Genomic DNA, 72,089 nt, shown 5'->3' on the forward strand with positions numbered 1-72,089 from the left:
ATACTCAAATCTATTCCATTTATAAAAGTGTATTTTTCAATGGAAAAATGAAAGCCAAATTCATTAAGTTATTTTGACAGTTCCCCACCTAAAAGTGTATATATATTTTTGTGCTTATTTTTTTATTCCCTGGAGATGAGAAGCAGGGGCCAGGTATAGAGATGAGAGTGTTATCAATGAGGCAAGCCAACAAGATCTGACAAAAGTGTATATAAAGTGTTGAGCACAAGTCTATAAGAAGTGTTAAAAGAAATGGCAAATACGGAGTATATTCATTTTCTCTCTGTCTTGTAGACTTTTCCATCTGGATTTGAGCTAGAATTTAGACTCATCATGTGCAAATTCTTACTCTTACTTACATTGTTTCTCTCCCTCCATCCTGTGATACGACTTGCCCTTTATTTTGTGTTTCTTTCTTGCTTTCCTAAGTTAACAGCCTTATCATCTGCTTAGCATCTCAGCTAACTGTCTCCAACAGTTCTTGGCCCACATCTTGGAGTATCATTCGTAACCATGTCACTACTCTAGCGGTCAAGTATATTCATCTCTTCCACTACATTGGCTCTGTCTGATTTTCTGTTTAGGTGCTCATAAATTCTTCATGTACTATGACATAGTTTCTGGTTGCCAGCATCTCTTTCATCTGCTACTGCCATGAGGGTTATATTCTAAGACCGTAACTCTGTCCAATCAAGCCACTGAGTTAACGAACTGTTTCTTGGATTCTATCGCATAAAGCTTTAGTACAGTCTCTGATAGTAGTAAAAGACTATTCAAATCCCTGTGAATCTGATAATTTTTGGCTCTCGCTTTTATTATTCACATTGCTTTGAATTTTGCAACATGGCATCCATCTTTATGTGTCATTATTTGTGAATTTGTCTTACTATTCTAATTGTTCTTTGCTAATATCAGATGCATTCTTGTCTTCCAAATGGGATTTGTCCCATTTAAAACTGTAAAAAAAAAAGATGTGCGATTTCCTTTCTCAGTGGGGGAAACCTCTTCTATATTTGCCACCTTTTCTCTTGAATTAAAGGAGAAAAACCCACCAAATCTGATGTATACCCCACATTAATTCTTTCTTCCAAATAGAAAAATATTTTCTCTGTCCATAATATGTCTGCACCATGACACTAGTTTTTTCTAGCAACACCTTTATAAGTGAACTATCATATTTTAAAAAAATACCACACCATTTTTTAATTTCAAAATTTTGAGCTCAGAACTCCCTCAAATATTTTGCTCTTTAAAGAATTCTTAACAATGTTCTAAACATGATACCATCTCTCCCTTGTAGTCTACTTAAATTGTATGCGTACATTCAAATCTAAGACTGTTGAAGAAGTGCCATGTTCTTTCTACAACTGTGAACCTTTCATGAATTTTTGAAAATTTTATTTAAAGAAACACCATTGCCATTAAAGGGCCACAACTCTGCTTCTAAACAATAAACTTTTTTTTTTAATCTTGAGATAAAGAATGAATTCTATAACTGATGCTTGGTATGAAAATAGATTTGAGGGCTTCCTCATATGATTTGAGGTTCTCCCCACTTTCACCTCCAAGCTTCTAAGTCCCACTGACTGGAAATCTCTAAATTAGAACAATTAAATCTGAGAAAGACTCCCAAATAAATGGCCTTCTTTTTTCTAAATGCAGAAAATTAGCTCAAAAGAAAAGAGACTATGGAGTTGAGAAACTCAAGGGGTAGGGGAGTGGACTGTCAGTGATTTAATTCTGGACAAGAGAGGTGCTTTTGGCGTCCACATCCCCCTGAAGGCTTTACACTGCAAACATTTGAAACTCTTTCCTGGCAGGCTTTCTCCGCCACCCCTTCCCACTCCTTGTTGAACATCAAATCCCTAAATATTCTCAGGTGCTTATGGTGAGGTCTTCTCAATAGATTTTCTAGTTCCTACTACTGTTATTCAACTTCCTTTACTTTATTTCAACCTATTTTCTTTTGGAGTGATTATTGTTAGTGCTTACAAGTACTCTCTTTTTTTTTAAATTTTTTATTGTTATGTTATCATTTGAGTTGTATCTTTACCAAATTCCCCTGATGTATCTTGCTAAATCCAGTGGTCATTTCTCCTTGACCAAAACTCCTGCCATCCTGAGTTCTGACCTTCCTGGCTTCAGCACATCTTTATTTATTGCCATAGTAACAGTGTTTCTTATATTCCATCTATGTTATTCATGTATTTGAAATATTACCTGACATGAAACAATCACTTATCTTCTGTTTGTATACTGCAAACTTGACTAACAGATCAGGTTTTACCTCCTTCTTTGAACTGTTTCAAAACCTAACATCTTCCTTCTTTACACAAAGATAAATTTAATATTCTGTGCTATAATTTTCTGATTATGCAAACTGTTATGGGCTGAACTGTGTCCCTCCTCTGACCCAAAATTTATATATTGAAGCCCTAACTCACAGTACCTTAAGATGTGACTGTATTTGGGAACATGACCTCTAAAAAGGTAATTCAGGTTAAATGAGGTCATAAGAGTAGGCACGAATCCAATTGGACTGGTGTCCTTACAAGAAGAGATTTGGACACACAAAGAGATATCAGAGGCATGTGTGCAAGGTAAGTATGAGGAGGAAAAGGAAGCATGGGGGTGCTATCTGCTAGCCAAGGAAAGGCCCCAGGAGAGACCAACACTGTTGGCACCTTGATTTTCCAGAACTGTGAGAAAATAAATTTGTGTTGTGTAAGTCACCCAGTTTGTGGCATTTTATAATGGCCATCCCAGCAAATTAATACATGCATAAGTGACTTATAAAAACACAGTAATTTATATGTATCAAACTAATTGTGTGTAAGTAATTTATGATAAATCAGAAAATAAGACAGGTAAAATGTTAAAACTGGGCATTATTATGTTGTGTGTGAGCCATGGGTCTTCTTTTACTAGCATTTGTATTGAGACCATATAATTCAAATAAATTCTCATTTTATTTTATTTTTAATGCAGGGATTAATAGAAAATATCAACTATTGATTTCTCTGGAGGGATTGCAAGTGCCCCTTGATTATTTATGTTTATTTAAAAAGAAGACTTGTTGAAAGGAAAAGGTTACTGAAGAGGAAAATTAATGAACTTTCTTCAAGACATTTTAATGCACATGAAGGAACATTAAAGTCAGGCTAACATACCTGGTCTTGAATCTCAACTATGTCTCTGCTTTGCACGACATTGGAGAGCTAGCTGACCTCTCTGCCTGGACTATAATAAACTGGAATATCTATTTCTTCATTCATAAAGAAATTTCTTAAAACTTCCCAGGCTGCTGATAGGGTTATATGTATGTATTATCATCTAATAGCGTTTTTAGCATATGCAAGCCATCAATAAATAGAACTATTACCATTTTACTTAGAAAACTGAATAAAATGAATTGTGATGAGTCAGTGGTTGGTACGTTGAGAAAGAGTCCAAGGCAGACTAAAGATGAGGGAACTTTGTCTCCAAATACATAGTCAAAGTGAGGTAACAAAGAAAAATTTAAAGATATGTAAGAGTTTTTCAAAACTATGTCAGAGTGCCTGGCTGGCTCAGTCGGTGGATATGTGATTTTTGATCTCAGGGTTGTGAGTTCAAGCCCCATGTCAGGTGTGGAGATTACTAAAAAATAAATAAATAGACAAAATCTTTTTAAGAAAAACTATACTCACTAATACATAAAAAACGAACTCTGGGTTTCCCATGCTTATAATTCACTATGTCACCTACCTTTTTCAACATATTAGTCTATTCAGCTATCTCTTACTAGGTGTTGGTAACACTTTAATTTTTATAATATTACCTTACACTTTTCTCAAATTTCAGTGAGGAAGAATACTTTAGAAGCTTAAAATCCATAACCCTGCAACAGACAGAGTCGACATTCGACTAGGCTGTACATATTCAAGGATGAGTATATTTTATAGGAAGTGGGAAAGTCATTAAAGTTAATTAGAAATGAAATGAGGTTAATTAGAATATTTAGGAGAAATTATACCAGCTACTCATTTAAAAAAGAGAAACAGCTGGACTAAGAGGGAGAGAGAAAAGAAAGAGCAAGAGACTGAGAGAGAGAGAGGAGAAGATATAAATAGAATTATGGAAACTGTTCATTTTCATTCTGCTGACCTCAGGACAAAGCCGAGTTAAGAACACAAGGGAAGTTAATTCTCAAGTGTGAGCAAGGACTAAAGCTGTGCAAACACTCCTCCCAGTTTCTCTGGCCATAGGACTTTTACCTTAAGATGATTATAGTAAATAAATGTAAATATTTATGGTATTTTGTTATGACAGCCTTAAATTAATGCACATATAAGTGACTTACCTATAAAAACACATGTGATAATAATTCAATTTATATACATCTAGCTAACTGGATATAAGGATAAACAGTTGTCAGGGAGAAGGCCACCAAGTGGTCTAATGAGCTGCCCTTTGGAGGAAGTCCCGTGGAGTGGCTGGGACGGGCCAGGGCCATGCATAAAGGTGAGTTCACGGGAGATAAAAATTGGCTCATGTATGGAAAGATTATCATATGCTTGAGAGAGCTTCTGGTTAAACCTCAAGCCTAATGTCTGAGTGACTTACACTGGTCGGTGTAATTAACCAATCATGTTATTACATGTACCCTAGTCTTTTTCCCATCACAAGGCATCGCAGCTGGGGAGTAATGGCAGAATCTCATTCTCCTGGGGATCTGCTTAAGGACATTTGGAGCACTCCCAGCAAACGTAGCCCCGTTGTCTTTACTCCTGCTCACCTACAGCCAGAGAGGCAATGGGACATTAAGATTTTTCATAACGATTTGCGTTATGTATGCTTGGGAAATAACTTCATTTAAAAGAAAAATAATTGTAGAGAGTATTGCAGTTTTATGAAACAGATCAGTGTAATCACCTCATATGTTGACATGTCATGCCCATGGTACCACATAATGACTGTCCTGCAAACAGAAATAATGAAATGTTGACATTAATGAATCTATAGAAATAGATATGCCAAACTAGGAAGCTAAGTTTCTTGTGTTGACTTGCAAATTGATAGGAAATTCTGGGCTTTCTCAAATGTGTTTAATATAAAATCAAAGTATGATACCTCTGGCTAATGTTGAATAGAATGAGATATTAGGGGACACTAGGAGTGGGTTAAGGATCCTCACACAGATTACTCAGAACTGGATGAAAGATTCTCTTCATATTGGATAACCTTTCAAACCTTAGATACCCAGCTTTCTTGGAGATACGTTAGTAAATAATTTCACTAAGCCCCAAAAGTCTGAGCACCTCTGTCCAACACTGATCCCTCTACAGCAGCACATAAAATCCAAATTAAAATGAATTGAAATGTGTTTGGGGATTTGGAGAATCTTTGAAGTAACTTTTGACAGAATGAAAATTAGCCTCATATATAGTAAGAAAACTCCCTTTACCTCATTTTGGTAAAAGGCTGAGAAAAGCAGATGAACATGAAGAGGTAGATTGTGATTATCTGCCCACAATCAAGCAACTGTTTTCCCTTGGTGCAATGTGCAAAGATTTCCAATTATACATTTATTTTACCCACACATGGTCGTTGTCCTTGCTTTGCCTCTGAATATGCAAAATGATATAGAGAGCAGCATCTCCTAAAAGCCATACTTTTCAGACGTGGGTTCAAGCTGTTTTGATTCATGCTCTTGACTTGCCACGGTCTGGAGCTCCCTGACTAAGAGAACTTCAGCAATGTTAGTTACTTCCCTTGGGGGTTCCCACCGTCTCTTCAAATTCCTTAGAAGAACAGCTACCTTGTGGGCAGTTAATGTGATTAACATCATAAACACTTCTGAAGGAGGGCTACTACTCATAAAGCTTAAAGCTAGTCTATATTCGTGAAAGGTAAGCATTGTGAGATAGAAATATTTAAATGAACTCATGTAAGTCTCGATAAAAACTTATTAACTGATTTTTTTTCTTTTGTGAGATGACTAGAAAGTACGGTGAGACTAAAAATACATTTTCCAAAATAGCATAGATTTGCAAACAAACAAACGAAAAAACCAACCAAACAAACAAACAAAAAAACCCTCATATTCCTGGCTGAATGTCCAACCCTAGAAGATTTTCACATTTATATAAGCTGTCACATGTGCCCCAGTTTTGACAATCATGCTTCATATGCAGAGAGAAAAATATTTTTTTCTGGTATTCAATCTTAAGGGCTTAATACATTATTTCCTTTCTATCTTTTTCTTTTCTTTTCTTTTCTTTTTTTTTTGACAAACGTCAGGCATGTTTCTCTAAAGAAAGATATTGAAGGGAATGAACAAATTAATGATAGAACAAATAAGAGAATTGCTTGCTTTCGTCCTTCAACTATGTTAACCCCGAATCTTTACAACCACTTGCCACCTATCCCTGTGTCTCCCTCCTGCCTCTTCCTTCTTCCTTCCATATCCAAAGGTTTCAGATAATTAATCACACAGAACTGTTGTTGTTTTTTTTTTTCTCACATGAATCTGCCCTGAGAGGCCTTTCAAACAATTAGCCTCTTTGCAAGTGTTCAAAGATGAGGTACACATTACCAAAATGATAAAACTCTCCAGATTCCTTGCTTCCTGTCATGGATTTATGTTAGCCTAGTCTTTCAAGGCTTTATTTCCAACTGCTTATGAGAACACAGACAGAAGATGGCACTGTTTACTCATTAGTAAAAGGTCAGCAAACTCCACCTTAAAGAAAAAAACTATGCTTTCCCTGCTAGAACATACAATACTATTAGAAAATGGAAGTAAGACTGCATATATAATGAGCACAGTTTTTTAATATTACAATAGAAAATATAAATTTAAAATTAGACAAGGTAAACAAAACAGTTAGAAAACAGTCTTACTGACCACACTGAATTTTTAAGAGCAACCCATTTCAGATAGAAGGCAATTGTAGTTACATATGGTAGAGGAAGGGACTTGGGTTCGGGTTCCAACTCAACCATAACACCTTGGCACAAGTTGTTCAATGTCTCTCTAAGTCTAAATGTTACTACAAAATGGGGGTAATAACACCTACTCTGTAGGATAGTTTTGTGGATTGAATAACCACATAGTAAAAGTTCATTAGCAATTACTAGACTATAAGCTTTTGGTTATCATTTTTTTAAAAAGATTTTATTCATTTATTTGAGAGAGAGAGAGAGCACGAGCAGAGGGAGGGGGAGGGGGAGGCGGGTAGGAAGGGGAAGAGAGGAGGTTGCAGAAGGACAAGCAGACTCACCACTGAGTGGGGATGCCAATGATGTGATATCCCAGGATCCTGAGATCATGACCTGAGTTGAAGTCAGACCCCTGACCAAGAGTCACCCTTGGTTGACTTGGTTGAGATAACCAGGTGCCCCTTGGTTATCATCTTAATAAAACATCTATGATCACCAAATAGCATAATGCCTAACCTAGAAAAGCAGTGTAGAAGTTGATTATATTACTAACAAGGGGCCAAAAAATTTAGCTGATTTGTGTGTTGATTTACTGATGATTCCCCTTAAATAAGAAGCTGGGCAAGCGTAAAAAGGAATTAGTTACTAATCTTGAACTTTAGAGTGCTTGGCTATTTCACTTTTTCTTTTTCCTTAGGAGAGAAATTTGATTATTCCCAATTAAATGATCGAAGGGGTTTCATTATTGATAAGAGAGAATTTTATTCTAGTTTTCAGAAGCACTAAGAGAATAAACTATTTTATCTAGATAGGTAGAAATAAAAGTATGTTCTTTTATGTTTTATTCTGTTATTGTAATTGTAGATATTGTTTCGTAGCCCACCTTGCCTGGGATGAACCCAAATGGGAAAATAGCACATGGTTAAACATTTTGTCCCAGTTGCTTCACCAAAATTTAAAGTAAAGATACATTATTTGTGCTCAATCTATACCAATTATATATGAACATCTTAAATTAACATATATAAATAAAGGCTTACTTTATCTTGTAATATTTAACTTCGTAACAATATTAACTTTAAATATCAACAGTTGAAATGATTGTTCAGACATTGTTAAATGTTTAACTATTCATTCTCATGACCCTTGCGTGGTAGAGCTATCAACCAAAAGTCAAATTCTTCTTCTTGGGCACACAGCCAGCCTACGTTTCCTGTTCTCTACAGTTAGATGTGGCCATATGCCCGAGTTCTGCCCAATGGAATGGGCATGGAAGGAACATATGTCATTTTGGTGCCAATGCTTCTTGGAAGAAGGTATGGTTCCAACCATAAAAGATTGATTTTTCCCTCTATTGCCCAGATGCAGATGACAAGGAGGCCCTCAGGGATAGCAGAGCCACAAAATGTAAAGAATCTGGGTTCCTGTGTCTCCATGTGAAGGGATGCATCCATGGCTCAATAGCTATTAGGCAAGTGGGAAATAAACCTCTATTTGTTCCAGCAGTTAATATTGCCCAAACTAATACTATCGTTAAAAGAGGGGGCTAGTAATCACATGGTAGTATACGATTTACTATGATTCTTTAGAACTTTCTCCATTGAAATAGGGATACCAAGTAGTAAGTTCGTTTTGATGGGAGAGCAGACTGCTCATTCAACTCATTAGCAATGCTCTATACTGGATGCTCATTTCTCAGTAATCTATTTTTTTTTAATTTAAAGATGCCAATGTCTCACCAATTGTTAGTGTTAGAGTACATTTGCACAGATATCTGCCTCCTCATGCTTTTGTTTAATTTTCTCCGTGAGACAATATAATGGAGAAAAATATTTAAAGCTAAAATTGATAGCAGTCACTTATATGTTCCAATAGATGGGGAGTGAATTTTATTTTATTTTATTACTCTTTCCTTCCTCTCCCAAGTCTAGAGTGCAGCAGAAAGTTAGAAATTCCTAAGTTAAAACTATTTCTTTCCTGTAGAAGAAGAGAACCTAAGAGATGGCCCACTGTAGAATCACTCAGTAATCCGTCTTCAGGGGTACAGAAGGGAGTGGAGGCCTAAAAGCAAGCAGAAAGTGAAAAGCTCAAGTTTTCCAAATAATGATGTAAGAGGAAATGAGTTGGATGGATAGGGGGATATGAGATACAGTTTTAAGAAGCAGGGCACAAATAGCCAGACTATGGAAAGAGCCAAGATGTCCATTGACAGATGAATGGATAAAGAAGATGTGGAATATATATATATACCATGGAATATGATGCAGCCATCAAAAAAAAAAAAAAAAAAACCACGAAATCTTGCCATTTGCAACGACGTGGTTGGAACTAGAGAGTATTATGCTAAGTGAAATAAGTCAATCAGAGAAAGACAAGTATCATATGATCTCACTGATATGAGGAATTCTTAATCTCAGGAAACAAACTGAGGGTTGCTGGAGTGGTGGGGGTGGGAGGGATGGGGTGGCTGGGTGATAGACATTGAGGAGGGTATGTGCTATGATGAGCGCTGTGAATTGTGTAAGACTGTTGAATCACAGACCTGTACTTCTGAAACAAATAATACATTATATTAAAAAAAAAAAAAGAAGAAGATAGTAGGAAGGGAAAATGAAAGGGGGAAATCGGAGGGGGAGATGAACCATGAGAGACTATGGACTCTGAGAAACAAACTGAGGGTTCTAGAGGGGAGGGGGGTGGGAGGATGGGTTAGCCTGGTGATGGGTATTAAAGAGGGCACGTTCTGCATGGAGCACTGGGTGTTATATGCAAACAATAAATCATGGAACACACTACATCAAAAACTAATGATGTGATGTATGGTGATTAACATAACATAATAAAATTAAAAAAAAAAAGAAGAGGGGTTGGCAGTTTTTAATAAAGGTCGATGTATCCCAATGCTTTTGGTAGTTACAGTGAGGCCATGTGCTGATTCTTTTCCATCCTTTGCTCCTCTCTTCCTGCTCTGTGCCACAGAAGAATGGTTCCCCTAGAGCCTCTCTTTCTACGTTTCCAGTTGGACGTGATTAGTGGGAAGCACTTGCAGAAGAGTGGGTAATAGAAGGAGACGGAGAGCAGGGTGCTTCTCCTCCTCCCTCCCTCCTCTGCACAGGATTCTGCAAAGCCCAGATATCCCTGAGACCTGAGAGCCTCTGAATTTGATACCACCCCCCCCTTTCCTTGCCTCTTCCAGCCTAGGATGGCAATGGCTTCCCTGTTTTGCTGATCCCTGTCTATTGCTGTCTCCATTTTTGGTTCTCAAACCTCTACATAGTCTCTTCTCTGAGAAGACTCATCTCCCATCAGGACCCTGAATAATGGAAATTTGTTGTTGGTGTTGGAGTCATCTTTCATCCCTCGGTACAGGGATTCCTGGCCATTCCCCGCACATCAAAAGAAGTAGAAACGTGAATCTGCCCACCGTCAAGTTATGAACCAGGTGAAGCTGTCTGATCTGGAGTAGGAAAAAAAAAAAAAAAAGATATTAAGAAAAGAACCACGGCTTCTTTTTTACCCTCATATTGCCTCCTTTCCTCTTTCTGCCGACTCTAGGAATATTCCACACGTGCAAACTGGGCTTTAGGAAAAGCCTAAACACAGCCATAGCACATAAGGGTATGTGCTATGATGAGCGCTGTGACGGAAAAGATACTGAGTTCATTGTTGGTATGGTCCCCATGCTATGCTGAGTTACTGACATGAAACTTCATGACATTCTGTATCCAGAGAGCAGGAAGAGATCATTTGTGTACTTTCAGTGTTGCTTACATGTACTATGCAAACATTGTGAATATAAAACTATAGGCCTTTACTTCAGGGGCTTCTCTATTGAAACAATTTAGACAAATAAACAAAAGCCAAGCTATTTTTATCCAAGCCCTCCAGAGCTTTTGGGTGGGAGGTGGAGAGGTGTGTGAGGGGGTGTAAGTCTATCTATGACTTTTAGGTTTTAGTGGTATTTGTGAATGAGGGAATATATGAATTCTTTAGCAGAAAGGAGAGAAGAAATTGGTCACAGGAGAGAAGCCAAAATAAGATCAATAATTCATCAGAAAAGGACTTTTGCAACTAGAAATAACTGTATGTACTTAAGCTGCCTGAGAATGTTGAGAAATCTTGGAAGAATACTAGATTTTGCACAAAAAGTGGGTTTGGGTAATGGAGACAATTTTAAAGACAAATTTCAAGTAGATAATACCTAATTAACACAAGTCTAGATGAAAAGCTACACATAGATTTATGGGTTTGAGTTTTTCTTCTAAGATTTATGTATTCCTTTGCTTTATGTTTTTAAACTTTTTATTTTATTTTATTTTTTAAAGATTTTATTTGAGAGAGAGAGAGAGAGAGCATGAGTGGGGTGAGGGGAAGAGGGAGAAGCAGGCTCCCCGCTGAGCAGGGAGCCTGACATGGGGCTCGATTCCGGGACCCCGGGAATATGACCTGAGCCTAAGGCAGATGCTTAACCGACTCAGCCACCCAGGTGCCCCTAAACTTTTTATTTTAGGCTGGTTTTAGATTTACAGAAAAGTTTTGAGGATGGTACACAGTTCCCATATACCCTATGCCTAGTCTTCCCTATTGGTCACACCTTACCTTAGGCATGGTACGTTTGCTATAACAAACCGTCATTGTTACATTATTATTAACTAAAGTCCATGCTTTATTCAGACCTTAGTTTTTACTTGGTGCACTTTTCTCTCCCAGGGGTCTGTCAAGGACATCGCCTCACATTTAGTTGTCCAGTCTCTTCAGGCCCCTGTGAGCTGTGACAGTTGCTCGGACTTTCCTTGTTTCCGGCCTTGGCAGTTATAAGGAGTGCTCCTCAGTATTTTGTAGACTACTCCTCAGCTGGAATTTGTCTACTGTTTTTAAACCAGGTTTGTGGATTCTGGGGAAGGAGAACGTAGAGTGAAATGTCTTTCTCATCACATCATATTAAGGGTAAATACTATCAACATGACATGTTATTAATGAAGTCAATGCCTTAATTTTTAATGTATGTATTCTGGGTTCACCACTAGATTGCAAACCCTCTGAGGATGGAGACTGTGTTGCTCTTTACTATGTGCAAACTCCTTGCTGTCACTGCTAGAAATGGTAGCTTTTTTATGAATTTATGAATTTCCCAACATTTTATCATGAGATACATAGAGACCATACAGAACCAGGCGGCCTATTTTCCTCCTGCATAGTTTTGACAAAGTTATAAAAAGCCAACTAAAAAGTAGAAAATTTTATATCATAACAAAAATGAATGCATGCTACATGAAACCGGAAAAGCCTATTTTCAATGATGTCAAATGCCTTTTCATCTTAGTGTTGTTGTGGCTGTATTGCTCTTTGAACTTTTTTGTTTAAACTCCTTTCAAAAAAGGTGGAAAAAACATATGACCCTAGATGTCTGACAAACCAGTTCCTCAGTCCCCTGCTTTTCATACCCAGAACCCAGAATCTTTTCCATGGATTCCTCTGTGGAGAGTTTACCCTAACCTTCACAAATTTGGGGGTGGGGATAAGCACTTGCCCTTGGATTGCTGGGAAGTTCATCAGTGAAGAAGAATGATTTGTGTTTTGAATGTCCTTTGCTTACTTCAGTAGCTGTTGACGTGGGAAGTGTCCTAGTTAGCATCAACTTGTCTCCATACGAACCTTCTCTCTTGCAGGAACAGATACATTTCTTGTACCTTGACTGCTCTTATCTGTCTGAGGTTCTTTTTTTTTTCCTAAAGCCCAGTTTGCACGTGTGGAATATTCCTAGAGTCGGCAGAAAGAGAAAAGGAGGCAATATGAGGGTAAAAAAGAAGCCGTGGTTCTTTTCTTAATATCTTTTTTTTTTTTTTTTTCCTACTCCAGATCAGACAGCTTCACCTGGTTCATAACTTGACGGTGGGCAGATTCACGTTTCTACTTCTTTTGATGTGCGGGGAATGGCCAGGAATCCCTGTACCGAGGGATGAAAGATGACTCCGAACTTTGCCATGAGAGAGGAGAAGGCAAGGGGGTCAATGCTCAGAGACGAAGACCCTTTTCTCGTCTTTGCTCCTGCTTTTATTGGTCCTTCAGGATAATCACAAATCCTTATCACTGTTTCTCAAGCACGTCATGTGTGACAAGGGGTCTTACTGACACTAAGAGGATTTACGGGAAAGATAAGATATGCTAATCTGTGTGTTCTACTAAACATGGCCTAAGGGACAATGTACACATCTCTTAGATCACAGGGTGGCTGTTTGGGCTGAGAAGGCTTCCGGAAGGCAACTCCCCACGGCATTCCAGTGGCAGAGTGGTCACGCAGGCCTGGGCATTCCAAAGGCCCACGCCCTTCTCCGAAACTTTCCTTTGCCCCCAGCGGCCTCCGTGTTACATTTTAGCAAGCCAGGTATCGTGGCTGATTTCGTGCTCTACATTAACCCCAACATTGATGATTCTCTGCCCAATCAATTTTCAGAAACTATCTCCTTGCTGCATCATTTTTCAGATTATACCAAGTTCTTCTAAGTTATACAGCTGGATAAGATTCCAGCTAACGAAATAATGTCAATGTACATATTATATTTGCTTTTTCTCAAAATACAAATAGCTCAGGTTTTCATTCAGCAAATGCTCATTAAAAATTATTAAACAAGGGGCACCTGGGTGGCTCAGTCAGTTAAGCATCTGACTCTTGGTTTCAGCTCAAGTCGTGATCTCAGGGTCCTGAGATCAAGCCCTGCTTTGGGCTCTGCACTCAGTGGGGCGTCTGCTTATGTCTCTCCCTCTGCTCCTCCCCCCTGCTCTTTCTCTCTCTCAAATAAATAAATAAAATCTTTTAAAAATTATTAAATTAAGACATTTATACTCGTTTTAGCAGTATCTTTTTATGTATAGAGATTTTCATATTTCAGGTCTAAAAATTATAATTTTGCCTCTTTTTTATTTATTATATTCAGTCTACACCTATTAACATTGTTTACTAAACACTCTCAGATCCCGTGGTCTGTTGTTTTCTCCTTGAAAAGAGTATCCATCTCAGAAGTCTGTGATTATGTGTCTGAACTCTATTTGATCAAGTGAAATTATTTTAATTAATTAATTAATAGATTCATTTATTTTTTTAGAGAGGGAGAGAGAGAGCATGGGGAGGAGGAGAGGGAGAGGGAGAGACAGAGAGACAGAATCCCAAGCAGACACCCCAAGCAGAGCCTGATGCGGGGCTTGATCCCACAACCATGAGATCATGATCTGAGCAGAAATCAAGAATCGGTCACCCAACCAAATAAGCCACCTAGGTGCCCCAAGTGAAATGATTTTAAATAATATATTTATTATAGGTGAAAGCGAATTGCAGATTGTTAAACTATAGGCTGATGTCAGGGGGAGAGATGGAAAGACATTGATGGATAGAAGCAAATCTTACATATAGCTTGAACGTGTAGTCTTCTTGCCCTTGGTCTGTTTGCCAGACATCATTTGGGGCCATATCAGCTTTATTCACTATGAAGAGTTATATTCACTAATAAAACTATTATTTATTTAGCACTCACAATGAGATAAGCATTGAATTAGACAGTGAGTATATAAGACTAACCAAAAATAGGTCAGGTTTCTGTGTTCAGGAAGATTACAGTCTAGTAAGAGAGAAGGTATTTTCAAATGGTTACAAATGAAAGATAAAAATGCAACTCTGACAAGTGCTATGAAACTGAGGTGTAATACACATTTTTAAATTTAAGTTTAATTGAGATACAGTAAACACAAATTTTACCTTTTTGAAGCGTACAATTTGGTGGTTTTAGTGTATTCGTAAAAATGTACCACTATCAAAAAAAAAAAAGTACCACTATCTCTACTATCTAATTTTAGACCATTTTTATCACCCCATAAATAAACCCTAATTATGTCTCTTTCCAGTCTCTCCTGATTGCCCCCTCGGGATCCCCTAATCTACGTTGTTGTAATGGATTTGCTTATGCTGGGCATTTCATATAAATGGAATCATAAAATATGGAGCCATTCCATCCAGCTTCTTTCATTAAGCATAAGGTTTTTGAGGTTAATCCATGTTGTAGCGTATATATATTAATACTTCATTCTTTTATGAATCTAGATAATGTTTTATAAATCTAAATACTATTTTGTGAATCTAAGTAATATTTGTTTGGATTTGTTTATCCTATTCCTCAGGTGATAGATACTTGGCTTATTTCTACTTTTTGGCTCTTATAAACAATGCTGCTATGAACATTTGTGTACAATTTTTTGTGTGAGCGTGTATTTTTTTATTCTTTTGGGCATATAATTGGGAGTAGGATTATTAGATCACATGATAACCCTATACTTAATTTTTTGAGGAGCTACCAAATGTGGCGATACCATTTTATATTCCCACTAGCAATGTATGATGGTTCCAATCTCTCCATAGCCTCTCCAACACTTATTATCGGTAGCCTTTTTTTATTATACTCATCCTAGAAAGTGTGAAGTATGAACTTGTTGTCATTTAGATTTGCATTCTTTAGTGATTAGTGATGTTGAATATCCTTTCATGTGTTTATTGGCCATTTGTATATTTTTTAGCGAAATCTATTGAAACAATTTGCCCATTTTCATCTGGGTTATTTATCATTTAGTAGTATTTTTATATATTCCTTTTTTGAGTTATTTTCTTAGTGGTGGCTCTGGGGAGTCCAGTTAATATCTTAATTTATAACATTCTAGTTAGGATTAATAACAGCTTAATTTCAATTATATACAAAAATTTTACTCTTACATAACTCATTTCCCTCTCCTTTCCTTTGTACTGCTATTGTCATACAAATCCCATTTTTATGCACCGTGTGCTTACCAACATAGACTTATAATCATTTCTTTATGCAGTTGTATCTTAAATGAGGTAGAAGAAAGGAAAAGATTTACAACCCCAAAACAAATGCCTTGGGGCAAAACTTTTTCACACAGGGAGCTCAGAGTCGGATTAGTTAAAGATAGACTTGCAAGGGGGTTCTTCCAGGGAATGACTGGATAGCTAAATAATCATTTTCTGGAATGAGACAGTGAAGGAGTTCTGATCCTGCTCTGCCATCTCTAGTGGATTTTCACCATGTTTCTGGGCCTTTGATTTTCAAGACTATCTCAGAACTGGAGATGGGGGGATGTGACTAGGGCAAATTAAATCACTATAATACTTGCTGTTCTTGCCAAGATTAGGTTACTTTTCCTGAATAAACATTCCTTGGACTACTAAAAATATCTTGTTAATTTCCGGAGGTTTTTTTTTTTTTAAAGATTTTATTTATTTATTTGACAGAGAGAGAGACAGCTAGAGAGGGAACACAAGCAGGGGGAGTGGGAGAGGGAGAAGCAGGCTTCCCACCGAGCAGGAGCCCGATGTGGGGCTCGATCCCAGGACCCTGGGATCATGACCTGAGCCGAAGGCAGACGCTTAACGACTGAGCCACCCAGGCGCCCCATAATTTCCGGAGTTTTGAAAAAGTTCTTGAAAATCTTTGTGAGTTTTGTCATTTCTTTTATAGAGGAGAAAAATTTTTGGAAGTCTTTACTCAGCCATTTTTGCTGACAACCTTATTATGTATTTAAGTTTAAAGTAGCAGGGGCTAAAAGAAGCCTTGAGATTTGGGAATGAGAGAGAGTAGTTCCATATGAGGCTGAGGATTTGGTTAGTGGCCAGATTATTCAGTTTTGAAGATCATATTTAAGAGTTTAGTTTAGGCTTTTTTTTTTTTTTAAGATTTTATTTATTTGACAGAGAGAAAGACAGCCAGAGAGGGAACACAAGCAGGGGGCGTGGGAGAGGGAGAAGCAGGCTTCCCGCGGAGCAGGGAGCCCGATGTGGGGCTCGATCCCAGGACTCTGGGATCATGACCTGAGCCGAAGGCAGACGCTTAACGACTGAGCCACCCAGGCGCCCCTAGTTTAGGCTTTATTTTATTATTTGGTTTAGTTTTTTGTGTGTGTGAAAAAAAAATTTATTTTAAGAAAAAAAAATTAGTGAACAAAAAAATATAACAGGTTTCACTTAGCAAAATACACCCAAAAGGAAATCACAGTACAAAGCCAGTTCTAAGTCAAGGCATTACCAGTTCCTGCAGTATTAGCAGTGTATCTCAATTTTCAAAACTAACTTATTTTTTAAAAAAGCTTAAACCTAACCTAAAAGATTTTGAATGAAAATAAACTAGAATAAACAAACATGAAAATGTTCCTCTTTGAATTAGATAGAAATCTAACACCTTGAGTTTTCCAAAAAAGCACGCCTCCCCAAGGTGTTCATGGTGATGTGGTGTAAAAGACCCATTTAATGTGCTTAAAAACTACTTTAACTCAGAAACATCACCCTGAAGTACACTACCAAAATGTTAATTGAGAAAAGCTGAAAGGAGTTTTAGTTTACTCATTATCACATACTACAAGAAAGTTTGCATGAGAAAACACTGAAGAGGTGATTTCTTAATGCAGATTTCACAACTCCTGGTACAAAATGGGTCCCACAGCTTCCTCTAGAGCTATAATCACTTTTCACTGCTTGTTGGCTGCCTGTGAGAATTTGATTGCAGTAACTGAAATGCTCCTAGGAAACTTGTCGTATCCACCCACGCTGTTCTGGCCTCCAGAGCCAGCCCGGGAGCAGCCACTCACAGACTGCTCTGGAGGCCACCGCAAGTGGCCTGGGCTGACACCCCCATGCCTTGCACCATCCTGCTGCAATATGCCCCATTGCTGGCCCCAGTTGTGGAGTTCAGGAAAAGTTCTGGAGAGCTGTGTTGCATGTTGGTCCGGTCTTTGGACATGGCTGCCATAGCTTCTTTGTGAGTGGCAAACTCGACATCGGCTTCGCCCATCACTCTTCCATCAGGGCTCATCTCAACACGGGCTCTCCCAGGGTTGAGGGGAAAGAAGTTGTAAATGTCGTACTCCGTGGCTGTGTGTGGCAGCCCCTCATGTGGACCCACAGTCCAGTGGTACTCTGGACAGTGAACTTGCCATCTCCATATCTGTGGTCATACATGCCCGGGAGACAGTAACTGAGGTCTCTCCCAAACAGATGGGTGGTGAAGCGGTAGCCGTCGCTGAGGCCGCTGTACTCCTCGTAGCCCCCATAGCCTGCATGATCAGCACCAGATCTCATCCTCTCCAGGCCTGCTTGCTGGACGATGCCAATATACCTCCTGGCTGTGCCGGGGTGGAGGTAAGACCAGCCGCTGTACAGACGTGAACTTCAGAGGAAGATCCGAGTATGACCGCACTTCTTCCTGACTGCTCTTGAACACTTCAGTATACCTGTGCCCAATTCTCTCCTTGTGCTTCCCTAGGGCCTTCTCAGCTAACTCTTGGGAGGCAAACTGCACAAGGCTTCCTCTGTAACCTTGCCCTTGGCGTCACAGGCAATGTGATCCTGTCTGGCACAATTTCCAACCATGAGAACTGAACGATTTTTTCCTTGGTGCATCCAAATGGGAGTTCTCAAAAACACATGAAGTGGTCATTGGCGGTGTCAGCACTGTTCGGACCGCCGTGTTTCAACACCCAATCCCTCTGGGTTCTGTGGGACTTGGACGTCTCAATGTACCAGTGTCCCATGCTTTCCCTGTCTTTTTTAAGGGCCACTTTTACATCATTTTCTGATTCAAGTTCAATAAAAGCCTCCCTGCTGCGCCTGCCTTCTCTAGCTTAGGAGGGATGAATGCTTGCAGCCCCGTCATGGATTGCTCACTGAGAAAGGACATGCTGCGCATCCTCGACAACAGAGCAGGACCAGGCCAGGCCGCAGAGTGTGACCACAATGCCTTCACCTCTCGGGTCCCAGCATCATGGACACTCGAGAGGACAGACATCAATATGCTTGGGTGCAGCTTTCTGTGGCTTAAACAACAACCCCCAGGGAAGGAGTACCCACAGTTGGACACACCCCTGGTAAGTAATGAATTGTCCTAAACAAGAGCCCTATGGCCATCTTACTTTAGTGCCCCAGCACTCACCAGAGCAACCAGGCCTGGTGGTGCCGGGTCTGGGATGGGCTCTAGCTCTCTTCCTCCTGGGGCAGGCCTTTAGTTTAGTCTTTATTCTCAGGGCACAGGAATGTCACCAGAGGATTTTAGGGAGAAGGGACACTATGGGCTTAGGGAGATTCATTATCCAGGAGAAGGAGAGAAGACAAGGGCAAGGCTGTGCATGGAAAGCAGCAGAAATGAAAAAGGAATGGATAGATATGAGGGCTATTTAGGAAATAAAATGAACTGGGCTATTGGTGGATTGAAGGGAAAGTTTGAGGAAGAAATTCACAAAGGGACACAGCTCTCCTGCCCTTAGATCACCCCGCAGTTCTGATGTCTTGGCTTAAGTGTCCAAAACTACCACCAACATTTCATCTTGGATGAGCGCACAACGTATAAAGTGAAATTGCCCTCAAGTGTAGTCATTTTCAGTACAGGTACAGTGATTTCTCTCTCTGTCTCTCTCTCTCTCTTCAAATTGACGCAATAAAAAGAAACTTCTCAGAAGCAGAAGGATTGGCAAAAGCTCTGGTAACGAAGAGAAGACAGGAGAAGAGACAAGGGAGAATGGTGAGAGCTAAAACAAAACCCACATCAAACACCTGTGTGTCTCCTCCTCTTAGGATTGTATGGAAATCAAAACACAAAATGAATCTATTCTTAGGAAAAGCAGCTCTGTTTTTTCTTGCAATCACTTTTGAGATCTCATATGAGATTTGATTTATCTAACAATTCAAAATATTTTCACTAAGATTTTCACCCTTCCTTGATGTGGATACAAATTCTCTCATCATGTGAGTCTCTAACCATGCCCCTGAGCTTTACGACAGTGCAGCTATTGTTATAACCCTACTTCTGGTAACCTCTTACAGTGATATTAATAGCCCATTCCCAAATAGTGCATTTGTTTTAAAGGTTTTTCAGTGATTTACTCTGTTCATAGCAATTTGGGAATTATGACAATATCAGGAATCACAAATTTCCAAATTAATTGCTTGACACAAGATAAAAATAGTACCCTGCCCTGATACAGGACCACAGACACCAAATAGTAATAAATGTTATTTAAATATCAGAGTGGTACCAGGATATATTAATCATATAACAAAGTTTGTCATATTAATATTAACATAGCATTACTTCACAAATTAAAAAAAAGCACATAAATCTTTGACCCAGAAATTCAACATCTAGGATTGTATTGTAAAGATAAACTATAACTTTCACACACACACACACACACACACACACACACACAGAGTTTTTGGAATAATGTGATTTCAGCATGGTATGACATAGCAGTGAATTAGAAATATCCTAAATGAATTTCAAATGAATTTCAATAGTTAAAATTATGGTAACAAATTGTGAAAAAAGGGAGATCATTCTATATGTACTTATATGGAAGCATCTTAATGAAATATTAACAATAAAAAGAAAGGTGCAAAACACTTCATATAATGTATTACTATGTGGGAATAAAAACATGTACATGATTATACATATAAAGGCTATCTTTGAAAAGATCCATAGGCAACTGATCACAATAGCTAACTTAGGAAGGGGAACCAAAAGACTGAGAAGCTTGGGAAGGGGAGGGATTGTGTGCTTTTTTTGGTATATGCTTTCTTGTATTATTTAATGCTGAACTATGCATATATACTAATTAGCCTAACTAACTTAAAAATAGTGTGCCTGTATTGCTTACCTTTATAGCAGACTATGTCTATCATCTATCTATCTATCTATCTATCTATCTATCTATCTATCTATCATCATCATCTATCTATCATCTATCCACATACATCAAAATATATATACAGTGTATGTGTCAGGGTTCTCTCAATATATATAGTTGGTTCTGTTTCTTTTTCTCTCTCTCTCTACATATGTGTGTGTGTGTGTGTGTGTGTACATATATATATACTGTCTCACTAGAAACTCAGGCAGGGTTTCTATGTTGCAATTTTGAGGACAATCCTTTCTTCTGAAAACATCAGTCTTTGCTCTTAAGGCCATCAACTGATTAGATGAAGCCCACCACATTTTAGAGGGTAATACACTTTACCCAAAGTCTACTGATTTAAATATTAATCACATCTAAAAATTACTCTCACAACAATATGTACACTGGTCTTTGACCAACAACTGGGCTTCAGAGCCTAACTAAGTTGACACATAAAATTAACTATCACACATACACGGAGAGGGGCGCCTAGGTGGCTTAGTCAGTTAAGCGTTTGCCTTTGGCTCAGGTCATGATCCAAGGGTCCTGGGATTGAGCCCCACATCGGCTCCCTGCTCAGCGAGGGGCCTGCTTCTCCCTCTCTCTGCTGCTCACCCCCTGCTTGTGCTCTCTCATTCTGGCTCTCTCTCAAATAAATACATAAATAAAATCTTTAAAAATGAAGAGCATTTCTACAAATGGGGCAAAGGACAAACAAGTTAGTGAAAATGTGTCCATGATCTATAGACAGTTGTCCCCTAATGATACCACCTATTCAAGTAGTGGATAAAGAAATGATAAAGTCAGCAAATAAGGAGTCCTTCTGTTAAAGACATGTCTTTAGATAGAAGGAGAGCATACCTTTCTTCTTCCAGGTATCATCATTTCCCAAAATGAGTAATATCGCAGTAGGGATAGTAAGAGAAAAATGGAGATCAATAACAGAAGGAATAAAACAAAGCAAAAACTAAAGGGTTTATAGAAATGTATCAAATCAACATGTTGTACACTTTAAACTTATGCAATGTTATATGTCAATTATAGCTCATTAGAGCTGGTAAGACAGTAACATAAACAGAAACAAAGCAAAACAAAAGGGTTTGAAGTATTCTGCAAGTGAGAGTCCCCTACCTTTTGGCAGTTAGCACAAGATTTATACGTTATAGGCAGGTGTGTTGGTCATGAGTTAAAAGGAAGCAACAAACAAGAATGTGATGTACGAGACGAGGCAGATGATCCAGTCTCAGTTCGCAGAAATATATGGCCTAAGAATAAGCAAGTCTGTGTTTTGGAATTTTGCAAGGAAAACAGTTTAAACCACTCCAAGAGAGCACATTTCACAGCTTGGGGTTCAGGAAAGAAACCAGCCTTAAGGTAGGGGATTGCAATTCTTGTTGGAAGATTTTCTAAAAGACTTTAACCTTTATGAGGGACCTGATAGTATCCCAGATATTTAAAATGCTATCATATTTGTGGAGAAGAACTATGCGGTCTGTGTTGCGTTAAAGACAAACTGCTGATGAAGATGTTGCTGATAGATGAGGACTCAGCTTCCATTCAGGCAGAGTTTTAGAACTTGGAGGCTCACGATAGCAGTAATGGGAAGCCGTGTGAAGTGGTGGGCATTTTATTTTATTTTATTTATTTATTTATTTATTTATTTATTTATTTATTTACTTTAATGTAGTGTTCCATGATTCATTGTTTGTGTATAACACCCAGTGCTCCATGCAGAACGTGCCCTCCTTAATACCCATCACCGGGATAACCCATCCCCCCACCCCCCTCCTCTCTAAAACCCTCAGTTTGTTTCTCAGAGTCCCTAGTCTCTCATTGTTTGTCTCCCCCTTTGATTTCCCCCCCTTCATTTTTCCCTTCCTTCTATCTTCTTCTTTTTTTTTTTTTTTAACATATAATGTATTATTTGTTTCAGAGGTACAGGTCTGTGATTCATCAGTCTTACACAATTCACAGGGCTCACCATAGCACATACCCTCCCCAGTGTCTATCACCCAGTCACCCTATCCCTCCCACCCCCCACCACTCCAGTAACACTCAGTTTGTTTCCTGAGATTAAGAATTCCTCATATCAGTGAGATCGTATGATACATGTCTTTTTCTGATTGACTTATCTCGCTTAGCATAATACCCTCTAGTTCTATCCATGTCGTTGCAAATGGCAAGATTTCGTTTTTTGATGGCTGCATAATATTCCATTGTATATATATACCACATCTTCTTTATCCATCTGTCGATGGACATCTTGGCTCTTTCCATAGTTTGGTTATTGTGGACACTGCTGCTATAAACATTGGGGTGCAGGTGCCCCTTTGGATCACTACATTTGTATCTTTGGGGTAAATACCCAGTAGTGCAATTGCTGGGTCATAGGGTAGCTCTATTTTCAACTTTTTGAGAAACCTCCATACTGTTTTCCAGAGTGGCTGCACCAGCTTGCATTCGAGGTGGTGGGTATTTTAGTATTATGAGTGCAGAAATAAGATGGACAGAGAAGTAAATACCGGCATTGTGACCACACTTAACATGGTTAGTCTAGATGACTTTAAGATTTTATGATTCCCTGATAATCTATGCCCTGATAATAAAGTATATTTTGTCTTAAATATACCAGCACAGCTATGCTTATGAATATCTGAAGGCAGAAATTAACATATGTGTCAACATAATCTCACTAGCTAGAATTTTTGATAACAGATTTAAAGTACTATGCATAGAAGGTGCATAAAGTGTAAAGCTATAGATGGAGTTTTATTTTTAGTAGCTGTGCTTAGTTTCATCGTGTTTTATGGCATGACTCCTATGTCAAATTCTAGACATCTAGGATTTTGCAAAAAAATTGAGTTTGAAACCTTTTGTTTCCATTCAGTTTCTAGGACACTCTATGCAAGCATGAAAACTGAACAATATGATAAAATTTTGGAAGCTAGGCAATAAACACATTACTTTTGTAAAGAAAGAGTCTTAAACAGGTGAAAGAAGGAATTTCGTGTGGCTTCCAGGCTTTTGGACTTTGTACGTTGATAAAATTATTTTTGTACTACCGAGAGAGAGGACCAAGAAAGGGTTGTCAATGTTGTTTTCCGACTAAGTCCGTATTAAAGAAAAAAAACAATAGAAAATAACTAAACTCTAATATTGCCACTGCTTCATGGAAGAAAGAACTTTTCATAGATAAAAGCATAATTCATTCCCTGGGTTATATTCAAAATATTAAGCGACTGGTGTGGTGCTCGTACTAATTGACCAGTCAGAACAGACCTTAGTTGCTAAACTCTACTGGAGAGTGACGCTTAAGATCAGTACTTAATGAACATAATCCTCGAATAAAGCAGAACCCTTTATGTTTCAGACCTTAGAGTCATGAAAACCTACTACTCTTTCCCTATTTTTCTCCATTTGCCAGGCTGCATAAGATTTTGATGGACACCTATATGCGTCCACAGACCAGCATTTGCAGTGTTGATTTATGATAATTTTTCTGTGGCAGGAACCCCTAGAGTTGCTCTATAACAAGGCGGTGAGGTGTTTAGAATCTTCTGGAAAAGTGTAAAATGCCAATCTATGAACTCACTCTCTCAGGATTTTTAAGGGAAAAGTTGGTCCTTTAGGAATGACTCATAAAGTAGGGATATAATAGTGTAGAGGAAAAATGGGCCACAGAAGACATTCTTTCGGTTCTGGAGGAATTTTCAACCTATCTAGAGAAAGAAAACATATGTGTGAGGAATGATGGAAAAATAACCCTAAGACAATTCATCGGTAAGTATATTATAGAGGCTTTGGCCCAAATACATAAATGCTAAAATAATCTAAAGTTAAAGGCTTATTACCTGGAAGTAAATGTAATCTGAGAAGACTTCACAAAGCTTTCCTGTGCTAAGTATCTTTTTTTTTTTAATCTATAAGAATATTAATTTGCCTATATGTTACAAACAAATCTTAGACATCTATAATTAAACACAAGATGCTTTCAGTGTTTCAAAAAGGGTTAGTCAGGGTGAAGAATATCCATGGTAAATCTCTGCTTTATGCTCATCATGGCGTCTAAGGTTTCTCGACATAGCCTTACTTGATTCTTTGTATCTTTAAATGCTGTAGCTGCTCTCAAAGTATTCTATGGTAAATGGTGAAGTTGATGCATTAAATATTCAATAAAGTCACAATCATGAACTTGCTGGGCAAATAAAGAAATGAAAAAGATTTTTTCTTGGCTCTTACTCTGATTTTACATTTTCAAATTAGATTTCACTCAAAATTGGTAGCTTGCATCATATTCTGCCTTTATCAAGTACATTCTGTTTTTACTCACCTTTTTTTTTTAATGGCATGCATCCAAAAAGAAAATTACTTGAATTGAAGGGAAAGATACATTTAACATTTTTTTTTTCTTAAGCAGCACATCAGAAGCTAGATAAGTGTATATGATTTATCTCACCCCTGTTGGAATCTAGAAAGCACATGGACTTTCTCGTGAGAAAGCCAAAGCACCTTTTTTTTTTCTGACACAAATTATTCCAAACAAATCAAATAGTCAATTATAAAATTTCATATTATGGGGTTGTATATATTTTCTCCAGTGAGTAAGTTTAAAAATGCAACCTTTCAATATAAACTAGAAATATATGCACACAAACACACACACGTGTGTATGTATATATGTGTATTAGAAGTCTTTCTCTCTGTGAAAGATGGTTCATTGTAGACTTCTAGTAACAGCAATATCATCAAGAAACAAACTGTGAACCATTTAAAAAATCCCAAACCTTTGTTTAGAAGAAATGTATGGGTCACTGTTCTACAGAACCACATTTGTTTTTTCTGAGGTGTTTATCAAAAGGAGATATCTAATACACAATGGAAAAGTTGACTCAGGAAATTGGAAATCTCTGAGAATTGGACAAATTGTTATGGATGAAAGGACAGCTGAGGTTTGAGAGAAGCGGTTTGGACTGAAGCTAACTTGGATGAAAATGGAGAACTAAGACCACCTGTAAACCTAGCAATGGTTTGCTCCAGGAAATTCTTATGTTGGAATACCAGACTGAAAGCCAGTAAATAATATCACTACTTTAAAAAATTTTTGTTAACCAAATGATTCAAGCAAATAGTTTGTTTATCTGGGAAAAGAGTGGTCTTTTGAGGGTGATAATTTGCTCATCAAAACTCACCCAGGGCACTTGACTATGTTCTCCAAGTCTTAAACTACTATCCTGTGAACTTTCCCAAATCCAAATCCTGGTTCTCTACTGAAAAGCTTGCCTTAAATGACTCAAAACCATGTCCCCAAACATTACAAATGTTCTATCTTAAATTCCACCCCCACCCTTTTTATTAAAAAGATTTTTTATTTATTCAAGAGAGAGAGAGCTGGCCTGCAGGAGCGGGTGGGGGAGGAGGGTCAGAGGGAGTGGGAAAAACAGACTCCCAGCTGAGCAGGGAGCCTGATGCGGGTCTCGATCCCAGGATGCTGAGATCATGACCTGAGCTGAAGGCAGATGCTTAACCAACTGAGCAACCCAGGTACCCCTTAAATTTCCCCTTTTGAGACACTATTGGCACATCTGAAAGTGGAAATCTCTTTCACAAGTAATGGATTTAGCTTTGCTCAATCATCATGGTTTTGTCATGGTCTTTTAAAGGAAATTTATAGTGCTTCCATAGTTAATATTAGGCATCCAAGAGCAGAAGCAACTGCTTCTCAGATTTGGAGACATAAACCTAGAGTCAAGAAAATGGGAATATTGAAAGCACACCATTATTTTAGGAACATATTATAAAGAATAAAAAAATACAATTGAGGGTGGAGGTACACTTCTTTTTTTAAAGATTTATTTGTTTATTTGAGAGAGAGAGAGAGCAGGGGGAGGGGCAGAGGGAGAGGAAGAATCTCAAGCAGACTCCCTACTGAGCGTGGAACCCATTGTGGAGCTTAATCCCATGACCCTGAGACCATGACCTGAACTGAAATCAAGAGTAGGACACTTAACCAACTGAGCCACCCAGGCATCCCTGGAGGTACACTTCTGAAGATGAAGTGGTGGATTGGAGATGGTCCCCAGAACTTCCTTGGGAGGCATGTGCTAAAAATGGCAGGGCTACATGACAGCAAGAGCCTGGGTCACTGTGTCACCCCAGGAGAAGAGTCACCCCCTTCCAGGAACACTTGGATCAAACAGGGACATGCTGGCTCCACAGAAAATTCATGGAATTATAAGACCCTGCCATTTCTAATTGACTTCTCCTGAGTTCTTATGATCAAAAGCCAGGTTTCTTAGTTTTTTTTTAAAGATTTTATTTATTTATTTGGCAGAGAGAGACATAGCGAGAGAGGGAACACAAGCAGGGGGAGTGGGAGAGGGAGAAGCAGCCCCCGCGAGGAGAAGGGAGCCCGATGTGGGGCTTGTTCCCAAGACCCTGGGATCATAACCTGAGCCAGAGACAGATGCTTAATGACTGAACCACCCAGGCACACCCCAGATTTCTTAGTTGATAGCTATGGGAACACCCTTTATCCTCTGCCCTGCCTGACTGCCTTGACTAAGCACAAAAGAGAGAAGGAGACTTCAGAGGAGGGAGATACTTGGGAACTTCGTAGGCAAAATCAGAGGAAACTTGAAATCAAGAGAATGGGCCTCACTCATGAAAGTGACCCCACCACTATGCTTTGTGTGCACAGAAGGGGGTATGGCATGGGATTGCTTTCATGTCTTCTAGGTTTGCTATTTGCTATAGGGCCAGGTGGGGCCTAGAATGGCAGAGCTCCAGGCTGCAATCAGCCCCTTCCACTTCCTTTGATGTATTGTATAGGTAGTATAATTTTCTATTCATACAGTGAGCCAAACAAAGTTAGGAAACACTTTTCTAGAACCTGGTTGGCCTCCTCCTCCCCCAGCCCAACTACTGATTGCCCTGGTTTGGGGGCACCTGTACACATTAGAGACTGAAAGCTCCACAAGTTTCCATGTAGTCACTTGGGGCCTATAGGACGCTGGCAATTGGAGGCAGAACTGCTGACCCCTTTGGAGCCATGAAGGATGTGTTGCCTGCCACTGAGACGTCTTTTCAGCCCGTCCTGGAGCAGCTTTCAAGTGCTCTACTGATAATGGCGTGAATGCTTGAGACAAGTCCCAGGTCCCCTTAAGAAGGAGAAGTCGTTGAAGCCCTCAAGTTCCCTGTGGTGGAGGCGAGTCCTTCAATATTGCAAGTTCCGTGTTTGGTGGCACTGAAAATTCTGAACAAACCTTCATCTGAAGACACAATAGTTTTTCTTGACAAAGGACAGAAAAGCAAGTCCCATAAAACTTTCCCAAGTGACTGATGTTAATGACGTCGTCAAAGCATTACAGAACAATGGAGAACAATTTCAGAAGAAAATAAAGAAAGATTTGAATGAAAATGCTCATCTTTGGCAAGGTCCAGAACTGTTCAACCAAAAAATGGCAGGAGGGAAGAAAAAGTGTAGGAAAAGAAAGAACATGGGAAGAAAAGAAGGAACATTCAAATGCACAAGTGAAACGGTCATGAATGATAAAGTGAGACAATTAAAATCCTTGGCTGAAACCATGCTGAAGACCAGATGTTTCCTGATACTGTGAGAGATCACATGGATGACAGGAACTGGAAGCAGAGAAATGGAGGAAAGCAGAACATGGCTACCATCCAGTCTGTTGGCCAGAAGTGGATCTGAAGAGTCTCCTTCATGATGTTAACTTAAATATGTCCTTTAAAAGGCCTGAAAGAGAGGGGCTCCTGGGTGGCTCAGTTGTTAAGCATCTGCCTTTGGTTCAGGTCATGATCCTGGGGTCCTGGGATCAAGCCCCACATTGGGCTCCCTGCTCAGCGGGAAGCCTGCTTCTCCCTCTCCCACTCCCCCTGCTTGTGTTCTCTCTCGCTGTGTCTCTCTCTGTCAAATGAATAAATAAAATCTTCAAAAAAAGAAAAAAAGGTGTGAAAGAGAAAAAACAAGAAATATCCAGAAAATTGTGTGAAGAATCAAATTTCAAATCATCAAATGAATGAAGATCTTACAGGAAAAATAAAAAGTTCAAACCAAGCAAGTGTCCGCAGTCTGAAAATGTCCCAGTTTGAAAGTGAGATCCAGAAGCTTCTGCCAAAACTTCAAATACTGCCTGCATCAAAAACATGTAACGTAACTTCAGAGAAAATTGGCTGAGGAGGAAATATACTGTTTAGAAATAGGGAAGAAATTTCCCAACATGTATAGAAACATGAAGTCTTGTATCAGAGATGTAATTTTTACAAGAAATTGGCAAAAGACATGAGCAGAGAATTGGAGAGAACCACTCTCTCCTATCAAAAGGAGATTCTCTGCTATGAGAAAATAATTCAAGAAAGTGGGATGGCATCTGTCAGCTGAGAGAAAGACCAAGATGATTTATAACAGGTAAATGTAGGCTAAAACTGAGTCCAACTTCTGGCCTTTCTCAAGTGGCCCTTTTGCTTGTGCTGCTCCACCAGCAGCCCACAGAAGTCCAGAAGTGTCCCGAGATCACCTGGGTCATCGGGTCTTCTAGGAAAGAAGCAGGTCATGCTGCAAAAGCTCAGGGATCCTGGCTCACCTGCCCCTTTGACAGAGCAGGCCAGAAAGGAGTGGGTGCAGAATGGATTTGGAGAATGACCAGCACACTTGGCTAGATTTGATTGAAACTGTGTGTGTGTTATTGCATTCATTAATAACTATTTGTTTAATGAATATCTATTGAGCTTCCACAATGTCTTCAGCACTACTCTAGATGCTTGGAATGCAGTGATAAAAAAACAACCCAATAAGACCTGTGGACCCACTGAGCTTACATCCTAGTAAGGGGCAAGGTCAGACAATAATGAACAAATAAGCAAACAGATGGTATTAAGTGCTAGGCAGACAATTACAATAAGGTGATGGAATAATGGGAGTTATAAGATAACACTGAAGAGGTGACATTTAAATTGTGATCTACTGGATAAGAAGACAGCCCAGGAATGTCAGGGAGCAGAATATTCCAGGCAGAAAGAACAGGCGGTAGCATAAAGGACCTGAGCCCTTGGCTTCTGGGGCCAGGGGAAAGGAGCCAAGATGACAGGGTAGAGGAGAGTGGTGGAGTGTGAATAGGACCAATTGCACAGTTAGTATGTTTGGTGGAGTGTATAACACCAGGGAGAATTTTAGCCCTTATGGCGGATTAGGGGGAGCAGGACATGATGTGATGTGTATTCTGCATAGGTCTCTTTGGTTGTGCAAAAAATGGAATTTAGGGAGGGGTAGGATTTTGATGAGGGGACATAAAGCTATCTGCAAAAGAGCACTGGGGGCTGACACTGGGGTGCTCATCATGAAAATGGAGAAGTGAGGACAGATTAGGGCTTTGTTTAGGGGGTTGTCAGCGGCAAAGACAACTCTTGGATGTTTTCTAACTACCCTGAATACTGTTTGGCACTGCTTTAAATAAGCCTTATTTAAATCTCTGCAGGAAAACCCTGAAAAAAAGTCAACAGGGTATAGGGTTACACCCAGTAAAATCTTGATTTTCTACTAAACAGAGTTACAGTTGGACTTTAACTACCCCAGGTTACTGCTCATATGGGTTTCCTACTGGTTTTTTGTGAGGAATTACCACAAACTTTTTGGCTTAAAAAAAAACAAAAACACCAATCTAAAAAGCAAAACAAACAAAGCATAACAGGAACAGTCTCATAGATACAGAGAACAAACTGATGCTTGCTGGTGGGGGGCAGGGGGCAGATTGCTGAAATAGGTGAATGGGATTAAGAGGACAGTCATCCAATTGTTAAAAAAGAAGCCACAGGATGTACAGCAAAGGGAATATAAGTAATATTGTGAAACTATGTATGGTGACAAATGATAACTAGACTTCTCATGGTGATCATTTAATAATGAGTATCAATACTGAATCACTATGTTGTATACCTGAAACTAATATAATATTGCATTTCAACTATATTTCAATAAAAAAAAACCCCACAAACTAATTATTTTAAAGTTCTGGAGGAAAAAAAGTGAGAACTCAGTCTTACTGGGCTAACGTCAAAGTGTCGACAGGGCTGGTTCCTTCTGGATTCTCCTGTCTTTTTTAGCTTCTAGAGGCTGCCTGCCTTCCTTGGATGGTGGTCCCTTCCTCCATCTTCAAGGCCATCAACACAGCATCTTCTCTCTGATCTCTGATTCTTTTATCAAGTCTCCTTCTCTGACCCTCTTGCCTCCCTCTTTGCTTTATATTCTTGTGATTATATGGGAACCACCTGGATAATTCAAGAAAATCTCCCCATCTCAAGATTCCTAATTTACTCACATCTGCAAAGTCCCTTTTGCCATGGAAGGTAATATATTCACAGGTTCCAGGGATTAGAATGGGGACATTTTGGGGGGAGACTTTCATTAGCCTACCACACAATTCCTTATGCATTGAAGTTCTCCTAAACCCACACTTTCATAAATAGTCCCTTTGTATATTAACATTCTTCAAAAGAATCTATTTCCCGTGTTAGCCATTTCCTTGATTGGTTGCACGATCTTTGTCACTTACTTCAAAAGCAAATCAACATGGTAAATATTTAGCATTTAATAAGTATCTTTCCAAGGAAGTGAATAAATTATGGCAGTTTACTAACAATTTAGAGGTACCCTATAATACCAAATGCCATATACCAGAAAGTACAAATGAAATACAGGAAGGCCAAAAGTATAAATGAGTACCTTGGTGATTTCCATAACTGAAGCTGAGAGAATAATAACATGAAGATAATATACATAAAAGTTATTTACTTCTGACTAATTCTGCCAAGGTTTTAGTATAATGCAGTTTTCATTATTGTAAGACTAAACCTAATTTTCTTTTTAATCCAAGAATCATAATCCAGTCAACTGAGTATCTCCCTTAGGTGGAGAGCCTTGTGCTGGGTTGTGCAATCAATGTAACTTGTCGTTAGTGTAGTACACAGTGCATGTGGGAGACAGGATGTCCCCAAAGACATCCATGTCCTAAACTCTAGCACCTGAGAACATGTTCTATTACTTAGCAAAATAAACTTCACAGACGTATTTAGGGTTAAGGACTTTAAAATTCAGAGATTATCTTGGATGATCTGGGTGGAGGCTCATTCTAATCATGTGAACCTTTAAAAGCAAGAAAAAGATGCAGCTACAGAAGTCCTAGAGATTACAAGAATGAGAAGGAGTTCAAGTGCTGTCTTTGGCTCTGAGATGCACGGACCATGTGCAAAGATGAGAGAGCATCTCTAGGAGTCAAGGCACCTCTCAATTGGCAGCCAGCATGGAAATAAGGACTTCAGCCTTAAGCTAAAGAGAACTGGATTCTGCTAACCTGAATGAATTTGGCAGTAGATTTTTTCCCAGAGCCTCCAATAAGAGCCCAGCTGGTCAACATCTTAATTTTTGCCTTGTAAAACCCAAAGCAGAAGAACCAGCTGAGATGACCCAGACTTCTGACATATAGAAGTGTGAGATAATAAATGAGTGTTGGTTTAATCCCCTAACTTTCTGGCAATTTGTTATGGGAGCAATCAAAAACTAATACAACGCAATTTTAGTGAGAACAGGATATATGCTGTAAAATATTACTCTTAAAAAATTCATTGTTTATTTCTGATTACAAAAGTAATATATAGAGGCACCTGGGTGGCTCAGTAGGTTAAGCGTCTGCCTTCAGCTCAGGTCATGATCCCAGAGTCCTGGGATCAAGCCCCACATCGGGCTCCCTGCTCTGCAGAGAGCCTGCTTCTCCCTCTCCCTCTGCCTGCTGATCTGCCTACTTGTGCTCTCTCTATCTCTCTGTCAAATAAATAAATAAAATCTTTAAAAAAAAAAGTAATATATATTCACTTTTGGAAAACAGGATTACATGGATAATTATAAAGAAAAATTAATAATCTCACCAACCAAAGATCATTACTGATATTTTTTTCCTATGTTTATAGGGAAGCATGCATTTTTTTTCTTGGTAAAAGTAATATCATGTCATAATTGTACAGCCTTTTAATAAGTAACATTATATCATGAACATTCTCCCATGTTATTAAAAAGGCTTTAAAAGCCTGTTTTTTTTTTTTTTTTTTTTTTTACTGACTGTGATATTTTTCTGCAGTCTACAATGGCAAAACCTTTTTTCTCTCATTTTTTAAAAAGTGAGGTTTAATTTATGTATGATAAAATGCCCACATCTTAAGTATTCAGCTTGATCAGTTTTGACAGATACACACAGTTATGTAAATCACTTCCTATTAACACATAGATCATTTCCATCACCTAAAAAAATTCCTTCTGTGCCCTTTCCTCAACAAATCCCACCACTTTAAAAACAACACCTGTCCTCATTTTTGTCATCATAAGTAGTTTTGCTGTCCTAGAACTTCACAAACGGAATCATACACCATTGCATTAGTCAGGGTTTTCCAGAGAAACAGAATGAATAGGATGTGTAAATACATATATATTTTTATATAAGTTGAAAATCTGCAGGGTAGGCTGGTAGGCTGGAGACCAAGGAAAGAGGGGATGTGGTTCAAATCCAAAGGTTGCCTACCGACTGAATTCTTCCTTGTTCAGGGGAGACCAGTCTTTGATCTATTGATGCTTTCAACTGATTGGATGCTGTCCACATACATTATGGAGGGCAATCTGTTTTACTCAAAATCCACAGATTTAAATGTTAATCTCATCCAAAAGACAGCCTCAGAAACATCCAGAGTATATTTGACTAAATATCTTGGTATCGTGGCCCAGCCAAATTGATACATAAAATTGGACCATCACAGATTCGTCCTTTGCCAATTTGGCACCCATATGCATCTCTTTAAGCCATACTTATAAGACAATAACAAGGTCATACTTCAACCTAACATGATACAACTATGCAGTGTACAACTGAAAATGAACTAACCCTTTCCCCAGAGAAGACAGAAAGTCTTTGGGTGATGTTTGTTCTTCTCTTTGGTATCCTGTAACTTAAACACTATGATATAAAGTTAACGATACATAAATACTGTGATATAGTCAATACATTTTATGCTACATGATAATAGGAAAGGAGAAAAAAAGCAAAGATATAAATATAGATATAGGTTATAGATATAGATACACACACACAAACCTAGTCATTACCAAATACATATTCAAACACAAACATAACAAAATGTGGAAGAAATACTCGTGATAATTATAGTCCTCATTTCTGTCATTGGTTATGTGGTCATATCTGGTATTTATAACCACCTTCTTCCAATAGTCGTTCTGTATTCCTTTTGTTCTCAGCAAGCTTCTCAGCTGGTCATGGTTCTTTACCTGGTAAGGTGACCCAAACCTTTGTTCCCGAGGGGTCTAGTCCATTATTAGTCTTGTATGGATTAGGCTGTTGTAGTTTTCCACTGACTTTAATCCCAGGGAATGGTAATATCAACAAACACCCTAAGGGATCTCCTGTATTCCAGACATACTCTTATGAAAAGTGTTGGAGGAAAAACATTTGTCAGATTAACAGCTACATAGCAGGTACCAGGGGATGTGTTAATTTTTTGAGCAATGAAACCGCATCTGTTAAAGCAATTGCAATTTGAGGTGCCACTTGGTTAAATTAATGATAATCCACTGTCATTCTCCTAGTTCCATCTGTCTTCTTCCCAGACCAAATAGACTGGTTGAATGGAGAAGTGATGGAAATCACCACCCTTGCTTCTTGCAAGTCCTTGATGGTGGCAATAATCTCTGCAATCCCTCCAGGAATACAATATTGTTTTGGTATCTAAATGCATAATGTTTTAGGCTGAATTGTGTCCCTTCAAAATTCGTATGTTGAAGTTCCAATCCATGATACCTCAGAATATAACAATATTTACAGATAAGGTCTTAAAAAAAGTGATTAAAATGAGGCTGTTAAGATGGGCCCTAAACCAATATGATTGGTATCCTTATAAGAAGGGGAAATTTGGACATACAGAGACACTAGGGATGCCCATGTGCTGAGGGAAGGCCATGTAAGGACACCGTGAGAAGGAAGCCATCTTCAAGCCAAGGAGAGAGGAAGCCTCAAGAGAAACCAAACCTGATGACACCTTGATCATAGACTTCAAGCCTTCAGAACTATGAGAAAAGAAATTTTTGTTAAATCACTCAGTCTGCAGTGTTTTATTATGGCAGCCCTAGCAAACTAATACACAAAGCTTTGTTGGATTTTTTTCCCTAGGATCACCAATACTATTCTTATATTTCACTTCCAGCAATTGTAGAAAATATTTCTCAACTTAAAAAAAAATTTTTTTTTTAAGATTTTATTTATTTATTTGACAGAGACAACCAGAGAGGGAACACAAGCAGGGGGAGTGGGAGAGGGAGAAGCAGGCTTCCCGCGGAGCAGGAAGCCCTATGCAGGGCTCGATCCCGGGATCCTGGGATCATGACCTGAGCCAAAGGCAGACACTTAACGACTGAGCCACCCAGGTGCCCCAATATTTCTCAACTTAATTAGCAACTCCATTATTAGTTTCTCTTTAGGGTTTGGAAGTTCCAAGTTTAATAATTTAGAAGCATTTTGTATTTCTGCCCTGTATTTAGATAGGGTATGGTTTTCTCTAACTTTCACAAGAACAGTAAGGTGGAAATTGTAGCCTGATTTCCTAAACAGTTGTCCCACCAACCAGGAAAATCTGCAGCCCTAATCTTATGTCAGTGCACAGAATATTCCTCCCCCCTTCATGAAACTGTGAGTTACATTCATTTTGACAAATTCATTTTTTAAGTGATCTTATTTTATTTTGAAACAGCATCATGCAAAGGTGGAGTGCCATCGTAAACCATGAATACTGTTGGAATATTCTGAATTTACAAAATATTTCCTTTTTTTAAATTTAAAGCTTTTGACCTTTTAAAGGAAAGGATGGAGCTAAAATATTTCTTGCTATGTGCTGATTGTGTGTGTATGTGAGCAGTGGATGAAATGAAAAAAAATGTAAAGTAGAATATGAATTTTACATGAATTCACATTTTACATGATTGTTGTGAAAGTTTTAATACTGAATTGCATTACATTCTTATAAATCAAATGCTGCTTAAAGATAATAATAATAATAGCAGCAGCTTTGGTATGTTTACTATTTGATAGACAATGTTCTATGTACTCTACATTTGCTAGCTTATACCGTTTTCATAACTTTGAAATAGGATTTATTACTTTATCTACTTTACAGGTGAGGAAATGGAAACTCAGTAACCATACATCATAGGCCTAAAGTCAAAGTCAAGAAAGGAGGATATGTGAAAGCTTGGGTTGAACCAGGGCAGTATGTTACTAGATTCAATGCATTTGATAATATAACGCACTGTCTTACTATGGAAACCTCAAGGATTTCCAAAAATAATGAAACATCTCTATATTTCATTGCCACTACTCTAAGTAGATTTATCTCTTTCTATATATGTTACGTAGACATCTATACGTGTATGTTCATATCACTTCTGTTTTGACTCAGAAAAGAAAACTCAGTCTTTAGAGGTTTTTATATTTTTCTATGTAGTGATATTTAATTCAATTAAAAAAAATTTGTCGTATTGTTTTTCCTTTGCATTTCACATAAAGATTATAATTGTTTTTTAGCCTTTAAAACAGATTGCTTTTTCTGTTTACCTGCTAAAAGCTGAGTTCAGGGATTAGCTCTTTTCCAAGTGATTATGGAGTCCTGAAATGGTCAGAGGGTTGCATTCTCCATTGTGCCTTTGGTATTAGCCAAGAGCTGGAGTCAGGGGATAAGCCAGTGGGGACTGAAAGGCTGATTTTTCAACTACAAATTACTAGAATATTATTGAGATGAAATGGTCATGATTTTCTGCTTTGTGCTATTTTAGAATTCTGAAAAAGAACATCTCTTTAGATTGCTCCGTCTCCTATCAACATCTGAGTTCTTCATAATGTTTTAATAATTTTCATAAAATGCTCATTCATATCTCTACTGGAATCATATATGCCTATAACTACCAGTGTAGAACAACATAAGTTCATACATACACTTGTCCTGACTATCTATCTATCTATCATCTATCATCTATCTATTTATCTATTATCTATCTATTGATCGATCAATCTATCATCTATCATCTATCTATCATCATCTATCATCTATCTATCTATCTATCTATCTATCATCTATCTATCTATCATCTATCATCTATCTATCATCTATCATCAGCATCTATCATCTATCATCTATCTATCATCTATCTATATCATCTATCATCTCTCTTTCTCTATCTATCATCTATCATCTATCTATCTATCTATCTATCTATCATCTATCCATCTATCTATCATCTATCGATCATCTATCTATGCTGTTTTTGCTTATTGGGTGGGATGGATGAGGAGAAGGAGAGAACTATTGGAAACAAATCTCTTTAGGGTGAACTTGCAAGAAATAATTTTACAGTGAAATATTTCTTAAGAGAAATCCATTCATTGAGAATAAGAGAAAATTTTGAGCCAAGACTATTAATGCATACATGATTAGAAAAAACCCAAACAATTTGCTGCATGATATCTGTTTCTACTGTAGACCATGACTTGGGATTAGCAAAAAGCTTGAGAGCCTATGACTGGAGTGCTCTCAACTTACCTACCAGTGTCCCATGTGAAGGGAGGACAGATGTCTTCTAACTGCTAACCATCAGCTATATTTCTATTGTGTGTCATGTGGCGTGTCACATGGTGTTATGGATTGAATATTTCTATCTCTGTGAAATTTGTGTGTTGAAGGATGAACCCCCCCAATGTGATTATGTTTGGAGATGGGGCCTTTTATAAGCAATTAGGTTTAGATAAGGTTATGAGGGTGGAGCTCCCATCATGGAATTAGTGTTCTTAGAAGGAGAGGAAGAGCTACCACATGAGGACACAGTAAGAAGGTGATTGTCTGCAAATCAAGAAGAGGCTGTCACCAGAAGCCTAATTTGTTGGCACCTTGATCTAGGACTTCCAAGCCTCTAGAACTATGATAGATAAATAAGCTTGTGTTGTTTAAGTGACCCAGGCTATGTTATTTTGTTATAGCAGCCTGAGCTAAGACACAAGGTCTTAGCACTATGGTTTTTCAGAAGAGGGGTGGCCATTGTGGATTAGAATTGTGAGAGAGGCCATCATGGAGGATGAATTTGATAGATAAAGTGAAAAAAAGAAAAACTTGCCAGGAAAAGAAGACAGGCATGAAGAAGAAATAAAAAAAAGGTATGAGTAATGAGGAGCTACACTGATAATTTCTTTCTATACATTTACACATTGTGATCACCTTAGGTCGGGCACTGGGGATAGAGAAAAATTACATAGATACTCATCTTTAAGTACCTAAATTCCTTTAAGTACTCAAAATATATCCAAAGAGAAATTTTACATGCATGCACACATACAAACTATAGTATACTTGATAAGTTCTGAGTTCAGAAGAAATATAAAGTAAAACAAGAGGACACAAAATGGAGCTGTTAATTCTACCTGGGGAAGGAGTGGTCAGGGAAGCCTACTTAGAAAAGTCTTAAGTCTTAAGTGAAACATCAGTGTGGGTTACAATGTGTGGAAGGTGTGTGAGTCCTTGCTGAGGGAGATAGGGCTTAGGATCTACCCTCACATGCCAGAAGTCCACTGGTTGTTGCCAATCTCATCTCCCTGCATCACAGAAACTGCCCCTTTCTCATCATCCTGCACACCTGGATACTGGATCTGAACCCCAGGATCATGACCTGAGCTGAAGGCAGACACTTAACTGACTGAGCCACCCAAGTGCCTCCCTGACATATTAATTTTTTTAATGTTTTATTTTAAAATGTCATACATGTAAGATAGCATATAAAACATACATATAAAATTTGAAGATTAATAAAAACAAAACATAATGATTATCTGTGTACTCACTACTTATCTTAGAAAATAGAACAGATCTCTTAAATCTCATTTGATCAAAGTTAGGTTATACTTCTGATTTTCACAAGGATTGCTGGTATTAGAAAAGACAAGTGGTATTATTATTGGTTTACCTTAATATTCTCATCACTTCACAATATTCAATGAGGTGTTGTTGTTTTTTTTTTTTTCCAAATAGTGGTTGAATTGTATCTCATGCCAAACTCCTTTCTAGGGATTGCAAGATGCATTCTTTTACAAAGAGGCCATTTTTTTTTTTTTTCTGGAATGAAAGAAGTATTATGAATTCTACATTCTGTTGTAAGACATGTACAGCTGACGTTCAGTTCCTAAATATTTCTTCCTTCCTAAAGTGTGCTTTCTATTTCTTCAGCTGGAAGAAAAGAAGTCCATCTCTGGTACCAGTTCCTTCAGCAGTTTACTGAGGACTTCAAAATCATTAAAAAAAAAATCCAGGTGCAATTCCTTCCCACACATATTGACAAATGCAGAAAGTCTTAGAAAACTCTCAGCCACAGTTTGGAAACATGATCTTGGAAAATAGAACATATCTCACCAATCATATCAGTTATTAAAAAAAAATTCTACTGAGCTCATATTTTATAGCTCTTTGTATATAAAGAACACTGTGTAGCCTACTTCAGTATGAAGGGTTGAGAAAGACAGCATCCGTTTTTTGAAAATGATAACTGAAGATAATCTGGCTCTCCAGTCAAATTTCTGGTTTGAGAGACAACATGGTTTTCTGAAATGATGGCATCCCATAACCCTCAGTCCTTTCTAGGTTTCTATTTCTTGGTCTTATCTCCCAACATTTTATTCTCAGCCCAGCCAGTCCATCCCCAAACTTGCTGGTTTTCCACTCCTCACTCATTAGCTGTGAAACCTGTAGTCTGTTACTCTGAATTCTCGCTGCCTGTATGGGGCAGAGACCTTCTTCTTTGGTGTCAGGTAATACAACCCCAAGGCTTCCGGTTGCACTGGTACAAACATCCTACTTAATGCTTCGAGGCTGTTGATTCCAGGACTCTAGTTTCTCTGTGTTCCCACTTGTTTTGTGTCCTCAAAACCCTTCTTAAAACTTTGTTAAGCCCAACAGTTGCCTTCGGTAAACTTGTTTTATTCACCAACTAGTAGTAAGCTGGAGTATAGAATGCCTCTGAGGTCCTAAAGTCAAAGAACTGTTGGTCTTCCAAGCAGTACATTTGATGTGTTTATTGTCTTATTAGTATATATCTTCACCTTAGTTTTTTTATTGGTTCCTGCACAATTTTCAATATATGTATCTTTAACTTATCACAGCCTCCACTGAAATCCTATATCACTTCATATACAACGTAGGATTCTTAACAGCAGTATATTGTCATTCCCCCTTTTAGTCCTGGTATTCTCTGACATATTTTTCTTTTTTGTATTCTATAACACCAAACTTACCATTATTAGTTGTTTTAAGGAGTCATTTAAAATTAACTTTTTAAATGAGAAAAATATGTTGTTTAACATATTTATCATTTTTGGTACACTCCAGGTCTTGTGTTTCCATCTGATATAATTTCTTTTCAGTCTGAGCAACTTTCCTAAACACTTTTTGTAAGATAGGCCTGTTGGTGCCAAATTCTCTCATGTGTTTGTTATTTGAAAATATTTTTTTGGTCTTTGTTTTTTTAGAATTCAGAATTCTAGGTTGAGATTTTTCAATTTTGAATGGGTACAGAATTCTAAGTCATTTCCTCCCCGCCACCACCCTCAGGACCTGATGCTGTTACTAATGTTTGTTTGTTTGTTTATTTGTTTTGCTTCCATTCTTCCTGACAAGAACCCTGTATCTGATCTAGATTTTTCCTTTGGCTACTTTCAATATTTTTTCTCAGTCATTAGTTCTCAGCAGTTTAATTATGATTGGCCTTGAGATGGCTTTGTGTTTTTATGTTGCCTGGAGTTTATTGCAATTCTTTTTTTTTTTTTTTAGGATTTTATTTATTTATTTGAGAGAGAGAGAGAGAGCACAAGCGGGGGTGGAGGGAAGCAGAGGAGAAGCAGGCTCCCATCAAGCAGGGAGCCCAATGCGGGGCTCAATCTTGGGCCCTGGGATCATGATCTGAGTCGAAGGCAGCCACTTAACTGAGCCATGCAGATGCCCCGTTTATTGCAATTCTTTGAAAACTTTGGACCACTGTTTCTTCAGTGATTTTTCTCTCTCTTTTCTCTCTTATTGTGGCATTCTAATCACACATAGGCCACTTTATAATATCCCATAGATCAATGGGGTGTTGTTCAATTATTTTCCAATTTTTATTTCATTGTTTGCTTCTGTTTCATATTTTCAAGATCTATCTTCAAAGTCACTTCAAGTTTACTTCTAACAAGTTTAGTCTTCTGTTATATCCAGCCAAAAAATTTTTCACTTTAGATGATGTATGTTTTAACAGGAGAACTTCCATTTGGTTAATTTTTATAGTTTCCATGTCTTTACTAAGGTTCCCTATTTATCCCCAGTTCGTATTTATTAGTCACATTTTCCTGATTTTCTACATGTCTACAATTTTTATTTTTGCATGTTAGATATGAAGAATGCCTAATGTGGAGCATCTCTATTTTATTACCTTACCTAATAAAGTGATGAATCTGGTTCTTATGGGCAGTTCACTTACTAATTAACAAACAATCAGCATACTTATTAAAATCCTGTTTTTCAGCGGTGTTAGGGCAGTTCTAGAATTGCTTTTATTCTAGATCTAGAGTTCCTATTCTCTAATAGTGTAATACTTGGGGGTTATTACTCCACATCCATGGCGTAGGTGTTCTCTCCACACTAGCTGGTTTGCACACAAATATTTTTTATCCCTTTGGGAGGCCTAACAGTTATCCAGCTCTATTTCAGTAGATGTTCTTTCCTTTTTTTTAACTTAATTTTTTTTGCTTGGTTTCATGAAGTTTTATTCTGTGTATCTGTACTTATAATCAGTTAAAGATTAGCCAGAGCTCTATACAGTTTCCGTACAGATTTCTGGATCTCCTTCTCTGGATATCCTCTGTCTTTCTGGTATCTTGTCTGACAAGTCAGGTCTCCTCGGTAGCTTCAAACTCCCATTTCTGTCTCCACAGATCAGCAAGGCCTCTGTGCTCCCATCTCTGAACCATATCTGTACAATGGGTCACCAGACCAGTGGATCTGTTAGTAAGGAAGTGACTATTGGCCTTTGAAAAAATAGTTTTAGTAGGGATGCCTGGGTGGCTCAGTCAGTTAAGCGTCTGCCTTCAGCTCAGGTCATGATCTCAGGGTCCTGGGATCGAGTCCCGCACTGGGCTCTATGCTCAGCGGGGAGTCTGCTTCTCCCTCTCCCACTCCCCTTGCTTGTGCTCTCTCTCCCTTGCTGTCTCAAATAAATAAACAAAATCTTTAAAAAAAATAGTTTTAGTAAAGTGTCAGGATAATTCTTTATCAGGTTCATAAGTATGAAGGGGATGGGAAATAACTGTAGTTATTGAAAATATCACTGCATGTTCCCATGGTTGGCTCTTCAAAATATAAGAGAGATGGATGTTAGTTTGCTACAATAAGCAGAATAAAGGGATCACCAACCACAAAGCTGGTGCTGATGGCCATGGTAACCAAAATCGTAATAGGACAAAGAATCGTTAACACCTAAGCCGAGGTACAGAAAACTCTTACAATGTTATTTTATTTTACTCCTAGTATTTTGTTGAAGTAAGTGCTCACATATTTAATGCAAGATTTTGTGGACATTATAACTGTATTTGTTCTCATTGGGCTGTGAAAATTTGCCTCTTTGACTTTTCATCCTATACTTCATTAAAGAGCTTATCTAAGAGTCCTTTAATATTTAAGTAGTATGGATTTTTTTTTTCCAACTAAGGGTTATTTTGCACTTTGCTGATTTCCATGGCTAAAATTATGAAACAATAATATAGTTATTACATAAATGAAGAAAGCAGCTGTCTAGCTCTATTTAAGCTAAATATAAAGAACATAAATAGAGGGTTAATATTATTTACTAGCATTATATGGTATAGTACAGTACAGTACAGAGAGTATAAAATATAACACAACAAAAGCACTGAACTATACAATCCATCTGTCTTTTGTGTTATCATTATTATTCAAAAGAAGCAAGAGGGAGTTCCTGCAAGACAGTTCATAAACCAAACACTTTTGGTCCTCTATAATTTGATCTTTTTCAATATAAATCAAATCTACCATGTAGATAAAATCAAATTGAGGAAAGAAAATATAACAGACAATAAGTTGAGAGGAGAAACTTACAGTTTGAAGTGGTACTTCATAAACGTGAGGGCTGAAAATCAAGAGGATAAACCAATTCTCAAATAGTTCCTCCGCTGCCATGACACCCCCAGAGCATATATATCCTCAGGACTCACTGATGTCTTTGGAAATGGTTGAGTGGTTTGTAGATACCCTGCTCTACAGCTGGGTCATCACTTAAATGATATGGTAAAGTAGATTTATTTTTGTTTCTGTAAGTGGAATGGTCTTGGTAAAAAATAGTTAATGCTGAACAATCTTAGATTTTGTAACCTGATAGATGTCTGCTATACTTATCTCTGACCTGCTGTATACAATGACTCTGTCCAGATGATAGGATGTATTCTACATAGATGGCTGGCTTTGATTGAGTATTGGGAGCTTGTTGATTCTCAGTGTAACCCTCTGTTGATGATAATTAATGACTTGCTTGACTTTCCTTAGCAATAGAATGCCAATAATTTTAGAAATGGAGAAAAACCTGGCAGATTCTATCATTAAAAAAATTTTATTGGAGGAAGTCTGGGAATTCAAGTGATCTTATCAACAGGAAAAAAATGAATGGATTTCTTATAGGAAATAAATGCAGAAGAAAATAATCAAGAAAGTATAGTAAATCAGATTTCTTTATTTCCTTTCTCATTCTACCCCATTTTCCTTGAATGTTGGTGTTACTTTTTTTTTTTTTTAAGAGAGAGCAAGAGAACATGGGGCCAGCGGGGAGAATGGGCACAGGGAGAGGGAGAGAGAGAATCGTTAAGCAGCCTCCACACCCAGCATGGAGCCCGACATGGGGCTCAATCTCATGACCCTGAGATCATGACCTGAGCCGAAATCAAAAGTCAGCAGCATAACTGACTGAGTCCCCAGGCATCCCAGTGCCTGCCCATTTTTATAAGTTGATACATATATTCATTTATTTAATCAAGAATTCAATAATGGATGCTTTACACCTCAATTAAATTCTTGTAATGTGCCAGGATCTGTGCTGTGTCTTAGACAGTGTTCTTGCCGTGGTTGCCACTGTTGAGAAAAAAGTAAAGAGAATTCTGAAGGGAAAGAAAAAGAAACAAAAAAAAAAGCAGAAAAATATAAGCTATTCCTAATAAATAGGTGCTTGTGCCTGCCATTAACAAGGCAAAATGAAAGGTTTTGCTTGAACATTTGGGTTTTGTTAATAAAATCATATGGTAAGTATCAAAGAAGTCATCCAAGAATAAATATAACACCATTAAATTTGAAATACACTGAAGTTTTGAAGGTAGACTGACTTTTGTAGGAAGAAGTTTCATTAAAATTGTCAGAGGATACCCCAGTTGTCCAGTGGTCATTGAAAATATACATTTTTTAATGCAAAAATGCAATTGCTGAAACAATGTCCACTGTCAAGAAGGAATAGTGTTGTGATGCTGTGGAACTAAGGCATCATTCAGTATAACTTTGAAGGATGCCTGGCTGGCTCAGTCCGTTAAGCATTGACTCTTGTTTTCCAGCTCAGGTCATGATTTCAAGGCCTGGGATCAGACCTTGCCTAGGGCTCTGTGCTCAGCTCGGACCTGCTTGGGATTCTCTTCCTCTGCCTCTTTCCCTGCTCATGCTCTCTCTCTTTCTCAAATAACTAAGTAAACTTTAAAAAAAAGTAAGTATAACTTTGATCTTTGATAAATGAGCAGGACACTTGAAAGGAAGTATAGTACAGTGGTTAAGAATTATAATGGTCAGTTTTAGCTAAGTGGGAACAATAAGCCCATGAACCACAGTAGATTACAACATTTTGTTTATTTCTCACATTGCATGTTAGGGGATGTAGGGTTTTTTTTTTTTTTTTCTCCATGTGTGTTTTGTTGTTGTTGTTGTTATTAACCCTATGCTGAAAGATCATCCCCTATCTCAAATATGCCATTTTGTGCCAAGAAAAAGAGAACTGTTGGAAACACATAAGGAGGGCTCTTAAAGTCTTTGCTCAGAACCATGTACATAACACATCTGCTCATTTCATTGACCAAAACATGTCATCAGGCCATACCAAAAGTCACTGGGACAGGGAAGTATACTCATCCCTTCCCTGGCACCAAAGGTCCCATGGCAATGGTTGGTAATAGATTGTCCTTTTACAAAGTGGGAAGTCAGCAAATAAGAACAGTTATGCCACCCTAAGACAATAGATTCTGGAGCCAGATTGACTGGATTTTCCGCTGAATAGCTTTGTTAAATTGGGTGATTTATTTAATCTCCTCATGCTTGAGATTCCTCATCTATAAGATAAGAAATAATAGTACTTTTCTCAGAAAATAGAAATGAGGAGTGAAGAGAATTAATATTTGTAAGGAACTTAAAATAATACTGGGTCATAGTAAGTACTATTTAAGTGTGAAATATATGGATATTGCAAAATTAATTAAACTGATTTATTTTAGTGACACTTTCTAATTCCACCCTAGGAGATGCTTTTCAACTGTATGTTCTTAGCTGTAAATAAAGGAACACTATTTTTACTAGATTTATTTGATCTAAGTTCACATGAAACCAAGCCTCTAGGGATTGTAAAAGCTGTAAGTTAATTTTATTCTCCAAGTTGTGATAGTGTTACTTAGTGTTTAAAATAAACACCACAAAATATAGATTAACATATGATACGTGATCTTTTTGTGAAATATCCAGGATAAGTAAGTCCATAGATATAGAAAGTGGATTGGTGTTTTCCAGGGGCTGGGGAGAGAGGAGAATAGAATTGCTGAATGGGTCCAAGGTTTTCTCTGGGAATAATGAAAATATTTTGGGACTAGATAGAAGTAGTTGCTATGCAACATGGTGAACATAATAAATGCTACTGAATTATACACTTTAAAATGAGTAATTTGAGGGGCGCCTGGGTGGCTCAGTCGTTAAGCGTCTGCCTTCGGCTCAGCTCATGATCCCAGGGTCCTGGGATCGAGCCCCGCATCGGGCTCCCTGCTCAGTGGGAAGCCTGCTTCTCCCTCTCCCACTCCCTCTGCTTGTGTTCCCTCTCTCGCTGTGTCTCTCTGTCAAATAAATAAAATCTTTAAAAAAAAATAAATAAAATGAGTAATTTGATAGTATATGAATTTTTCTCAATAAAAAATGAATTAACAATGTTTTAATTGTTTTTCATACCACTGTTACTAATCTATTTTTTTTAAAGATTTGATCTATTTATTTGAGAGGGAGAGGGAGAAGCAGGCTCCCCGTTGAGCACGGAACATGACCTGGGGCTCAATCCCAGGACCCCGAGATCATGACCTGAGCTGAAGGCAGATGCTTAACCAAGTGAGCCACTCAGACACCCCCATTGTTAATAATCTTAAATACCAAATTACAAACATAGGCTTGCCTATAGAAGACAAAGCTTCAATTACTTTATTATTCTGATGGCCTGAAAAATTTTTAAACTCCAGATACCTCTTTTGAGTTCCACATATTTGGTTAACTGCCTACAAGATACGTCTTCTTGGTTTTCGCCAAGAAACTCCGTACTCAACATACCCAAACTTGAATTCATGATCTTCTCTTTAATCTGGTTCCTCAAACCTTAATCTCTAACCCCAAAACAATACCATCATCTTTCTAATTTCATAATTTAGAAATATGAGAGTCAACTTTAACCCCTCCATCTTCCTTATGTAGTTTAACAGTCTTTCTCAAAATCTACAAATTTACTTCCTAGTTGTATATTGATCCCAATCCACTTGTTGCTCATCTGGATGACTCCAGTGATTTCCTAACTGGTCTCCTCAAATTGACACTTCCCACATCAAATACTCCTAGACAGCCTGACACATAGTCATATATCTATTTTAAGCACTGGAGACAAACTTATCTTGGTAATATAAAAATTAAGCCATCTGCTCTCCAAACCTTTCAAATGCTTTATTCGATTTTTCTTGGCCTCCAGAGCCCTGACTTCATTGGCAAATTTATACCATGTCATGTTTCTCCTTGATCTAAGCATACAATCTCTTTCTTCAGTTCCCCAAATGCATCTGGTTCTTTCCAGTGACAGAATCCTTTACCTAAAATACTGTCCACCCCATTTGTTATGGGTTGAATTGTATCCTCCAAAAGGATATGGTCAAGTCTTAATCTCCAGTACCTGTGAATGTGATCATTTTTTGGAAATAAGGTCTTTGCAGGGGTAATCAAGTTAAGATGAGATCATTAGGATGGGCCCTTATCCAATACTACTGATGTCCTTACAAGGGGAAATTCAGATACAGAGACAACATGCACAGAGAAAAGAGAGTATAGAGACACCCAGGGGAATGCCATGCAATGAGGAAGGCAGAGATTGGAGTTAAACTGTCACAATTCAAGGAACACTGGAAACTGCAAGAGGCAAGGGAGGAGGTTTCAGAGGGAGCATGACCTTGCCAACACATTTATTTTAGACTTTAAGCAACTGCAGCTGTGAGAGAATACATTTCTATTGTTTTAAGTCACTCACTTTGTTGTAGTAGCCCAAGGAAACTAATGTACCATTTAACCCCCCTTTTTAACCCTGGATTCAAACAACACAGGACACTTGCCCCTTGGCTACATGACTCGTTCTGATCCCCCTGTTAGGAGCATTTATAGAACCTTATATTGTCCTTTTAACACTTACCAGAATTGTTGTTTTGCCTTTATTTGTGTGATTTTTCATTTAATGTTTGCTCCCTGGCCCCTGTTTGATTCTAATTTCTCTCGGTGTAAGGATTTTTACTATTTTTGCTCATCTTTATATCCCAACACTTACATGATGGCTGCTGTATAGTATACACTTAGTAATATTTGTCAAAATAAAACATTCAGTAATTCATTATGGAATATGTAAGTCACAGGAATGAAGTGAAATGTAAGTGAACAAATGTACCAAAAAGCAAATAGTTAATATTTGTAAATATATTGCCTATTACTCTCGTAATTTATGATTGAATGTATCTGATATTCATGAAGGCATGCATTTAATTTTTGAAGCAATAGTGGGAAGACTATGTGATGAGATGGATAGCACCAGAATGCTTTTATCTTTCTGAGCTTCACGGCTTAATCTGCTTGCTATATTGATCTGAAGCAGCAACCTATTATTTAAACTATGAGAGAGAAAAATACTGGATCTGATAGAGACTCAAGCAATCTGTCATCTATGAGACTGAAACACAGATTTGAGATGTTGCAGGGATTGAAATTTCAAGTGATACCAATCTCTAGGGGAATTTGACTCCGGCTAAAGATACTAAAGATACTAAAATATGTGTTCTAAAATCTTTGGAAAACTTAATACTACCTAGATAATTATGAAGCATTTTTCATCATTGACAAAATGTATTTTACTTATATAACACATCTTATGGAAGTGAGTAGTGTATCCTTCTTTAGTGTTTTCCAATAGTTAACTAATAATATACTTTTCATGTTTATCTGTTTTTCTATCCCTTTTCCCTATTGTGAGTTCACTGAAAATCTAAGTTGAAATCTCCCATCCCAGAGAGTTCTTGTTTTCACATGCTCAACACCAAACCAAAACAAAGCAAAACCTCATAAAACCTGCTCTTACTCTGAACTGTATTTTAGTTCATTCTAGTTTCTCCACTTCTTTTTGCCTAAGTATTTTAATTTTCTGATTCTAGCAATAAAGCATTACTATTTTATAAGAACACTATAGAAAAAATATCTAGATAGTAATTAGGGAGAATGAAGTGTAGGTTATTTAACTGAGTAAATGATTTGTGTTTCTATGTTCTTTGGGGATGGAAATATTTGAATGTGATAATTATAAATCACTTTTGGAATGTTTTGTTACTTTAAAGATCTATGTTTTGAATATCAGGTAAAATGTTCTTGCATACAAATACTCTACATCTTCATCATTACTTAAACAATAAAATTACAGGGAACATCTTAGTGTGTTGATGTTGATTACAGAATAGGCACATAGTACAAAAGCATCCCAAGCAACTCTCAGGTGCTAGGTGCTTGGTTCTGGAGGTCTGAGCAAGTTGACCTCGTCAGGGAGAGTGCAGTGTGAACAGAGCCAAGATAAAGGTGCTAAAAATGTGAGCTAACCCTGCATGGAGAAGTTATTTCTTTGGACCTGCCTTCTGATTCCAACTAGAAAGTTTTCACCAAAGTATGTTGTCGGATGTCTCAGTAAAGACCCGTAATTTTCCCAAAATGTTATTATATAATAAGAAAGGTAATATTTATATATCAAAGTCCTAGGCTTAAGCCCTCACTTTGCAAGTGATTTTGTGGTTTTGAAAAAGCACTTGCATAGTAATATTTTTACTTATAGGGGCGCCTGGGTGGTTTAGTCGGTTAAACGTCTGCCTTCCGCTCAGGTCATGATTCCGGGATGCTGGAATCGAGCCCCGTGGGGAGTCTGCTTCTCCTTCTTCCTCTGCCTCTGTGTGCTCGCACTCTTTCTCTGTCTTGCTCTCTCTCAAGTGAATAAATAAAATCTTTAAAAAAATATATTTTTTGGGGCGCCTGGGTGGCTCAGTCGGTTAAGCGTCTGCCTTCGGCTCAGGTCATGATCCCGGGGTCCTGGAATCGAGCCCCGCATTGGGCTCCCTGCTCGGCGGGGAGCCTGCTTCTCCCCCTCTCTCTGCTGCTCCCCCTGCTTGTGCTCTATCCCTCTCTCTCTCTCAAATAAATAATAAAATCTTAAAAATATATATATATTTTTTTACTTATAAAATAAAAATCAGGTTAATGCCCACCATATAGAATGGTAGATTCAGTGAGAAGGTTCACAAGAAGCTTTGAAAAATGTGAGAAAACTAACAACTATAATTGCTACTTTTTCATTTATTATGACTATTTTATTGTTTTCTATTATTATTGCTGGAAAAATAGCTAAATGTGTTCTCATTCTACTGACTTTGGGTCCACAAATTTGACTTCCTTGTGTATAGCAATTTACATATCACATATCAATTTGCTTTCTAAAAGGCTGGTACTGTGAATTATATTATGTTATAATAACCAATTCAAGAAAGAGCTGTGAAGATTCCAGGACTTGGAACAAGCGGCACAGTGCCTGGCACAAAGTTGAGATCACTATAAATTTCTGCCTGTTCTGTTTCTCCTCTCTGTGTTCTAAGTGAACAATGAGCTTGCAGTTCTCATTATGCAAAGAATCTTGTTAGTTTGGGGACAAAATGTGTTTAAGTCCAAGAATTTCAGTACCTGACAGCTTTGATCAGTCCTATAATGGCACATTTTGCAAGGCAATTAAGTTGGAAAAATGACAGCCTGATATAAAAGACCTAGGTCAGAGGAAAAATTTAAGTGCAATAAATATGATGACGAATGCAGATATTAAGTCTATTATTATAACTAACAACCTATTACGAGGCAGAATAGCCCAGGAAACCAATTACTCTAAAGAGTCACAGCTACTTTGAGCCTTGGGATGTCCATATTATGATAAGAATTAATACATACTGCATAGACACACTACTGAATCCCAAACACCAACTGGATTTCTATGAAGAACGTATTTACTAAACTAAAGTATTATAGCCCATCATTGCATAAAGGCTTCTGCAGAGGTGTTAGTGAATATCTACTCACCAACCGACCATTGTGAGGGACCTTTAAATCTGTTTACCATAATAAATCAAAGATAATGTAGTTAGTATTCATGTTAGATTATAATATATCCAATTGATAATCAAATTTACAGCTCCTACTTAGAGATATCTAAAATGTAACATCGTCAGATGCTCGGTTCTCATGCTAAGGACTCTGTATTAGGGGCCTGATATTTTCCTTCTGAATAATTTCCTTCCAAATATACCTCATTTATTATACTTTACTAATAACAAGCAATTTTTAAATTAATACTCTCTGATAGATCCTTGGACTAGTGTTTTCCATATTATGTTGCCATATTAAGAAAAGCTATGTAAGCAAAAACTCACAAATTATCAGTTGAAAGCATCCATTATGCTTATTCTCTAGTCCAATTAGCCAAACAGTCGTGGGCTTTTAATGACTACCAAATACAAAACCAATTTGATGTAAATGGGATAAAAGATGAGAGATATAATACAGCCTATCTCTGGGAATGCTGCTCATTTTGAAAAGATGGTTTAGAAATGAATTTCCTCTCTGTAAAATAGAGTAAAGTATAATAATGCCATTTTTATTTGAAAGGTGTGGGCAATGATTGAAAATTCAAATAGGATCTTGAAAAAAGATGGCTACTCCCTTTCGAACAAGATGACTACAACATTATACTTGGGGAGTATTTACAAAAAGAAATTCTCTCAGTGTGCCTTTTTAAATATTTTCACAAATTTAAACTTGGCTTTACTGTATTGCTTTATATCTTCCATTAGCTTGCCTCAGAGTGATGATGAACACTGAACTCCTTACCCTGCCTACAAAGCCCAAAGACAGCAGCCCCCTCACTCATCCCAGAAGGTAGTTTGCTCCACTCACTCTGGCCTTTATGACCCCAGAGCACATCAAGCTTGCTCTGCCTTAGGGGCTTTGCACTTTATAGTTCATCTTTCCCCAAATCATCTTGTAATTGGGTTAGCAGCTCAAATGTCATCTCCCTCAGATCATCTTTTAATTCACGTCTCAGCTCAAATGTCACCTCTTCAAAGGCATTTCCGATGGCCTTTAAACTCCTGGATAGCATCCATACCCTTGTCTCCTTCTCTTTGTAGTATGCATCACTATTGGATGTTATATTTGATTGCTAGGGCTTTGTCGCAGAGGGAAAATTTTTGCTCCACCCTCTTAGTGTCTATTCCTGTGGGAGGGGGGTCGAATTAAACTGATAAACAATAGATTAACTGGAGAAAACAGGTTTGTTTGTATGTGTGTGTATGGGAACCAACAAAAGAAATAGTTAGCTTGCTAAGTGGCTAAAGTTAGAGGCATACTTTACCTTATTTAGTAGGGGAAAGGGAGGGAGAGAAAAGGCTTCTATGGGAAGAACAAATCATTTTCTTCACAAGGAAAAATGGGTTTTTAAAACAGATGGGAGATAGGGAAGTTTGAGATATATTCATTTATGCAGGTGTGTGTGGTTTGTCCCTGTTATTCATGGACATGAAACTCCCCCGGAGAGGGAATTTATGGTGGGTTTACTCGTCATTGCTTTCCTGGGAGGGAATTTATGATGGCTTCTTTTCCCAGATGTTGTTGCTCTTGGTCAGACAAGGGAAGCTCTGTGAAGACCTCACTGAAGATCTCAAATCTTCATACCACCTATGGGCTTCCAAGTAGATCTTTATAGACGAGTAACAAAATTCTGCAGGCTGGATGTCTTAATCTTTGGATATTTATTTTGTCACAGTTCTGAAGGCTAGAAGTCTGAGACTGAAGGTGTCTGCAGGGTTGGTTTCTTCTGAGGCCTCTTTTCTTGGCTTGCACATCACCTTTTCTCTGTGTACACATATCCCTTGTATCTCTCAATATGTTCTAATCTCCTCCTCTTGCAAAGACACCAGACAGATTGAGGTAGGACCTACCCTTATGGCCTCATTTTAAATTAATCAGGTCTTAAGAGTCTTGTCTCCAAATATAGTCACATTCTGATGTTCTAGGATTTGGGAATTCAACATATGAATTCTGGGGGTATACATTTCAGCTCTTAACAGATTTACTTTCGCTTTCTCCCACTGTAACAAGAGTTCTTTGAGGGCAGGGAGATGTCTGACTTCATTGTTCTCAGTGTGTGAGACAGCTCAAGGTCATCGCTGGCTACAGCAGGTGGACAGTAAATATTCATTGGATACCTAAATGAATTGTGAATAAATGTTGATCTCTAATGCTGAGTAGGAAACTCTTCACTGGAACAGATACATTCATATTTTATACGGAGAGTCCATAGAGATGGGAGATAGAGAAAAGTTACTTTCTCAAATCTTCGAAAAATTGTTTGATGTCAAAAATTAAAATTGATTTATTTTATTTTGAAAATATTATCATTCGAATTACCATACACAATTTATCTAGGAAAGTTTAAAAATGTCTTTCAGGAAGAAAGGATATTTTTAAAGAATACAGTTACGTAGCTTACATAGAAAACACAAAGTCACGTACTGAGCCAAACTTCTCTTTAAAGATTATGTGAGATGATAAGGTGTTAAAGTGACCAGAATCAAGTAGAATATTTTTATGGAATACTTGATGAAGAGTGTAAGACTTAAATAGCATTTTGAGACAACAGGGGAAAAAATGAAAGGCAAGTTGTGTAATAGTAAAATTCAGAACAAAAAAGTCAGGAATGGCAGATAATAAATGCTGGTAGGTGAAGGAGTGAATTGAAGACTCATGTAGCTCATGGTTAATATTTGAGTTAGATCAACTATGGCCTTTGTAAAAGACAAGTGGTGATGTGTGACCAGTGAATGAAGAGCAGAGATTTTTAAAGTAAGTAAACAAGGGTTACTTCTTGTGTGATGTACTGAAATTGTGGACCTTGACTATAACATTTGCTATATCATTACCAGCTGGAAAATTGGAAGTAATGAATCAGTTTCCTTTTCTACAGTAAACTTTGAAAACTGGTTGAAGGGTTACTTGTGCTGCCATTTATAGGGTGGGGCAAGGTAGGCAGAGGTTATGGTTTAGAGTAAGACATATTGATAATCTTTATTTATGTGATGGTTCTGTAAAAGGGGAAACAGCATAAAGTAGAATTTGAATTAAAACAAATCTAAATGAACAAAGAAAGAAGAAATTGGGGCAGAGATGTACATTTTAGAGTCAGTAGGGCAGAAATGATCTCCTTATCAAGGGAAGGAGAGAAACAAGAGCAAAATACCTAATATTCAGGCTTGGAGGATGACCACCCTTGGAATAAATTATATGATTTCTAAGAGAACGTGCTATCACAAATAAACAGGAGAACTAGAAACAGATCATGTCTCAGTTGAGGTACTTTTTTTTTTTTAAGATTTTATTTATTTATTTGACAGAGAGAGACACAGTGAGAGAGGGAACACAAGCAGAGGGAGAGGGAGAGGCAGAGAGAGAAGCAGGCCCACCGCAGAGCAGGGAACCTGATGTGGGACTCGATCCCAGGACCCTGGGATCATAACCTGAGTGGAAGGCAGAGGCTTAACGACTGAGCCACCCAGGCACCCCTTGGTTGAGGTACTTTAAATCATTTTCATTTGGAGAATGGGTTGGTGGGATGGCAGTTTGCTTTAAGTTCTCAGTTAAGGGAAGACAATCTACATTTTTTTTAAGTGATGGTGTTTTGCGATTATGATTTTTATTATGGAATATATCATTTTGAATTCTCCTCTCCATCCTTATCAGTACCATTGCTACCACTTCTGAAACTCATTTTTTTTAAAATAGATTTATTTATATATTTTAGAGCAAGAGAGAGAGAGAGCGCGCACAAGCAGGAGGGGCAGAGGTAGAGGGAGAGAGAATCTCAAGCAGACTCCCTGCTGAACACAGAGCCCTTTGCAGGGCTCCATCCCAGGACCCTGAGATCATGACCTGAGTCGAAACCAAGAGTCCCACGCTTAACTGACTGAACCATCCAGGCGCCCCTGAAACTCATTCTTATCTGGAGCATTCTGTACTATTAATTGTCTATAGGACATAATTAGGAGAAAGCTAAAAGAAAATCCTGCCCCTTAGATTCCCAGATGCAGTTGGGTTATTTTCCATTCAATATTTAACATACAGACACTCTGTGACAGCTAACCTGTAAAACAACTTTGCCTACAAGAAGGACCCTGGCAGAAGATGTCCCTTGAATGGATACCCTGGAGAAGTGTTGAGGAGACACCAGAGGAAAGAGAAAAGAAAGAAAGAAAGAAAACAAAAAACAAAAAACAAAAAAAACCTTTAGACACATCTGGATAATTTATTTGATTCTTTTTCCAACCTCTCATCACCAAAAATGTAATAATAGTAAAATAATGGTAATACATAAAAGTGCCTCTAAAAATAAGTTTAGAACAGTCATACCTTTTATATACTTTTATTTCTGTGCAGAGGCAGCATAACACTGAATGTGCATTAATAGTACCTTTAGCTTTACAAAAGCCTGTGCAAAGCACAACACTTTTTTTTTTTTTTTTACTAGAAACTTCCTCCAGGATCTCACAATTATGCAGGCTAAAGAGTTTTCACACATCAAAACAATCAACTCAGCTCCAGTGAACATAAAAACAAACTTGGAAATAAAAACTTGAAACAAACAAAAAATAAATACATGAATATATATAAAATTATGAATATATATAAAAAATTATGAATAAATAAATAAATAAATACCCAAACCTCCGAAAACTAAGCAAACTTGGGACAGGACTCTTGTATTTCCACCTGAACTTGGCAACTCCTCTTCCCTCTGGATCCCTGAGCCAAACCCTTGTATTTTCATCTTCTACTGTGAGAAAATAAGGTGAAAAGCAAACCCTGAATCCCAAGACACTGGAAACTCATTCTATTCTGTTTCCTTTTGGCCGTAAGAGTTCCCCACTCACTTTCAGGAATAAACAGTTTCGAAAGCAGTCTTTACAGTTTTAATAGCTTGTGGCATTTACAGTCTCTGAAGCCCAAACTTCTCTGTAAAGTTTCCTTCTTCAACCACCTGGGACTTCCGGATATTGTCATTTGTACTCTGAGTGTGGTTTTCCTGCTACATTTCTCCTGGATTTTCCTTCTTTCAAAACCAGACATATTTGGACCAGTTTTGTGCCAATCATTGGTACAAAATAAAACATTGGAGAGATTTCGAGAACTATTTCTTAACATACAAATTATCTACATATTTCTTTAAAAAAAAACTTCTTTCACTTGCCTATGCTATATTTGATACAGGCAGCCAGCAGTCACACATGAATTTTCTTTTCCATAGAAGTGCTTGGAAGACAGAATATTATATTACTTATATGGAAAATAATTCTGTAAGGTAAAGATTTGGAGTGGGTATAGTTAATTTTCTTCTCAATTCACACTGTACAGTATCATCATGAGAAGGTATTTTAGTGAAATGAATTATCTAAATAATCTGCCTATGGATGTGAGAATATAGATAAACTATAAATACAATGTGTTTGGCATCCTGGAAGCGAATGGCCCCGCTTCTAGAACTCAGACACTGATGTCATCCTCTTTGTAAAGGTGTATTGTTCCCAACTGTGTTTCTACTGTGCTTTTCTGTGATCCTAATTACCCTCAGGGGGTGTAGGGCATGCAGGTGACTGGGAAGCCTGGTTTAGGATGGAGTTCACGATGATGCTTTGGGTTTATGTTGCAAAATGAGCTCTCCAAGTGGCTCTTGAAACCTGCCCTTTGCCTGAGCCATAGTCTTGAATGAATTTACTTGGTGCACTCTTCAGAAATGCAATTTTTTTCCTGCTACTATGTGATAACATTGTTTATATCTGCCACTGTCATTTGGGCTTCCTGCTTTGCTTTTTGCAGTTACATTCTGTTGTGTAAAAATGTTCCCCGGACAAGCCAAGGAGGGGGGGATGAACTAGGATTGAGAAGCCTTGGGTTTAATGTTGACTCTGGTGGAGGGCATCTGTTTAAAAGTGGATGAAAATATATGCCCCATCTGCTATGTATTTTTGACAGTCACATGAGAAAATTAATACGAATGGGCAATGTAACTTAGAAAACTGTAGACAAAACTCGTCTTCGTATTTGCACCATGATCATTTTCACTGTGATCTTGTAAGGGGCAGAAACCCAAAAAACATTCTCTGAGCAGCTTTGTTTCTGTTGTTTTGTAGAGACAGCTGCTCCATTTTCTCTTCATTTGTGCACAGTGAAATTTTGATCGGGGAAGTCCTATCATCACTGTGTCAATTGGCTATTTCTGTGTAAGCCACTGCCAAAACTCTGTGCTTAAAACAACAATCATTTATTATAATAGCTCTCAAGTTCTGAGTTTGGGGTTTGGCTTATCTCAGATGTGCTCACTAATATATCCAGTGGAAGGAGAGCTATTGGCTGTTGTAAGCTGGCTTCAGCTGGGGCCATTGGGACAACTTTGCTCTGCTCTGTGTGTCCTTCATCTTCTTTCTGGGCCCAATAAGCAATGCTGAGTATGTCTACCTCATGACAATGGCAGGAGTAAGAGTGAGCAAACCTGATCTTGCAAGCCTCTTTCCCACGTCTACTTATGTCACAGCTCCTAACATGCCATTGCCCGAAGCAAGTCGCTTGGCTAAGCCCAGGGTTGAGAAATTACACTTCTCATCACTCCATGGAGGATACTACAAAGTACATGGCTAAGGACAGAAATAGAGGAAGTACAAATTGGGGCCATCCTTGCAATCTACTGCAGTCTCCTTTCGAGAGTAATGTGTTCCAAAGTGAAACAATTGTACATATGCACATAATCATGCAAACTCACAATATTATTCATGTATGGGTAGCTCAAATGTCATCATAGAACCTTCTTTTTTAATTTCCAATCAATGTATTTAGAGTTATCAACACCACATATGAGCTGCTAGCACCTAAAACATATTGCTAGACAATACCAAATGATATAAACATTCAAATCCTAGGTAATAAAATATACATACACATGCTCCCTTTCCAATTTAAACCATATATATTTTTTAAAGATTTTATTTATTTATTTGAGAGAGAGAGAGAATGAGAGAGAGAGCACATGAGAGGGGGGAGGGTCAGAGGGAGAAGCGGGACTCGATCCAGGGACTCCAGGATCATGACCTGAGCCGAAGGCAGTCGCTTATCCAACTGAGCCACCCAGGCGCCCCTAAACCATATTTTAAAATTTATAACATCAGATGAACATCCTAAATCAAATCTCAATATAAAAAACATAAATATATTAATATTGCCCCTCTCTTCTCTACATACATGTTACAAATGTATTTTCCTGTTTATTACGATTCTTATATTTGATAATTTATAAGAACTAGTTGTTGACATGGTTCCTTATTTCCAGCAGATATTGTAGCAGAATAAATTCACTTTATGGTACTCTTTATAAAATTTGATCTGATTTAAATTGTATTTATTTTTTCTAAATCAGACATGTATGATTTTTATTGGCAATCCTAGACTTTTCCCACAGAATCACATTGCTATTATAAAGTTATTAAAAGATAATTTAATAGCCTGTTTTAGTAACTATTATTGCTTTTTCTCTAAATGTGTTCTTGTCAACGTATTTTGCATTTATATTCCAGCTGACTTCTGACTTCGCAGAACCTGCTATTGTCTGAAAGGAAGGCTGATAATTATTCTCCAATGCACACTTTGTCATATTTATGCTTCATTCAGCCCGTTGGGAAATAAAATTGTATTTGGTTTTAGCATGCTCATCATTTTCTTCTGTGTGTGTTTGTGTGTGTGAAGTAGTAATTCTAGTAGCTCAAATTTTGAACTCAGACATTGACATAGAGATCATTTAAAATCAAGCTATTTTTGGCCTATTTGGAGTACCGCGAAGTGCTGGCATAACTATCTAAAGGAAGCTAAGAAAAATGTCAGTACAATAAACAGAGGCCAGGTTTGTTTCTTTAGAAGGCAACAGAGGTCAGAGTTTGTTTAAGAAAAGAAAAAACAAATGTGAATCTGAGTTTACAGGATCTCTTTTTAATACTTATCTGCCCTGTGATCTTGAAGAACTTTCAATCTCTTGATTTTCTGTTTCCTGACTTCAAAAATGAAAGACGTAATAATCAACTTTCCAATCTTATATCTTTTGGCATGATTAAATCAAATAGCAGTTAGGAACATATTAAGCAAATTCCAATATAAGATGTTTACAACCTGCCACAGATTAGATCGAGTCAAGAGCTGGTGGGTTGTTACCGTGAGCAATACAGACCAGGGCATGAGCTGGTGATTTGAATGGCTTTAATAAAATTGCAGCCTCCTGGAAGTTTCAGATGACTGACTGGGCCAGGGACACCACGGAAACCGTCACAGCAGAAAAAGGGCTGCATCCCTTGACTTTGTGGCAGAAAAGGAGACACACTTGTCATGAAAACTCATGGAAAGTTTGGTCTCTCAGAATCTAGATGTAAACTGTAGCTTTCATGTGTAAGCTTTTATATGCAGAAAGTATCACACAACACACACACACACACAAGTACACACAGATGCACGTTTACTGATTTTGGAGGAGGAAGACATTTCAGGTTGTGGTGACAGCTCTGAAAAGATAGAGATAGGCATGAGGACGTGCACAGGGAATCTTCTTTCTGGAGCAGAGATTAACGTTCAGGGAGAAAAGGATTTTTATATGATGTGAGAGAAAATAGGCAATCCTCACGTGTCTCTGAGCAAGTAACTTCAATGAAAAAAAAGAGTGAATGTTTTAGTCAAATTTATCTGGCAGTAGCTTTAAGAATGTTTTTGTGGGATGGACTGGAGCATGATCAGCAAAACGTTGGCAGGTACAGGGTGAGAAGGAGCTACTAGAGTGAAGAAGGCAGAGGACACATGGGAGGGATATTTCCAAGGAGGTGACGAGACTTGATGACAGACTGGATTAAGACCATGGAAGAGAGGGGAGCCTGGGTGGCTCAGTTTGTTAAGCATCTGTCTTTGACTCAGGTCATGATCTCTGGGTCCTGGGATCAAGTCCCACCTAGTCAGGCTCCCTGCTCAGCGGGGAGCCTGCTTCTTCCTCTCCCTCTGCCCCTCCCCCGTCATGCTCGCCTTCTCTCTCTCAAATAAATAAATAAATAAAATCTTTAAAAAAAGAAAAAGAACATGGAGGAGGAAGAAGGGTTAAAATTTTTAGTCTGTAGGTTGAAGCATATGGAATGCATATGCACACAGGCTTATTTAAACGGTTTTGCACAATTTTTTTTTAAAATCAACTTTATCAAGGCATAATTTATGCAACAAACATAACTTTTCCATGAGTCAGTAGGCAGAAAGAAATCAGCCTTGTAAGATGTTGTGCAGTAACTAAGAAAGATGAGAACTGAAAGTATTAGCATTGAGAGAATTTAGTTTAATAACTATCCTAATAATATTGTGAGAAGGTACTTCTGTAATTTTTAATTGTGTAATTAATAGCTGAGAAACTAGTGCCAAATTTCCAATGAGGAGGAAATTTGTATTCATCTTCCTTTAAGAATAGATTCTGTTCTGCTTAATTCTTTAAAATCTCATACAAAGTCAATTACTCTATGTTCATAAAAGGAATTATGCTGATTTACCATATTACGCATAGGAACTTTTCATAGATGAGAAGATAATATTTATAAAACCTGATTTACGAACCCATAAAGAAGATGTAAATTAATGTAAAAGCTAAGGTCACAAAGGAAATGCAATCTTTCTAAAATGCTGCTTTCTTTTCTATATTGTTGGAAAGGTTTTGGTAACGCGAGTATAAAAATCTATTCTTAGTTATTCTGGATTGACTAAATTCAAGTTTTAAATAATAAATTTCTGATTTGTCATTTAATTTTTTATCAGAACAGTCATTCTAACAAAAATGTTAATGAAAACACATCTTATCAGTCTTCAATAGAAGGAAAAATACATCAATTAAAAAGAGTGACAGAGACACAAAAATGGAAAAATGATGGCTGTTTTTGAAGATGAAAGTTTTTTTGCATGTGATAAAATCTCTACATATATAAGATGAGTGTTTTTTGGAACTAATTACTTCTCTTTATGTAGATGTTTCCTCAAAGGCTTATCACTTAGGAAACTGTTACTTCTCATGTCTTAGTCTTTTTTTCTTCAAGAAGATTTTAAGCCTGTCTCCTTCTTCTGTATTCCCCACAGCACCTAGGATAGTAGTACTGAGTATATAGCAGGGTCAGGCATTTGTTTAATAGCTGACTTGGTTGGCGCTTACTACGTGGGTTCAGTTCAATAACAATTTCATCTGCTCATTTTGCACAGAAGAAGATCCTCCAAAACTTGCTCTCGGTGATTTACTCTGAGTTCCTTCCCAGATTCTTCGGATTACATTCATGTGTATGGTCCAAATACATTTGAAATTCAAAGAAACGTGATACTCAGTCCTGTGTTCCCTATCGCTCTGTTCTCTTACGTATTCCTGTCTTGGGGATATAATGGAGAACAGGGAAAAGAAGGAACACTGATGTATTTAATTTGTAGTGGCCCATTTAAAAATTTTAGTATATTTCTCAGGTCAAAATAACTGTGGTATCAGAAAAATAGAAGGGAGAATGACAGGTGATAGGTCTCATTGACCTTAAAGGGGAGAGCTAAGCATAGAGAAGTTATCCATTCATCCCTCACTCACTTGTTAATTTCCAATAAGCAGGAACCACTTACATTTATTACGGGTTTAGTTATCAGATGATCACAGACCAGAGTATATATATGCTATGTATATTATATACTGCTAGTGTACCTGTGTGTGTCTGTATGTTTGTGTGTGTAGATACACAATCTATATCTCCGTGTGTGTGTGCATCCATACACACACATTATATATACAGGAATACTTTTTCTTTTTAACTTCAGATATGTTGTTTAATTATTCAGAGGCATAAGTGGGAGAATTTTGTTTTAAACTATCCTGTAATGTTATTTGCTGCAGGATGATTTTTGGTATTACTGAGATGCTCTAAACAAAATGAAGGCCATGGTGTATACCAACACTTGGTTTTTATTTGTTTTACTTTGCATTCAGTTTAAATATTTGTGCATAGTCTTTCTTATTACAAGTGATGGTCTTCTGATAGTGATATTTAATAGTTTTATCACTATCTATCTATGTCTATATCTGTTGATCTATGTGTGTTAAAAAGTAATTTCTTAATAAGTAATTTTTTTTTGCCTTGAATAATTTCCCTATCATTTTTTTCTGGCAAAAACTAATCTATTTTTCAGGATCCAGATCAAAGATTATATATTCTAGCTCTAAATTCTTGAATCATTCTTTCCTCTGTTCTTATAAAATTTTCTATCTACCTCTGAAATAGATCTAGGCCAGTAAAATCAACAGTCCAATTGAGGTAAATTATTAGGGCCTTCCTTTTACAGTTTAGGGAGTCTGACATGTCAGGTAAGTGGAAAACTGCCTCCAAAGTTTTTAAAAACAACGGTGGCATGATTGCATATGTGTTTTATATAAATCACTGTGGCAGGAGTATACATCATTAATTGGAAGAAGAAAGACTGACTGGGGCCAAGGTAAAAATCAGATCTGGGCTCTAATACTGATATTATTAATGTTTTAGTATTTCCATCTATAAAATAGGAACCATAATACCTACCTCTCAGATTGTTGAGAAGAACAAATACCAAAGTGCATGGAAAGTACTGATCACATTGCCAAGAAAACTACAGTTATTCAGTTAATGCTAGCTAGCACCATTGTTGATCAAATATTGAAAATGAAATCTAAGGGCATTATCTGTGTTGATGAAAAGAATGGTTCAAATCATTCCACAGAAACTGTATCTGTGGATCAAAAAAAAGCTAATTATCTAAAAAAAAATTGAAATGTGTATTTATAATACCAAGACATTTCTTAGGAGCTGTGGGTTAGGCACTATTGCATCAATTTTTTCAAACCAGTCCTTGGAATTCTAGGCAATAGTAAGTGTCCAGAATTGTTCTAGGTATTAAATATAATCTTTCAAAAATACTTTCACAAAGTAGTATTGAAATAATTCATTCCTTTGTTTTTGGTTAGAATTGAATTATTTTGTTAATCATGTATCTAATTTTAATTTAAAACCTATAATTAAGTACAAATATGTGATTTGTTTCTCCATGGGGGGGGATCAAAAACAGTCATTGTGAAAAAAAGAATTGAGAACCATTTACATGAACAGCTTGATGTGCTGTTGTGTGTCGGTCTCAGCCTGTCAATAACCAATGTTGTGGCTGGACTGGCCCTTGTGTTTCTTGTTATTATTGCAAGATGCCCTTCAGCCATAACCATCAGGAAATTTTGAAAACAAACAAACAAAAAGTTTTATTACATATAGGACCTAGAAATGACACAACACATTTGGGCCGCATAGAAAGATCACAGGTAGAGAGAAAGAAAACACACCAACCTGGGGTTCTGCTTTTACTGGTACTAAGGGAGGGGACATAGGGTTTCATGGGCTCAATCTATATTGACTAACGAGAGTCAGAATTTAAAGCCTACGCAGAGAAAAAACAAATGGCCCAAAGGTTGAGTTATTGAAATCAACCAGGATGTTTGTGGGGGAAGATGGCCTGGCTCTTTATTTGGTTGTGTGTCTGGCACAGTGTTGATATGCCAGATACTCATCTTTGAAGAAGATGTCTCTTTGAAGTGGATGCCTTGGCAATAAAAGCTTAAATCAGGTATTTGCATTACAAAAAGAAGAAAAAAACAACTGTCAGGGTTTATACTCTAAGTGTTTATCTGCTTCTGACAGCTAGGTAGCCTATTCACTTTTGAAATCCTAGAAATCCTTTGGAAAAAAATACTCTTAAAACTCAACAACAAGGAAACAATCCAACCAAAAAAATGGGCAAATGATCTGAACAGATACCTCACCAAAGAAGATAAACAGATAGCAAATAAACCTAGGAAAAGGTTTGCAAAATCATGTTATTAGGGAAGTGCAAATTAAAACAGCCATGAGATAATACTACATGCCAAAATCCAAAGCACTGACAAAACCAAATACTGGCAAGAAGAATGTGAAGCAAGAAGAACCTCCATTTATTGTTGATAGGAATAAAAAGAGTATAACTACTTTGGAAGACAGTTTGGCAGTTTCTTACCAAACCAACATACTCATAAAATATGATCTAGCAATTGTGCTCCTTGGTATTTATTTACCCAAATGAGTTGAAAACCTATGTCTACACAAAAACCTGCACACAAATGTTTATATTTGCTTTATTCATAATTTCTAAAACTTGGAAACAAGATGTTTTTCAATAGATGAATGGGTAAACATACTGTGGCATAACCAGACAATGAAATATTATTCAGAACTAAAAAACAAACAAACCAAAAAAGCAACAGCCACAACAACATCAAAGAGCTATCAGGCCATGAAAAGATATGGAGGGAACTTTAATGCATATTGCTATGCAAAAGAAGTCATTCTAAAAAGGCTACATACATACTGCACCACCTATGTGACATTCTGGAAAAGGCAAAACTATGGAGATACTGCATGGATCAGTGGTTGCCATGACTTCCTACAAAAGGAAGGAAGGATGAATAGGTACAGGAGATTTTTTAGGGCAGTGAAAGTATTCTGTTTGATACTCTATTAGTAGATACATGTCATTAAACATTTGTCAAAACCCATAGGATGTACAGCACAAGAATGAACCCCAATGTAAATTATGGAATTTAGTTAATAATAATGTATCAATATTGGTTCACTAATTTAACAATCATACCATACTAAGGCGAGATGTTAATAATAGGGAAAACTGGGGAGGGAGGGGGTTACATGGGAAATCTCTGTACTTTTCACTCAGTTTTTTTGTTAACCAATAGCAGTTTAAGGAAAAGAAAACAGTTTAAGTCTATTAATTTAAAAGATAAATAAATAAATAAAAGTCAGGGTTACTTCCCTGAACATGCCAAATTTGACTTGCTGGCTCTGGGCTTAATGGTTCCCCCCCCCCCATATCTTCCAAATAAATAAAGCCTAAACCTTTAATTCTCCCTCCAAATACAAAATAATGTTTTATTATGAAGTCAATGACATTCTGATCCTCAAATAAGGAAGTGAAGAGAAAGTCCGCACCAACTCATTAAAAAAAGAATACCCTAGGGAATAACTCTGAGAGATGAAAGAGTAAATGATGATGTTGATGATGATGATGATGATGACAATCCTTACACAAGGTAAGGGTTCATGGAAGATGACACCAAACAAGGAATAGTAGTGTAATGAACAAAGCTTAGCCTTCCAATCTCTGGCCATATGTGTGACATTAGATATGTGGTCTAAGGCAGCTTTTTAACCTTTGTAAGTCTGTTTTCTCAAGCATCTAATAGCAATAACAATATTTATATTAGGGGTATTAAGAAATGGAATGTGTTGTGGAGAGTACTATGACAGTACTCAGGCATGTGAGATAGCTTTCCCCCTCTGTCCTGGAGAGGTAATGCACCATGATCTCTTTGCCAATAAGGAACTTGAAATGGGAAAATATGTCTGAACTTATTTTTTTTTTCAACACAGAAAAAGAATTCATGTTGGCTTTAGTCCTATACATAAAGCTCTGGTGTTCTCAAAATATCAAATTTATTTCTCCCACTGATAATGTCTTTTTCCCAGTTATCCATTAAGAATAAATTGTGTTTTCAGTGGTTACCCAATACTGCATTCTTTCCACCAATTACAATCACCCCACGTCTCTGATTTTATGAAAATTTTAACAATAAAATTTAGGATTTCAGGAACATTTGTTATTTCATCTGTCACTCTTGTCTCCACAAAACCAAGACCAGACAAAAAAAGGCCAGACAAAAAAAAAAATAAACTCGAGATTTACAGTCACTGAGGATTAGGTCAAATGTTTACCCAGATCCTTCAACTAATCTCTACAAGGAAATACAATTTCATAAATCCTCTTGATAGTCTCCTTTTATGTTAAAACCTCTCTTTCCTACTTCCTCACACTTCCATACCAAAACCATGTAAGAACACATATCTCATTTTCAATTCTTCCTCCATAAGCATCAGGTCACTTAAAATTAGTAACTCAGGTTTTTTTTTTTTCTCCTTAGCATGATACATAACCAAGATTCTAGGCTCTCCTCTCCTCTTCTTTGCTCCTGAAATATCCCAACACATCTTTTCTAGATCCTGGCAACTCTTAGTGTATCCATGCACTTTTATCTCCAAAAGTTCCAGTTTTAGTAAACAGTATTAACTCTTTATGCCCTCAGAAGATGAAGACTTTCTGCTTGAATGATATTTTTCAGTTCACAATGAATGCCTAGTCTTCAGAAGACCACAGAACTTCTGGCCCCCAGAGGTTGAAACTTTGTTTTCAGGCACATAGCTCTCCCTATCTAAACACTTATTTTATTTTTTTAGAGAGAGAGGGGGGTGGGGCAGAGGGAGAAGAAGAAAGAGAATCCCAAACAGGCTACACACCCAGTGCAAAGCCTGACACAGACACAGGGCCCAATCTCATGACCGAGATCATGAACTGAGCCAGAATCAAGTCAGTCGCTCAACTAACTGAGCCACCCAGGCACCCCCTGCTTAGCTTATTTTAACTTCTACACGTGAGGTATGTTTATTTGTTTGTTTTGAGGGGAGAGTGGGTTTTTTTTTTGGAATAACTTGACTGTGTGTCCAGGTTTGAAATTCTTACCCTTGGAGGAAAACTGCCTTTTATTCACAACACATTTCTGTGGCTTTAATTTTTTTTTTCTTTTTGGTCTTTGTCATATTCTGTTCTAAGCTTATAAAAACAAGTTCTTGGAGAAGGAACTGGACATAGACTTGACAATCCATCCTTTAAGTTCACCCCAAGGGCTGATGAATTCCAAAAGCCATGTCAGACAGGTACTACAGGGAAAGTTTGCATTGGATCATCTATCAAAATCTTGTTAGAGTTTGCCACAGCCTTGTCTAAATTTGTCTGTGAGAGTTTGGTTCGGGACGAAACCTCCTGAAAACTCCTGAACATTAGAAGTGTTAGGAATGGATGAGGTCCTTAATTAAAGACAGGTAATCAATTAGATGAGGGCTCAAGTTATGGCAATGTGTACAAAAAAGATATTTGTTGCCAGACTTGGCTGGATTTATCTCTCTCAAAGTCTATGTTCTCTCTGGGACAGACTTCAGCTTACTTCATGTGTTCACACTATAATTCTAATTATGTATTTATTTTCAAAATCACATAATTCCTCCAAAGATAATTTAGAATTAAGTGGGCACTTTGAGGGACTTCCAATGTGAACAAGATTATTCATTTGAGAAGGGACTCAGAACAAAACATCCAATGTTCAGTAGGTTTTGATTGCTAGGAGAAAACTTCCAAAAGGAATTCAGATTCCAAAATTGCTTCTGTAAAAAAATTTGTAGTCAGGTTAAATTAAACACATGAAAAATATAAACTATCTTTCTCTTTTATCTCCCTAAGTCATAACTTGAATCTACCAGACTTGATTTCAGTATTCCTTTTCCCTCCATTTATAATCCTACATTACTCTCTGCTCTGACCACTCCCTCTTCTGACCTATTTCCTGTCCCCTCTGTTCAAAAAGAAACCCTTATATCTCAATTGCCTTTTTTTTTAATTATTATTTTTGTTAAACCTCCTTCAGATTAGAGCAAGCTCCTCATGGCTGATTTTAAGCCTTAGTGTCATTCTTGTGAAGAGCTTTCTAAAGCCTAAATATGGAAGAACAAAAGTTACAGAAGAATTTAGAATAGTTCTAGGAGGATATAGAGCTCTACACTGTATATTATTTTTTTTTCTTAAGGTAGGAAAGACCTCAAGTACAAGCAATTGATGGAAAAGGCAGAGTTGGAATTACCTGCAGGTGTTGTGAGAGTCTTCCTCCCCACCCCAGTACACCCATTACATTGAAAGCCAGAGGAGTTTAGAAAAGTTGTACGTAGATGTTAGTTAAGGTATTTTGGAGGCTTATCTTCGCCATCTTTACTATGAAAATAGACTGAACTCTAATTTGCTCCTATAGGCAAAGAAGGAATGAGTCCACTGGAAATTTTGATATTTTTTAACAACTTTAGATAGCATTAGTCAGGAGATCCTGAAGCATATGAAAACCTAGCTCTTCTTTCTTTATGTAAACAGCCATAAGCCAGAAACAGTGAATATAGTATCAAGAGAATACTGCAAGGAGAATTAGCCCTATTACCATATCTTCAATGCCTCCATGGGTATTTTGAAAGAGCCTTGGGACAAAAGCACACAAAAATCCAGAATATGAGTTGCTGGCTTTACAGTAAAGCAATTAGAGGCTCCCACACCAGTTATTAATCATTAGGGTAAGGGAGACTTTTGATAAAGACAAATGTAGATATGCTAAATGGAACAGACATGGGAAAAATAATTCTTTCATACTAAGATACTGAGTGGAAAAAGAAAAAAAAAGTTGATGATCAATGATGGTGCTTGAGGGGAAACCAAGCGCCTGAACTACTATTTTACAGTTAAAGTCACAATGAGAAATGTCACGTAAATGTTTAAAAATAAAACTTGAAAATGTGTGATTTATTTGGGTGCCAAAGTATTTACCTTCCACCCTTTAACCAAACATAACTTCCTCAGAATCAAAAACCTAATCAAGGAGCAGGTATTTCTCACAATGCTCTGATTTCCCCCACCTCTCATTCTACAACCATCATTTTCAGATTTTATAATTGAGGGACATTCTTTCCTCCCTTGTGACATCACATCTGCCAGTTTAAGAGGAAGAGGTCTCCTATGCAAATAGAATTGTCAGATTAAATACTCTGATGTACTCTTATTTGTTTGTTTGTTTATATATTTTGAAAAACTCCAAATACACCCCATTCATAATCAGCCCATAGCTACTTTGGACATTGACTTAACAATATCCATGTCTCAAAGTGAAAATTGAAGATCTCCACAAAGTGGTAAATTCCTTGTGAGACCAAATTTCTACTGACATTTGCATAATCACTGGGGCTAAACCCACAAAAGTTCAGAGAGATGCATCCACAATGTTATGCAAGCTTGCACAATACCCTCTAAAACTAGAAATTAAAAAAAAAAAGACTAAAACCAGTATTTGAAAGCCTTGTAGAGTAGGGGATCACCATTCCTTGCATTTATCTATGTAATAGTTCTATCTTCCCAGTCAAGAAACCCATTTATAGAGGATATCGATGTATTAAGTAACTCATGGCCATATGCAATAGTCATTCTACATTAACTGGTGATACTGAATATAAATATCGTTTTATCCTCTGTGCTACATTCTAGCTGTAGATCTGTGTTCTGACTTCTTTAGTGTCCTTCAGGTAAATACTCAATATTGTTTGCCTTTTCCTGGGAACATCAATAGTGTATCTTGATTACCAAGGCATTCTTTCATTCACAATTCTTTATCAAAGATAAAGAATTATCAGAATTCTTAAGAACTTTACATATTCTTCTGTGGATTCCTTATTGCTGTGTTCTAATCACTGATTACACTGATTACATTTATTTCCTTTACGTTTGAGCTCCAAAAGGATATAGGGTTTCCAAAGGAAAGTTTACATTTTTACACAATAGGACATGATTTAGCCAAAGGAGACATTCACCTCACTTCTGACAGATTATAAACAATTCAAACATTCCCAGTCACTTAAAGGGGATTAAGAGTACACTTATCCTGATGAGCCCTGGAAATGTATAGAATTGTTGAATCATTTTATTATACCCCTAAAACTAATATAACACTGTATGCTAATTATACTTGAATAAAAAAAGGAACACACACAAAAATAAATAAAAATAAAACATTTACAGTAAAAAGAAAGGATAATTAAGAGGATTTTTGAATTCCATTAGTTCTTATTGGGAATGGGTTCCCAAATTTTCTAAAATTGTCATGCCTATATTTGACTTAGCTAAGTCCTTAATAACCAAAATTCTTCCTTAGGAACTCGAAAAGACCAGCAAATATGCAATTTAAAATTGGCACTTCAACAACTCCCAACCTTGAGTCTACCTTATAATTACAGACCTGCTTACCTACTGGTAGTGCAGTGATATGGAGAAGCCCTTGATATTATGACTCAACATTATGGGAATCATCAGTGACCAATTGTTTACTACCTTTCACTCGAACCAGTGGCAAAACCTTACCCATCCTGCCTCAATGTAACAGCTGCATCTAAACTAGCAAAATGCTATTTTACCTTATTTTAAAGTCCTCCTTCAAGGGCACCTGGGTGGCTTAGTTGGTTGGGCATCTGCCTTGGACTCAGGTCATGATCTTGGTGTCCGGGGATTGAGCCCACATTAGGCTCCCTGCTCAGCGGGGATTCTGCTTCTCCCTCTCCCTCTGCCTCCTCTTCCCTGCTCATGCTCTGTCTCTGTCTCTCTCTCAAATAAAGAAATAAAATCTTGAAAAAAAATAAAAATAAAAAAATAAAGTCCTCCTTCAACTAGATGGTCCCTCATGTTGTACAATCTTTTTTGCTCAATGAAATACACAATATTTCTCAAAAAATAGTCTTACATTCTATAAATCTTATTATTTTCTCTTCATAAATTTCTGTTTATAATACTTTAAATCCTTCTAGTCTCCTCCCATTACCTGAACAAAGAAAAATTCATAACTTCCTAGCATTTGTCTGAACAACTGCCGGGCTCTATATAGATTTATTGGAAACGCTTATAAAAAAAGGTCCAGATTTAATCTTGCTTGTTGATGACTCATGGTTTAAGATTGATAAAGGAGACTACCAGGCAAGATATGCCTCAATGTATCTCAACTCACTCCTAGTACATGACTCCCTACCAGGGAATAACCTGCCCAGGTGGCATATTTCATCTTTCACTAAGATAGATAAGGGGGTTAATATATTTATACTGACAGCGGGTGTACTTATCAAATAGTCCATGGTTTTGGAATGCTTGGAAATAAGTGTGTTTGATCTTACACAGGGACACAAGTAAGAATTGTCAATAGGTTAAAAAACTTTTAAGTCCCATAAAACTTTCTGAAGAGGTGACTGATATAAAGGTAAAACCCACACAAAAAGAGATCATATGGAGGTTAAAGTAAAAAATTTCCTGGCTGGTCATTTTTTTTAAATAGGATCACTAAGATCCTAGCCCTCATGAAAGGTATAAAATGGGTCTTATAAAATGCAGTTTTTGACTCCAGTGTCAGAAAGGGATATTTGGGGGAAAAAATCTTTGCAAATTCCATGAGAATAATCTCTGGCACTTTCAGGACGAACACTTGTTGGCACCAGAGAATCTCAAATAGACACTTTCAAAAAAAAAATTTAGTGAAGTCATTTGCTCTAGAAAGGACAAATTGGCCACTGTAGTCAACCGGCATTGCTGGGAAGTTTGATTAAAAGTGCTGATGTTGGTCATGACAAATGTCTCACCAGTCGTCAATACAAGTCCCAGTAAAAATGTGAGGAAGACACAAGGGCAAGAGCGCAAATCTCAGAGTCCTTCTGAACATCTCCGAGTATGTTTCATGCCACTATCCCCCACAATAGATTCTGAGTATGTTTGGTCACAGCTTTCTTATTCTAGGGATGGATGAAAGCTTTTCCTTGTCACAGAGCTATGAGTTTGATACTGGCAAAAAATATCACTTGATTCTGTTTTCCCAGTCTGGGGATTCCAGCCTCTCTAGTGACATATATCCATGTCACTGGGACTGTCCCTAAAGAGATTTTCAATACTTTGCTGCTTATTCAGAAACTTCACTCTCCCTAGGAACCCCAGTCTCCAGGAACGGTAGAAGGAAAAAAATGAATTCTTAAACTAAAACCAACATCAACAAAGCTTTCAGATATTATAGGCATTCCTATGGAACTGGCACTGCTTTTAATGACAATGGAATTAGCTATTTTTAGGGAGTAACTGACTTTTCCCTTCTGAATTAGTATTAGGCTGCCTCTTGCACCTAGGAGTGTTGGCTTTGATTCTAGATCATCTTCTACTACAAGGAGACATTGCCTTAATACTACAAGGGATTCAAGGTATTTACCTAGTCTTACCATCAACAGACACTTACACTTTCTTCAACATCCTCCTAGACAACACTTGAGTGATCTTAAATGTTGAGTTGTTGTCTTTTGGAAAAGACATCAGATAATGCATTGAATTTAGTGCAAAATTTCTTGTTAGGTACTGTAACTAGGTAGCACAGAAGTAAACACTTGAGGAATATGTTTGTTTCTTGGATATGCATCCCACAACAAGGGAAGAGAAATCATCCTCAAATCCTAGAAAACTGTTCCAACCAGAGACTTCAGCTGAGGATTCTTAGGAATCATCCAGAATCATCCCCAGGGAGAGACAGCTTCAACCTAAGATTTTTATATCAAGTTGATGATTGCAGGAAGTCATTGATCCAAAGCACAAGGAAGAAGATAATCAGAGATATAGATTGTCACACTTTAATTTGAATGCTTTTATCCTTTGTCTTTCCAAATACTTTCTTGTCTCTTTGCAGGTTTAAGGTTCTGGATTATTAATAAACATGTTGTCTCTTAATTATGATAGTTATGGTATCTATAAAGTCCTTACCCTTAATATTGTTTTGTGCATCCTGAGTGTCTACTTATTATATGCCC

General features: G+C 37.5%; 1 pseudogene; it reads right to left on the reverse strand.

The window, feature by feature from the left end:
- Positions 1–17,445: 17,445 nt before the first annotated feature.
- Positions 17,446–18,739, reverse strand: LOC110571160 (annotated as a pseudogene).
- Positions 18,740–72,089: the final 53,350 nt, after the last annotated feature.

The sequence above is a fragment of the Neomonachus schauinslandi genome, chromosome 1, assembly GCF_002201575.2.
Source record: "Neomonachus schauinslandi chromosome 1, ASM220157v2, whole genome shotgun sequence".
Taxonomy (NCBI): Eukaryota; Metazoa; Chordata; class Mammalia; order Carnivora; family Phocidae; genus Neomonachus; species Neomonachus schauinslandi.